At 37.6% G+C, this 72,089-nt stretch overlaps 2 protein-coding genes and 3 non-coding genes across 5 annotated transcripts in view; 2 read left to right on the forward strand and 3 right to left on the reverse strand.

Annotated features, from left to right (window-relative positions):
- Window positions 1–28, reverse strand: part of LOC148568774 (small nucleolar RNA R71) — a 104-nt gene extending 76 nt beyond the window's left edge. The window contains exon 1 of the small nucleolar RNA XR_015882935.1: window positions 1–28. This exon is cut by the window's left edge and continues 76 nt beyond it. This is a non-coding gene — a small nucleolar RNA (small nucleolar RNA R71).
- A 21,700-nt stretch (window positions 29–21,728) lies between these two features.
- On the reverse strand, window positions 21,729–21,832 carry LOC148568775 (small nucleolar RNA R71). Its single transcript, XR_015882329.1, has one exon. It is a non-coding gene; the product is annotated as a small nucleolar RNA R71 (small nucleolar RNA).
- Window positions 21,833–23,163: 1,331 nt separating this feature from the next.
- LOC107636749 (uncharacterized) lies at window positions 23,164–23,814 on the forward strand. Its single transcript, XM_016340241.1, has one exon. It carries the CDS (start codon window positions 23,164–23,166, stop codon window positions 23,812–23,814), a length of 651 nt encoding a protein of 216 aa, XP_016195727.1.
- Window positions 23,815–46,184: 22,370 nt separating this feature from the next.
- LOC148568776 (uncharacterized) lies at window positions 46,185–48,512 on the forward strand. The gene has a single exon (XM_088483477.1). It carries the CDS (start codon window positions 46,185–46,187, stop codon window positions 48,510–48,512), a length of 2,328 nt encoding a protein of 775 aa, XP_088339603.1.
- Window positions 46,719–46,826, reverse strand: LOC148568777 (small nucleolar RNA R71). The gene has a single exon (XR_015881651.1). It is a non-coding gene; the product is annotated as a small nucleolar RNA R71 (small nucleolar RNA).
- Window positions 48,513–72,089: the final 23,577 nt, after the last annotated feature.

Genomic DNA, 72,089 nt, shown 5'->3' on the forward strand with positions numbered 1-72,089 from the left:
AATTGATCAGAAGATGTCCTTCTAGCATGCTTTTAGAATGGAGTATCATATGCATATTCTATGATGGTCTGTCTGAATTGTCCAAGATGTCATTGGACCACTCTGCTGGTGGATCTCTTCATCTGAAGAAGACGCCTGAAGAAGCCCAGGAACTCATTGAAATGGTTGCAAATAACCAGTTCATGTACACTTCTGAAAGAAATCCTGTGAATAATGGGACAACTCAGAAGAAAGGAGTTCTTGAGATTGTTACTCTGAATGCCATATTGGCTCAGAATAAAATATTGACTCAGCAAGTCAATATGATATCACAGAGTCTGACTGGAATGCAAGCTGCATCTGACAGTACTAAGGAAGCCTCCTCTGAAGGAGAAGCCTATGACCCTGAGAATCTTGGAATGGAAGAAGTGAATTACATGGGAGATTCCTATAGAAACACTTACAATCCTTCATGGAGGAATCATCCTAATCTCTCATGGAAGGATCAACAGAAGCCTCAACAAGGCTTCAATAATAATAATAATGGTGGAAGAAACAGGTTTGGCAATAGCAAACTTTTTCCATCATCTTCTCAGCAACAGACAAAGAATTCTAAGCAGAGCCACTCTGACTTAGCAACTGTAGTCTCTGATCTATCTAACAGCACTCTCAGTTTCATGACTGAAGTAAAGTCCTCCATTAGAAATTTGGAGGCACAAGTGGGTCAGCTGAGTAAAAGAGTTACTGAACTCCCTCCTAGTACTCTCCCAAGCAATACAGAAAAAAATCCAAAAAGAGAGTGCAAGGCCATAAATATAACCAACATGGCCAAACTTGGAGAGGAGGAAGAGGCAGTGATTTCCACTGAGGAAGACCTCAATGGACATCCACTGACTACTAAGGAGTTCCCTATTGAGGAACCGAAGGAATCTGAGGCTCATACAGAGACCATAGAGAATCCACTGAACTTACTGTTGCCAATCATGAGCTCTGATGAGTATTCTTCTTCAGAAGAGGGTGAAGATATTATTGAAGAGCAAGTTGCTCAGTATCTAAGAACAATCATGAAGCTGAATGCCAAGTTATTTGGTAATGAGACTTGGGAGGATGAACCTCCACTGCTCATCAATGAACTGAATGATCTGGTTCAACTGAAATTACCTCAGAAGAAATAGGATCCTGGAAAGTTCTTAATACCTTGTACCATAGGCACCATGACCTTTGACAAAGCTCTGTGTGACCTGGGATCAGGGATAAACCTCATGCCCCTCTCTGTAATGGAGAAACTAGGGATCTTTGAGGTGCAAGCTGCAAGAATCTCACTAGAGATGGCAGATAATTCAAGAAAACAGGCTTATGGACTTGTAGAGGATGTCTTGGTGAAGGTTGAAGGCCTGTACATCCCTGCTGATTTCATAATCCTAGACACTGGGAAGGATGAGGATGAATCCATCATCCTAGGAAGACCCTTCCTAGCCACAGCAAGAGCTGTGATTGATGTGGACAGAGGAGAGATAGTCCTTCAATTGAATGAGGACTACCTTGTGTTTAAGGCTCAAGGATCTTCTTCTGTAACCATGGAGAGGAAGCATGAAAAGAATCTCTCAATACAGAGTCAAACAAAGCTCCCACACTCAACTTCTAAGTTTGGTGTTGGGAGGCCACCATTAAGCTCTGAGTCTCTGTGAAGCTCTCTAAGAGCTCACTGTCAAGCTATTGACATTAAAGAAGCGCTTATTGGGAGGCAACCCAATGTTATTTAATTATATTTATATACTTGTTTTCCATTGTTATTTTATGTTTTCTTTAGGTTGATGATCATGTGAAGTCACAAAAACAACTACAAAATCAAAAACAGAATGAAAAACAGCATCCAAAATAGTACACCCTGAAGGACAAGCTTACTGGCATTTAAACGCCAGTAAGGATAGCAGAGTGGGCGTTTAACGCCCAGCCTGGCAGCATTCTGGGTGTTTAACGCTAGAAAAGGGTGTGTGGTGTCTGGCTGGCGTTAAATGCTAGAAATGGCAGACAGACTGGCGTTTAACGCCAGAAAAGAGTGTCTGGCTGGCGTTAAACGCCAGAAAGGGGCAGCAGGCTGGCGTTTAACGCCAGGAAAGGTAGCAGAGCTGGCGTTAAATGCTAGATTTGGCACACAATGGGCGTTTAAATGCCATAATAGTGCAGGGAGCAGAATTCCTTGACACCTCAGGATCTGTGGACTCCACAGGATCCCCACCTAGCCCACCTCTTCTTCTCTCTTCTTCACACCTTTCCATAACATTCTTCCCCGTACACCCTTGACCAATCACCTCAATACCTCTTTCCCAAACACCATTCACCTATCAAATCTTATCATCTTCTCCATACTCTCTTTCCCAAACCACCACTCCATCTCCTCCATTTCTTCTTCTTCTCCTCCTTTCTTTCTTCTTTTGCTCGAGGTCGAGCAAACATTTCAAGTTTGGTGTGGAAAAAGCTTTGCTTTTTTTTTTATTTTTTCATAACCATTAATGGCACCTAAGGCCGGAGAAACCTCTAGAAAGAGGAAAGGAAAGGCAATTGCTTCCACCTCTGAGTCATGGGAGATGGAGAGATTCATCTCAAAAGTGCATCAAGACCACTTTTATGAAGTTGTGGCAAAGAAAAAGGTGATCCCTGAGGTCCCCTTCATGCTAAAAAAGAGTGAACATCCGGAGATCCGACGTGAGATTCAAAGAAGAGGTTAGGAAACTCTCACCAACCCCATCCAACAAGTCGGGATCTTAATGGTTCAAGAGTTCTATGCTAATGCATGGATCACTAAGAACCATGATCAAAGTGTGAACCCGAACCCAAAGAATTGGCTCACAATGGTTCGGGGGAAATACTTGGATTTTAGTCCGAAAAATGTGAGGTTGGCATTTAACCTGCCAATAATGCAAGAAGATACTCATCCTTTCACTAGAAGAGTCAACTTTGATCAAAGGTTGGACCAAGTCCTCATGGACATCTGTGTGGAAGAAGCTCAATAGAAGAGAGACTCAAGAGGCAAGCCGGTTCAATTGAGAAGGCCTGACCTCAAACCCGTGGCTAGGGGATGGCTAGAGTTCATCCAACGCTCTATCATTCCTACTAGCAATCGATCTGAAGTTACTGTGGACCGGGCTATCATGATCTATGGTATCATGATTGGAGAAGAAGTAGAAGTTCATGAGATCATATCCCTAGAACTCTACAAGGTGGCGGACAAGCCCTCCACTTTGGCAAGGTTAGCCTTTCTTCATCTCGTCTATCACCTGTGTAATTCAGCTGGAGTTGTCATAGAGGAAGACACCCTCATTGAAGAGGACAAGCCCATCACTAAGAAAATGATGGAGCAAACAAGAGAGCCCACTTATGGACCTCAACAAGAGCATGAGGAAGCTCCTCATCAAGAAATCCCTGAGATGCCTCAAGGAATGCATTTCCTTCCACACAACTATTGGGAGAAAATTAACACCTCCTTAGGAGATTTGTGTTCCAACATGGAGCAACTAAGGATGGAGCACCAAGAGCACTCCATCATCCTCCATGAAATTAGAGAGGACCAAAAGGCCATGAGAGAGGAGCAACAAAGGCAAGGAAGAGACATAGAGGAGCTCAAGCACTCCATAAGATCTTCAAGAGGAATAACTAGCCGCCATCACTAAGGTGGACCCGTTCTTTAATTTCCTTGTTCTTTATCTTATGTTTTTCGTTCCCTATGCTTTATGTTTTATCTATGTTTATGTCTTTATTACATGATCATTAGTGTTTAGTGTCTATGCCTTAAAGTTATGAATGTCCTATGAATCCTTCACCTTTCTTAAATGAAATATATTTTTAATTGCAAAAGAACAAGAAGTGCATGCTTTCGAATTTTATCTTGAAGTTAGCTTAATTATTTTGATGTGGTGGCAATACTTTTTGTTTTCTGAATGAATGCTTGAACAGTGCATATTTTTGAATTTGTTGTTTATGAATGTTAAAATTGTTGGCTCTTGAAAGAATAATGAAAAAGGAGAAATGTTATTGATGATATGAAAAATCATAAAATTGATTCTTGAAGCAAGAAAAGCAGTGAAAGACAAAGCTTGCGAAAAAAAAAGAGACAAAGAAAAAGAAAAAGCAAGTAGAAAAAGCCAATAGCCCTTTAAACCTAAAGGCAAGGGTAAAAAGGATCCAAGGCTTTGAGCATTAATGGATAGGAGGGCCTAAAGGAATAAAATCCTGGCCTAAGCGGCTAAACCAAGCTGTCCCTAACCATGTCCTTGTGGCGTGAAGGTGTCAAGTGAAGAACTTGAGATTGAGCGGTTAAAGTCATGGTCCAAAGCAAAAAGAGTGTGCTTAAGAGCTCTGGACACCTCTAACTGGGGACTTTAGCAAAGCAGAGTCACAATATGAAAAGGTTTACTCAGTCATGTGTCTGTGGCATTTATGTATCCGGTGGTAATACTGGAAAACAGAATGCTTAGGGTCACGGCCAAGACTCATAAAGTAGCTGTGTTCAAGAATCAACATACTGAACTAGGAGAATCAATAACACTATCTGAATTCTGAGTTCCTATAGATGCCAATCATTCTGAACTTCAAAGGATAAAGTGAGATGCCAAAACTGTTCAGAAGCAAAAAGCTACAAGTCCCGCTCATCTAATTGAGACTAATCTTCATTGATATTTTTGAAATTTATTGTATATTCTCTTCTTTTTATCCTATCTTGTATTTAGTTGCTTGGGGACAAGCAACAATTTAAGTTTGGTGTTGTGATGAGCGGATAATTTATACCCTTTTTGGCATTGTTTTTACATAGTTTTTAGTATATTTTAGTTAGTTTTTATCATGTTTTTATTATTTTTTATTTAAAATTCACAATTCTAGACTTTACTATGAGTTTGTGTATTTTTCTATGATTTCAGGTATTTTCTGGCTGAAATTGAGGGACCTGAGCAAAAATCTGATTCAGAGGCTGAAAAAGGACTGTAGATGCTGTTGGATTCTGACCTCCCTGAACTCAAAGTGGATTTTCTAGAGCTACAGATGCTTAATTGGTGCGCTCTCAATTGCTTTGAAAATTAGACATCTTGGGCTTTCCAGAAATATATAATAGTCCATACTTTGCCCGATATTTGATGGCCCAAACTGGCGTTCAAAGTCAGCCTAAAAATTCTGGCGTAAAACGCCCAAACTGGCACCAGAATTGGAGTTAAACACCCAAACTGGCACCAAAGCTGGCGTTTAACTCCAAGAACAGCCTAAGCACGAAAAAGCTTCAATGCTCAGCCCAAGCACACACCAAGTGGGCCCCAGAAGTGGATTTCTACACTATCTGCACTTAGTTACTCATTTTCTGTAACCCTAGGTTACTAGTTTAGTATAAAAACTACTTTTAGAGATTTATTTAACATCTTTGGATCTTTGTATCGAAATTTACATACTTTATCAGAGATCATTGTACACGTTTGGAGGCTGGCCTCACGGCCATGCCTAGACCTCTTTTCACTTATGTATTTTCTACGGTGGAGTTTCTACACCCCATAGATTAAGGTGTGGAGCTCTGCTGTTCTTCATGAATTAATGCAGTTACTATTGTTTTTCCTTCAATTCACGTCTACTTCTTCTCCAAGATATACTCTTGTTCTTAATTCAGTTAAGTCAGAATGAAAGAGTGATCCGTGACAATCACCCACTATCTTCGTTACTCGCTTAGCCAAGATCCGCGTGCCTGACAACCACAAGCGGTCTACATGATGTTCAACGTAGTCATTGGACGACAGCCGGAGTATATTCTCTTGGGTCTCTAATCAACGATTCACATCGTCTCTCCTGACAACAGAGCATCTGAATCTGAGATTAGAACCTTCGTGGTATAGGCTAGAACCATAGGCAGCATTCCTGAGATCCGAAAAGTCTAAACGTTGTCTGTGGTATTTCGAGTAGGATCTGGGAAGGGATGAATGTGACGAGCTTCAAACTTGCAAATGTTGGGCGTAGTGACAGTGTGCAAAAGGACAATGGTCCTATTCTGACACTAGCGGAAACCGACAGATGATTAGCCGTGCGGTAGCTGTACATGGTATTTTTCATCCGAGACGAGGAATTTGACAGTTGATTAGCCGTTCAGAGATCGTACATGGATTTGTTTTCATCTGAGAGGATCATATAGCTTGCCATGGAAGGAGGTAACGCATGGTTTGAAGGAGGTAATAGGAAAGCAGAGGTTCAGAAGCAACAAAGCATCTCCATACGCTTATCTGAAATTCCCACCAATGAATTACATAAGTAACTTTATTTTATTTTATGTTTTATTTATATCTTAATTATTAAAACTTCATAACCAATTTAATCCGCCTGACTGAGATTTACAAGGATGACCATAGCTTGCTTCAAGCCGACAATCTCCGTGGGATCGACCCTTACTCACGTAAGGTTTATTACTTGGACGACCCAGTGCACTTGCTGGTTAGTTACGCAGAGTTGTGAAGAAGTGTTGAGATCATGATTCCGTGTACCACTTGTTGTAAATGTTGCCTACAAGTCCTTTTAGGTTCAGGATCAAAGTCTAACAAAGGTTCCTTGTTCCTGTTCCTGCTCATAAACAGACAGAAAACAAGAAAAGATGGGATTACTAAATAACCTATGTAAAATAATAAAATAAAATTACTAAATAAATAAATAAATAAAAATTCGAAAATAATAATTGAATTTAAATAAAAAAATTCAAAAATTAATCAAGAAAAATAAATAGGAAAATTAAAATAAAATTAACTAGGTGACACCAAACTTAATTTCATAAATTAAAGGAAAAAATATTAGTGCTATATAAAAAAATTTTTCCAAAATAATAAACAGAATTTAAATAAAATTAAAACTAAAACGCCTAATCTAAGCAATCAAATAACTGATAGTTGTTAATCACTATTAATTTCCCCGGCAACGGCGCTAAAAACTTGGTGCGGTGTTTGTAACCCACTAACTTACCGGCAAGTGCACCGGGTCGTACCAAGTAATACCTCAGGTGAGTGAGGGTCGATCCCACGAGGATCGATGGATCAAGCAACAATAATTGAGTGATAAGCTTAGTCAGGCAAACAAAAAGTAATGTTTGGGCAACATAAAAGACATTAAACAATATAAAGAATATTGAAGGAAGGCAAGTAAATGAGTTGGGAATGAGATATGGAGAAAGCAGTTAAGACTTCAGAGTTATCTATTTTTCCGGATTAACTTTTCTTACTAACTATTTTAATCATGTAGGATTTAATTTATGGCAAACTATATGTGACTAGACCCTAATTACTTAGACCTTTCTAGTCTCCTCTAAAATTCATTAACTGCCAATTTCTTGGTCAATTAATTCCAATTAGAAGCTGCATGATCAAATTTCAGTTTATATGCCACAAAAACTCTAATTACCCAAAAATAAAAGGATTATATGTCACATATCCTGTTAAATCCAAATAATTAAAATTTAGGAGAATATGTTTTCAAGCTGTTGTTCAAGTAAAGAGCTTTTCCAAGTTATACAAGAACTCAAATAGAAAGAGGGTCATACTTCCGTTCCACCCAAATTCATAAGATAAAGAGCGAAAATAATTCTTAAATTGCAAATCCATACATGAATTAAAATAGAAAAAGTAATAAAATCAATCTATACAAATAGACAGAGCTCCTAACCTTAACAATGGAGGATTAGTGGCTCATGGTTCAGAGAAAAATAGGATTCTGATAAAATGTATTTTGGTAGTCTGGAATGGGGATCCCCTAAAAGAGAAGTTTCTTTTCCCTTTATATCAAATCTTAATTAATTTAAAATCTATTATCTCAAACTAAAATAATATCTTTTTCTAAAATTGAAATTTGAATTTAAATTAGAATTAATTAACAAGTCTTTAGCTGATGGGTGGGGACCACTTGTTTTGTCCATTCTACAGCTTCTAATCTGTGTTTTCTGGGCTGGAAACAGGGTCAAAACAGCCCAGAAATCACCCCCAGCATTTTTCTGCATTTTCTGCACGTGGCGCATGTCATGTGTACGCGTCGGTCATGCGTACGCGTTGATGGTCTTCTTCGTGTGTCACGTGCACGCGTCAGCCACGCGTACGCGTTGCTGAGCAAATCTTCAAATCACGCGTACACGTCAGTCATGCGCACGCATCGCCATGGAAAGCTCCAAATCACGTGCACGCATCTGTCATGCGTACGTGTCGCTCCTTGCTGCCATCTTCTTTAACTCTTGTGCTGCAGAAACTCCATCAAATCCTGCCGAATGCTACCTAAAATAAACAAAATTGCAAAAGACTCAAAGTAGCATCCATATTGGCTAAAAGATAATAAATTCTTTATTAAACTCAACAAATTAGATGCAAATTCACTAGGAAAAGATAGGAAAGATGCATACGCATCACACACGTTACATCATCCTTGCCCAACTCAAAGAAACACCTTACCTCCCATTCTTTCCATTATAACCGTGCCCCAACCCGATTTCACCCTTGTTTCTTCTTTCTTCCTTCTTTCCTTCTTAATATATGGCTTCCTCAAGTTCTAGAAGAAGGAAAGGAAAGGAACCAATAGTAGCCAAACCACCAACCTATGATACCAAGAAATTTAAGTCTCACTTCCATGAATCAAGGTATTATAGGCTAATGGAATCAAAGAAAGTCATTCCAGAGATGGGGTTCAGGTTGAAAGATGGAGAATATCCCATCATGAGAAGAATAGAGGCAGAGAGGAGATGTGAGCTTTTGTGTGAACCTCTCACAGACATCAGTGCAGTCATGATAAGAGAGTTTTATGCAAATGCTGTGAGGACAAGCAAGGACAGCCCTCCTATAAGAGTTATGTTAGGGGGGTTGAGGTAGATTTTAGCCCATCGTTCATTATGAGAGTACTGCAGATAAGGGTGATAACATATGGAAAACCCAGCTTTGAAGACAGAATGCAGGGTAAAAGTGATTCTGATGAGATACTAAGTGGTATATGCTTTGAAGGTAAAGATTGGGAAAGAGACTCAGAAGGAAATCCAAGCCACTTGAAGAGAATGGATCTCATACCTGAAGCTAAAGGTTGGTACGAAATAGTGAGAAGATCCATCCTCCCACTGCAAATACATCTGAGGTCACAATCAAGAGAGCCATTCTGACATATTGCATACTTAGGGGAGGAGAAGTCAATGTACCTCAGCTTATAGCAGATAGCATTCAAGAAATAGCTGAGGATACTGGTAAATCAAGTAGACTTAGTCATCCAAGCACCATTCTGAGGCTGTGCAAGAGAGCTGGAGTACTCTTTAAGAATGAAAATACTGAGAAGGTAAAAGAGAGAAGAGGGATCACCAAGCAAAGCATGGAGGGTGTCACTGATGACACTGACAATCAGCAAGAGAGGAGAGCTCAAGGAAGAAGGAGAAGACCACAAATGGAGGGGGAACAAGCTCCTGGTGCAATGGATCTGAGCCAAATGCAAAGAGCCATTGAAGAAATGTTTCAACAATACATGAGAACACAGGAGCAACAATAGGAGCAATACTTGAGGCAACAAGAGTAATATTTGAAGGATCATGAGCAACAACTACATTGGCAGCAGAAAATGATGGAGAAGCAAGAAAACTTCCATCTTCAGATGTTGGATCAACAGAGGGAGTTTCAGGCAAAAATTCTTGAGGGGCAAAAGGAACAATCAGCAAACGTTCAAGAATCAGTTAATGGATTGTTCCTACGATAGGCCAAGTATGGGAGTACACCCAAAATCTCTACCAATGGAAGAATATCTATCATACAATTGGAGAGCATAGGTATGTGGACAGAATGGAGTATGATATAGCAACTCAAGCAAAGTTGGACTATGTAGTCCATAGCATGCCAGCATTGAACCAACAGATCAAGCCATTTGAGCAATGCCAAGAGTTGATAAATCATCAGAGAGCACTAGTCAATAAACAGACAGCACACATGCAACAAGGATTGAAGGATGCTGGGCTCTGGGATTAGGTAGACAAAATTTGGGATCATAGGTGCCCTGTTGAAGAACCCCAAGAAAGAAAGAACAAAAAGAAGAAAGGAGAAAGCAGCAAAGGGAAAGAGCACGACAACTAGAGGTGGTGGAGTTCTTTTTATAGTTTTAATTAAATAAGGATGATGCATATCTGAAACATGATATGCCTCCAAATGTTTTATGTTCTGCATTTTCATATCTTGAGTAGTTTTCTTGTTAGGAATTGCATTATGCTTGTTATCACTCATCTATCTTGAATTCTGTTTGGTTTCCCTTTTTGCATCAATAAGAGAAAATGTTTGAAATAGAAAGTGATTGTTCAATGTGGTAGGAATTAGAATAAAGTTTTGTGGTGGTAATTGCTTGATTAAATGGAAAGCTCAATAATAAAAGCTGCATAATAGAGTGTTCTTTGTAGTGTGAACTTGGTTGCTGTCATAAAACCTTTCATTAATGAAATTCCCTAGAAAATGAAGCAAAGTAAGAAAGAAAAAGAAAAGAAAAGCCAAAAATTGGCAAAGAAACAAACAATAAGGCTAGACACCAATAGCTTGGACCTTAGGACATATGTCTGTGGTGCTTTTTGTACTAGGATATGCTTGGACAATTAGGTTCCGAGGAGTCTTTTAAAACTTGGTAACTTGGATTAACTAATCCGGGATTACCAACCAAAAGTCCATCATCAAGAGCAACCTAGCTACAAAGCATTTAGTGATCCAAAGAGATGCTGGGCATCAATGTTCCTAAGAGGAATTGTGAGCCAAGTGTCTGTAGTGAAAGAGTGTTGAGCAAAATTGAGCCAAAAGGCTGCTGCAACACTTGACACTGAGTTATCATTAAGAAATAAGCTTTCTAAGCAAAAGAAAGAAGGAAAAACCAAAAGGGATCAATCAAAGAGCAAGGCATTATGACAGCAACTCTAGTGAATCATCAAAAAGGCATTTCTTACCTATCAGCAAAGAATAATTGAGCTGCATTTTTGTCTATATAAAACCCCATAGTTCAAATCCTATTATTTGCTAACTAAGGACATGTATGCTTCTCTGTTTCATTTCATTTCTTTTCAATGTTTAATTCTTGCTTGGGGACAAGCAAGGTTTAAGTTTGGTGTTGTGATGACAAGTCATCTTATGCTAGTTTTACAAGCATTTTTTATTAGTTTCATTAGGTTTTATGAAACAGAGTAATTAATTAAAAGATGCAACGATCTAGTGATTTTGGTGGGACTTTGATTAGTTGTTTGGTTGCTTGTAGGTGAGGAAATGATGGAAAGAAGAATTTTTGGCACACTTTTGAAGTTTGAGCATGCTTTGGACCTTAGGCCACGCTTTTAAAAGCGTGGCCCATGACATTCAAGCAAGGAGCACTCAACCAAAGGGAACGTCCATGAACGGAGCGCTCAACCAAAGGGAGCGCTCAGCTAGGCAGCACTCAAAGGAAGCACCAAATGGTGCAGCAAAAACCAAGGCATAGCGTTCAAAGAAGAGAACGCTACGCTGCCTTTCTTTCCCTTTCTGGTGACTCAAAGCAGGGAAATATACAAACCAAGGGTAGCGTTCCAAAATGAGAATGCCACGCTCAAATTTCCTACCTTTTTCGTGCCTCTCATCAAAGAGGAAGCATGCACAATGAAGAGTAGTGCTAAAAAATTTGAGCGTAGCGCTCCCTTTTGCCAACTTTTTCGTGCCTCAACCAAGGAAAACAAAGCTCACCCAGAGAAGCAAAGGAATGTAGCGCTCAAAGAGTGAACGCTAAGTTCACTACACCAAACGGAGCGCTTGATGATCGGGATTCTTGACGGTTTAGAATTTCACTAATGAAAGCTCGTTGCAATATAGTTTCTAAACCAACACTAATCCTTTCATACAAAAATTTGTTTGTTACTAGTACAAATCCCTAAAATCTATAAACCGAAGTATTAAACCTCGGGTCGTTCTCCCTAGGAATTGCAACAAAGTGTCTTGTTATTGGTTATGAGGTATGTTTTGGGGTTTTTGATAAGAGACATGAAAGATAAATGACAAGGAAAGTAAACTAATAGCTAAAAAGGTCTTGGCAAGGTTTGGTGGTCAAGGATCTCTATCCTAATCACTAACCACAACATGAGAATTGGCAAGGATCAATCCCACTAAGTCAACCCCTAACTAATAGTAGAGGAAAGTCAAGTGAGCTATATCAATCCAAGTCCATAAGTCCTAGTTCTCCACCAAATCAATTAGTAAGATCTAGAGTTAATGGCTCCCAATCGTCAATCACTTGGACATTAGCAACTCAAGAGTTCCTAAGTTACCTCCCCAAGCCAAGAGCATAAAATTCTACTCTAAAATCCAACCAAGCATTTTATCAAATACTTGGAAGGCATAAAAGGAAAACATAGTAAAATTACAAGGAAAGTAAATCTACACTACTCAATTGCAAGGAATTAAACAATAACAATTCAAATGAACAATAAAGGAACATGAAAACATAAATTGCATTAAAGAAAAATAAAAGAACAAAAGTGCATCAACATAAAAGTAAAGGATTACAAGAATTAAATGCAAAACTAGAGAGAGGAGAAGTAGAGGAAGAAGAATTGATAAAGGAAAAGTAAATCAAAGCATGAAATTAACCTAGATCTAAGAAATTATAATCTAGATCTAAAACCTACTCCCAATCCTAGAGAGAAGTGAGAGCTTCTCTCTCTAAAACTACTCTAAACTAATCCTAATGTGTGTAAATGATGGAATGATGTGTTCCCCTTCAATCCTTGGTCTTTTAAAGCTTTTCCCGCCAAAAACTCAGCTCCAAATGGGGCCAGAAACCCTCCAAAATTGCCAGGCACGAGTTCTTCTTTAAAAATCACCTGCGGCCTTCGGCGCGTACGCGCACAGTGTGCGTACGCGTCCCTGGAGAAATTTGCAATCCGCGCATAGGCGCATAGTACGCACGCGCGTCCATGGACTTTTTCCAAATCTTTGGCTTTTTATGATTTCTCCACGTTGTATACTTTCCTTTCACTCCTTTGATTCATTCCTATCCCTTTTCAACCTGAACTCACTTAACAAAAAAATCAAGGCATCTAGTGGAATCAAGGGTGAATTGAATTTAGCTAATTAAGGACCTAGAAAGCATGTTTTCACACTTAAGCACAAATTGGGAGACAATCATGAAACCATGCTATTTCATTGAATAAATGTGGGTAAAAGGTGATAAAATCCCCTAAAATCAATACAAGATAAACCCTAAATATGGGGTTTATTAGCGCTCCCCTGGGAGCTAACCCATGCCTCCAACCCAACTTGAACCAAAGCCAACCGGACCTATCTTTCTTCAAATCCAAAAAACCAAAAGGCCCACTCCAAGCTTTAAAGACCAAAATAGAAAGTGTATAAATAGGAGTTAATTCAATTTGTAAAAGAACCTTTAGCTCATTTTTTAGTTTTCGCTTTTTAATTTTCCTTGTTTTGAATTTGGGATTTGGGAATTGGATCTAGCTTTCTATTTTCATTTTCTTTTCTTCTGCAACTTCTACTGTCTGTTTTTGGATTTTGAATTGAGATTGAAAAGCTCTATTGATTCTAAATCTGAGAATCATCTTTCACTCTTTTTCTCAATTGTTCTAAGAATTGGATCTGAGTTTAGTTTTCTGTTTTCATTTTCTTCTTCTGCAACTTCTACTTTTGAGTTTTTGAATTGAGATTGAAGAATTCCATTAAATCTGGATCTGAGAATCATCTTTGCTTTCCTTTCATATAGTTTTGGGAATTGGAGAATTGGATCTAAGTTTCATTTACTGTTTTCCTTTTCATTTCTACTGCAATTACTTTTCTGCTTGATCAAGAGAGTAATTGAGATCTAGATCTGCTTTCTAATCTCATTTCTCTTCTTCGATCTTCAATTTCTTTTTAGGATTTCATAATTGAGTTAAGTTTTCTTGCTGGTTTTTTCTTCAAGCAATTTTACATTCCTGTTTGGCTGCTGAGCTGAATTTCTTCATCTCAAAGCCCTCTGATCTTCTTTAACTTGCAATTTCTTGTTGAATTCTGAATCCCAGTACCCAAATTCCTTTTACTCTTCAAGAAATTTAAATTTCTCAGCAATTTAGATTCAATAGTTTACCTTTCTTACACTTTAAGTTTCTACAATTTACTTTTCTTGCAATTTAAGTTTCACCTCTTTTACCTCTTCTGCACTTTATTCTTCTGCTCAATTTACCTTCTGCACCTTTATTTACTTGCAATTTAGCTTCTGTTAATCAAAATCACTCAATTCATCAAATATTTTCTTAACTAAATTCATCACCTAACTAAAATTGCTCAATCCATCAATCCCTGTGGGATCGACCTCACTCTTGTGAGTAATTAATACTTGATGCGACCCGGTACACTTGCCGGTGAATTTTGTGTGGAATCGTCTTTCCACCCATCAATAGATCTTTCTAAGATTTTAGTTATTAGAATTTTGTTGTAAACCACGCCCCTAATCAATTATGAGATAAGTGATGTTTTGACATGTTGCTAGGTAACATTAGAGTATAGCCATGATGAGGGTGTACATCTTTTTTAACAGAGTTCTCATTTAGAAGAAAACAAGTTGGATAAGAACCTTGTGATGAGACATGACATGGAGTATTAGATCTAACGAAAATGGATAATGACAGTTAGTCAATTGAGAATTGTGGAGTACTAAAGATTTTGCTTAAGTAATAAGATCGAAGGTTAATGATGTGTGGAAAAGGTCAAAGAGGATAATTATAAGAGTGAAATTTTAATTCTTATTGATAAGAAAGGTTGGACGTTTTGGAGATTTAGAGCATGAAATCCATATGCATGTGGCATTACAAGGAGTTGTCGAGTATTGGATTTTGGAGAAAAGTCTCACTAATCTCATAATCCGGAAGCCAATATCAATCTAGTGAGTCGATTCGACATCGAGGAAGTGTTAAGTCTTGAGTGACTCAAGGAAGAAAGAATTTTGGCTCGCAATGAGTTTGCCAAGATATTGGAGCAATATGGGGCGATAAAGTTTCATTCGAATTCCTTATTGGGTTTTGGATTTGTAGGTTTGGCGTTTTGTGAAGTTTTATGGTTATAGTGGATTTAAGAATTATGAAATCAAGAGGCATAATTAAAGTCGCATGAATTGTTAATGAACTTAATTAAATTGGATTGTTGATGAGTGATTATGCTTGAGATTTGCAAAGTTGTAATCTAACTGGAAGTGAGGTTAGTCTTTCTTAAGACTTATGGGATAGTTAGGAGAAAATGAAAGAAACATAGAGATAGATCACGTTGAAGAGTTTGGATATTTGAAGAGGAAGTTGGATGAAGTTTTAGTTTGAGGTAAAGATATACTTTGATGTTAGACATTTGAGTTGATTCTTGGTGTTGCAAACTTTGAAGTCCTCGAGTGAGTAGTTGGAAGTCAAAGTTGATGAAGATATATGAATCAAGATTTAATTTATGCAAACTGTGGTTGATAGATGTAATAAGTTTAGGAGTATTTATGTTTGAGGTTCGAAGGGTTGAGGATCTAAAGTTGAAGGGATAGTCATTTCTTGGAAACTCATCAGAAGGTTACGAGAGAAAAGAGGTTATAGAGTTAGAATGTATTCAGAAGGTTGATGGACCGAGAAGAGAATTCGAAAAGAATTGAAGTTAAAGAGCTTTTGATATAAGACGAGGTCTTAATTATGACGCTGGATGATCGAATGTACTTGAAATGAAGTGATGAACGAGTAGGAAAGTGGCAAAGCTTTTATTTGTTAAGAGAACAAGAGTGTGTGAACGTCGTCCACATCATTTTAACACGAACCTATCATATATGTTTTGTAACTTTTGCACCTCGTTGTACCTTTTCCCTCCTGTTTTATAACAAGTTAAGACTATGTAAATTTTTACATCTCGTCAATTTCGAGGGTAAAATTTTTTATAAGGTGGGTAGAATATAAGACTTCGAATTTTGGAAGTTCTATTATGAATCATTTTCGATTTATTTTATTTGTTCAAGATTTTATTTTCAAAAATTCTTTTATTAAAGATAATTAAATCTAATATTTGGTAATTTGAGTTTAAATAATTAGTACTCAGAGAATTTTATAGTAATTGAGTAATTTCCATGGTTAAAATTTAAAGTTTTAGTAATGAAAAATAATAAGAATTTTATATGATTTAATTTAAATAATTGAGATTTGAAATTTAATATTTTAAGTTTATGAAAAAAAGAATTAAGTAGAGTATTTCTAATTTTAAATTCGAGTACTTATTTTAAATTAATTAGTAACTAAAGATAGTTTCTATTGTATAGATTTAATCCTAATTACTATTTTATCTCCTAATTTTAGTAAAATTCCCAAACTACTCTTACCCCTCTTTTTCCAAAAATCGAACCCTAACCCTATTACAACACACATACATACACACTTAGCCGCCACACTCTCTTACAGCTCCCACCCTTGCATACGCTCAGAGAAAAAAAGAAAAGAAGAAAGGAAGAGAAAAAGAGAAAGAGATGGGAAGGAAGAAGAAGAGAGGGGGAAAGATAGCACCGGCCGACCTCGGAGCCGTCGTCGCCATCGAGCACGAGATGGAAGGAGAGAGAGATGCGATTGAGGAAAGGAAGGAGGAGCTGTGTCCCGTCGTCGCCATCGTGCCCATCGCCACTGCTGCCGTTGATTGAAGCCATCGTCGTCCCGGTTGAGGCCATACACTACAGGAAAAATGTTGAGTACCATCAGATTTACCGTCAAATTTATCAAATAAATCTGCTAGTAAAAGGATTAATGTCGGATTCACCGTCGTCCTTGGGTTGACGGTATAAATGTCTCCGAAAATGGCTTACCGGTGGATTTTTGTTGCTCAACGCTAATTACTGGCGGAGTTATTGGGGCGGATTTTTGGAATATCCACAACTTAACCGGCAAGTGCATCGGGTCATCCAACTAATACCTCAGGTGAGTGAGGGTCGATCCCACGAGAATTTTCGGACTGAGCAAGCAATGGTTATCCTATTGGACTTAGTCAGGCAAACAGAACAAAGAGTTGTTGTTATAAATGCATAAAAATAATAAGCAATTAAGAAAAGTAATAAACAGTTTGGTGTGAAATCAACATACGAAAACAGTTAAGGTCTCGGAGATGTTTACTTTTTCTGGATTAAAATATCTTACCGACTATTTTAACAATGAATGATTCATTCTATGGCAAAACATAAGTGTCTAAATCCTAATTGCTTAGCGATTTAGCCTCCTCTAACCTTCATTAACCGCCACTCTCGTGGTCACCTAACTCAGATTAGAGGGTAAAGTTCGTACCATGAAGGCCCTAATCACCCAAAACCGGCTGAATAGATGTTGCTTTTCCCCATCGGTTTGTGTAATTAGCCATCTAAGAGGAATATTTTCAAGCTGTAGTTCAAGCGAGATAACTCTCTCAAGAATCACAAGAACTCATGTAGAAAAGGGTCATACTCTTGTTCCACCCAGTTCATAAAATTAAGAACGAAAACAATGCTAATTAGAATTGAATCAAACATAAATTAAAATAGAAGAATAATAGTTCTAATCTATAGAAATAAACAGAGCTCCTAACCTTAACCAGGAGGTTTAATTGCTCATAACTTACAGAAAATTAGGGTTTTGAAAAGTACGGAAGGAAGAAGATCCTAAACCTAAGTGATCTTTTCCTTTAAATACTAACCTAATTTGATAAGAAAATAAATAAAATAATAAATTCTAAACCTAAAAAATATTGTTTGTAATTAAAAATTATAAAAAGAAAATAAAAATACGCTAAGGGGTGCAAAATCTACTTGAGAGGCCCAAAGAGGTGTAAAATAGATTGATGCTGGCGTTTAACTCCAGAGATGGACGTTAAATACCAAGGGGGAGTGCAACGTTCCTGGCCTGTGTCCCCTGCTGGTGTGAAACACTGGGTGGGCATTCAACGCCCAGGGGGGACACTGACAGCATTTTCCTTTCTAGCTCCAAACTCCACCAAACTGCTCCGAATTTCACCTAAAAGCATAAAAACACAAGAAAACTCAAAGTATCATCCAAAAGTGATTTTTGCACTAAAATCAAGTAAAAATAAATAAAATATAACTAAAAATAACTAGAAAATGATGCTAAAAAGGGTATAAGATGCTCACGCATCAATTATCGTCGATCTTTTTCAATGGTTTGTCAAGTTTGTGTTGATGGTTACCGTCGGATGTGTCCGACCATAACGTTGGCGCCATTTCATGTGTTTAGGCGCCAAAGTTACCGTTGGATAACGTTGATGTTAAATCCAACGGTAATGTTAAATGTATAAACTCTGAATTTTTTTTTGTCAAAGTTAAGCCACAATTAGGATAGTCTTATTAACACAATTGTTAGCAGAAATTTATCATTACCAGAAATTAAGAAATAATTTTATTAAAAAATAAATGGTCTGAACAAAATAAAATGTTACAAATATAGAATACAATGATGTAAAGACAAATAAAAATGCATAAAAGCCTAAATCCTACCGATCCCATTAGTCTTCGTCGGCGTTGTGGTCCCCCTGCTCAGGCGGCGAAGGAGGTGCTGCCGTCGGTGGCCCACCACCAACGTCGTCACTAGAACCAGCAGCGCCACTGCCTCCAGTGTGCATCTGCTGGCTGTACTCCTCTATCTATTATCACAACCGATTGAGCTGCTTCAGCTTCTCTGCCAGGTCAGAGCTGATGGTAAAGCATGGAAGAATCTCTCGATACCTCTGCTCAGAATGCTCCGCCTGCTGGTGAAGCTCCTGTGTTAGCTTTTGCACCTCCTCTTTCAGATCGACAACTTCTTGGCGATCAACAGGGCTGGTGGCAAAGGCAGACGCAAAGGTAGCTGCCAACGCGAAGGAGCGGAGGCCACTAGCAAAGAACGACCGCAACCCGAAATGGCAATTCTTGTGGGGTTCAGAGGCGGTCTCGTGCCAAATAAAAATTTTGATAACATTTTGATAACAAATGAACTGGCAAGTGCACCGGGTCGTCCAAGTAATACCTCAGGTGAGTGAGGGTCAATCTCACGAAGACTGATGGATTGAGAAACAATGGTCGAATGATTGGTTTAGTTAGGCAAACAAAAAAGTTGGTTTGGTGGTTTTCAAAAGCATTAAACAATAAATCAAGAATAAAGAAAGCAAATAATGAGTTTGGTGTAGAAATCAATGGCTAAATCCAACAAGAGATGCTATTTTGAAGAGGTTGAGTTCGGATCCTTGGCGCTAAATGCCAGTTGGGCGTTTAGTGCCCCCAATGGGCAAAGATGTTTCTATTTTAGTTGGTTTGCTGGCGCTAAATGCCAGCTGGGCGTTTAGCTCTCAGAGAGGTAGCTCCAATTCTTCATTTTTTTGCACAAAACTCAGTGAAATTGCTCCGAATTTCACCTAAAATAAATAAAAACACCAAAACACTCAAAGTAGCTGATAAATCACTATTTTATGGTTTATTTTGTTTTAAGTTGAGTGGATTTTATCAAATATTCTCACACTTAGTCATATAATTTGCATATTTTTAAGATTCCTTCCTAATTTTGTGCTATGAATGAAAACGTGCTTCCAGGGCCTTAAAATTACTAATTTTTAATCATCTCTTATTACCATTCGATGCCATGATGTGTTTGTTGAGTGTTCTCAGGGTTATAGGGCAAGAATGGCATGGAAGATGAAGTAGAAGCATGCTAAAATGGAAGGAACACAAGAAATTGGAGATTGGATAAGGTGCTCCCGACGCGTACGCATGGATGACGTGTACGCGTGACCAGGTGCGGCAGGCTTGGTGCGTAAGTGTGAATGACGTGCACGCGTGACCGGAACATCGTCCAAGCGACGCGTACGTGTAGCTGACACACACATACGCATGACAAGTGTCACATGCCTCATTAAAGAGAAAATGCCGGGGGCAATTTCTGAGCTGATTTTTGGCCTAGTTTCAAGCCCAATTCGAGGATAAGAGGCTGGGAGTGAAGGAGGATGGCACCACTTCATATAACACACTACACACTTTAGTTTTAGTTTGAATTCTAGAAAGAGAAACTCTCACTTCTCTCTACGTTTTAGTCTTCTCAATTCAATTTCACTTGGATCCTTGGATTAGATCTGTGTTAATTCCAATTTTAGATTGCTTTGATTTGTAGTTCTCATTCTCCTATTTTCATTTAGTGTTCTTGTTATTCTAGTTATTTTGGATCTTGAATTTGGATCTTGTTGAGATTGATTTCTATTAATGCATTGAGAAATTTTATGTTCATTGTTGGTAATTGCCTTGTTATTGTTGGTTGGTTGTAGTGGATAGCTTCAATTTGAATTCTCTTTTCAATTTTATATTGTCTTTCATTTTTGCTCACTAAGTATTTGAGGAATTATCATTTATGACTATGGAGTAGATTTCTACTCTTGGCCTGGGGTTGAGCAATTGGAGACTCTTGAATTGTCAAAGTCTTTGTTGATTGATATGTGGAAGTTGCTAGTTGACTTGAATGCCACCAGAGCTAGTCTTTCGTTAGGATTTGCCTAGGATGTGTGGATTAAAGTCAATTGCACCCACTTGACTTTCCTTCATAGTTAGAGGATAACTATGTGGAGTAATAGACAATTCTTGTCACAATTGATGATGATAACGAGGATAGAAATTCCAATTCTCACCCCTAGCCAAGGTTTTTGTATTGATTGATTGTTATTCACCCTTATTAGCTTGATCTCTTAGCTTCTTTTTTTTAATTGTTTGCATTTATTGCTTTAATTTCTTGTCATTTGCTTTTCTTGCATTCAACTCCAAAACCCCAAGAGAACTCCTAACCAATGATGTGCATCTCGTTGTAATTCCTAGGGAGAACGACCCGGGATTAATACTTCCAGTTATTGATTTTATTGTTGTGACACACTTTCTAACTTTGACTTGAGGATCAATTGTTGGTTTAGGCTATGCTTACAACAAGATTCTATTAGTGAATTCTAGACCGACATTAATCTATCACATCAAGTTTTGGCACCGTTGCTGGGGAGTTGCAATGGTGTTATGTTATTGGTTAGTGTAAATATGTTCATATGTGAATAGTTACATTTTTCTTGATTATTTGCTAGTTTGATTGTTAGTTAGGATTCATTTATGCTTAGCAAATTTTTTTGTCATGAGCTCTATGTTGCTTTCATTGAATGACACGTTTATTACCGGATCCGAGCTTAGCTATTTGATCCCGAAATTGAAAGGACTTTATCTCACATTAGGCAAGCTCGGTGTCGTTAGCCTTTGGAGGTGGTGAAGGGGTTTCTGCCAATTCACCAACCTTATCCGAGGTTGAATCCGACGCGTCACTTGAGGAAGGAACTATCTACTCTTTCATTGATACTACTAATAACTCTTCCATTGATTTAGGTACCGATACTATGGCTGCTCTTAGAAGAATCACTCTTAAGGAGGTGGGAGCTCCAGATTTCACTCTCCAACCATTTCAAGTGCATCATCCAAATCTGAATGCCGGTTTTGAGCTAAAGACCGGGTTGATTAATCTACTTCCTAAGTTCCAGGGTCTATCCATTCAAGATCCCATCAAGCACCTTAGAGACTTTCAAACGGCTTGTTCAACTACTAGGCGGTATAGTGCGGATGAGGTTGCCATTTGGTTATATGCCTTCCTATTCTCTCTTGAGGGAAGAGCCAAAGAGTGGTTCTACACTCAACCCGAAAATGTTGTCACTAATTGGAATTTGCTTAGAAGGGAATTTTTGGATAAGTTCTTTCTGCCAGAGTTGACGGATAGGTTGAGAAAAGAAATCTCATGTATTATTCAAGGTGACTTGGAAACTCTCTATGAGTATTGGGAGCGTTTTAGGAAGCTTCTTGATTCATGCCCCTATCACATGATTGATGATTTGGTGTTGATTAGTTACTTTTGCCAAGGCATGAAGCCTTAAGATAAGATCCTTTATGATGCTTCGAGTAATGGCTCTTTGACAAAGTACAAAATGGCGGAGGAAGCTTGGCAACTTATTGCCGACTTGGGAGAATCCACCCAACATGCAAGGCAAAAGAACAATCATCCTAAGACCATCAATAAAGTTTCTTCTAATGAGTCTGCCGTTACCAAGACCTTAGGGGAGATGACCAACATCCTCAAGCAAATCCATCTTAATCAACAACAACCTCCTCCACAACAACAATACCAACCGGTAGCCCCTCAAAGAGTATGTGGAGTTTGTACTTGTAACTCTCACTATACCAATGAACGTCCACAACTCCAAGAGGACAATACCGTGGCGGCCACCAATGCTTACTTCAACCGTCCAAATTAAGGGGGTAACTATCAACAAGGGGGAAATTATAACCATGGGTGGCAAAATCAAGGGTATCAAGACAATTACAACCAATGAGGGAGAGACAATGGTTTAAGTCAAAAGTGGAACAATAATTCCCAACAAAACCGCTATCAACAAAATCCTCCCTACCAACAACAAAACCAAGGTCAAAGATACCAACCACCTTACCAAAGGCAAGCTTAAGTGCCTCAAATCACCCAACCACAAGTCCCCCAAATTACCTACCTTTCTTCTTCCTCCAACCAAGCTCCAATGGGTGATACCCTTCGCATTATTCTTCAAGAGTAAAAGGAATTGCATTCCATTATCCAAGAGCAAAGGGAATCTCAAAAGAAACAAGAGGCATACATGGCCGCTTTGACTGAAGTTATATCCCGTATGGCCCCTCCTTCTACCAATAACCAAAGCGCCTTCCAACCTTCAAACTCAAGTTCACTTCCCTTTCAACCATAGCCCTGCTATCTCCTTGAGGTCCGGCACCATACTACAAGAGAGGAGCTCTAAGAAATCAAAGGCAAAGGAAGCTACTATTGATGAAGACATTGTTGAGGTGGAGGATGTAGGAGATGAAGAAGAGGTACACGAGGTCGTTGAAGAAGAAGTTGCTCAAGCAAGAGAGAGTGGCTCTAAGAAAGAAGATGTGTTGATAGAGTCCATGCCAATCCCATTTCCCACTTTGGCAAAGAAAATCAAAAAGCAAGTGGAGCTAGATCCCAAGATGGTGGATATCCTCAAAAAGGTTGAGGTGACCATTCCCCTTTTTGATGCTATTCGCCAAGTTCCTAAGTATGCTAAGTTTCTAAAGGATTTGTGCATAAACAAGGAAAAGATTAATGAATTAAAAACTATTCCTTTGGGTAGCTCAATTTCCGCTTTAATGGGTGTTATACCGGAGAAATGTGGTGATCCCGATCCATGCTTAGTTTCTTGCACTATAGATGATGTTGAGTTTACGGATTGTATGTGTGATCTTGGTGCTTGTGTGAGCATTATACCTTTGTCTGTTTATAAGGAGTTGGACCTTCCGCCATTAAAAACGTCGGCGGCTTGTTTTGTTTTAGCCGACAAAAGCATTATTTCTGTAGCCGGTATTGTTGAGGATGTCTATGTGAGCATCAAGGGATTAACCTTCCCGATTGATTTCTACATCCTTGAGATGCCTCCTAATGACTCTGGAAAACCGTCATCCATTTTATTAGGGAGGCATTTCTTGAAGACTTCTAGGTTTAAGCTTGATGCATTTTCGAGCACTTACTCTTTTGAGATTGATGGTAGAACCGTGAGCTTCAATTTGGATGAGACTATGAAGCATCCACCAGTGGACCGCTCTATCTTCTGGTGCAATTTGATTGATAAAGTTGTAGTTGAGATCCACCATGAGACTTCTAATGAGATGAGTATGAGTAAGGGTCTAAGTGTGGGAAAGGATTGTGACTATGATGTGGACTTCTCACCACCTCCATTATTGCAAGAAGACTCTAATGAGGAGTGGCAACCTTTCTCTCTTCAATTGAAGTGTGCTTTCTAGGAGGAGGATGAGGTAATTGAGCCGAAAGAAATAAATGCTAATATAGACTTCAACCAACCTCCTAAATTTGATTTATTTGATGACGAAGGAAACTTAGAAGTGGTTGATGAAAGGAGGTTACATGTTGAAGTGGACTTTACCCAACCGCCCAAATTTGATGTGATTGATGATGAGGAAGAGTTTGAGAAGGTGGATAAAGATAGAGCTACAAAGTTTTGATGAGGAAGAATCAAACCACCAAGAAGTGTGATAGTGAGAATTTTAGTTGATGGTATGGAATTTCACAAATAAAATCTCGTTGCAAGTATAGTTCTACACCAACAAACAATCCTTCCAATAAAAAATTTGGTTGTCACAAGTAACAAACCCCAAATAAGAATTAACCGAAGTATTTAAACCTTGGGTCGTCTCACAAGGAATTGCAATGAAATGGTCAATTATTGGTTATGAAGGAACAAGGGGTTTGATTTATAAAAGGGTAATAAAATAAATGACAAGAAAAGTAAATCAAGAATTAATAAAGGCAAGGTAAAGAACTCTTGGCTAGACATAGGTAATTGAGATCACCATCCTTATCTAGAAATCATGTATTGACAATTATGAGAAACCGAGCTCATTAAGTCTACTTACAAAAGCCTTAAGTACGTAATATCTACTCCTAGGCTTGAAGTACGTCAAATGGCTTGATCAACATCAATCCATAAATCCTAACCTAGCTACCAATTAACTTAATAGTAGGCTAGAGTCAATGGTTATCAAATTGACCACTAAGAGTTCTCAAATCACCAATTCAATGAGACCCAATGACTCAAGGTCACTCAATTCTCTTAGCCTAGGCCAAGAGTCAAGAAAACTACTCAAAAACTAGAGAAAATATTTCATCAAATATCTAGAGTGCAATAAATGTAAACATCATAAATTGCAAGAATCAATAAAATCTACCAACTACCAATTGCAAGGAAAGTAAGATCACAACTCAAATCAACAATAAAAGAACATCAAACATTAAATTGCATTAAAAGAGATCTAAATCTAACAAGAGTTCATTAACATAAAAGAGGCATAAAAGGGAAATTAACATGAAAACTAAGAGAATCAAAGTGTAGAAGCATGAACTTGTAAAAAAAAACAAGATGAGAACAATAATCAAAACCTAGATCTAAGATAGAAATAAGCCTAAGAACCCTAATTCTAGAGAGAAAAGGGAGCTTCTCTCTCTAGAAACTAAACTACATGATGCTATTCTACAACTAAGTGCTCCCCCTTTGCTCAATCTTCAATTCTACATCAAATACCCTCATAAATGAGTTCGATTTAGGCCTGGGCAGCTCAGAGATCGCCCCCAGTGTTTTGCCTTTAAGTGAGTCACGTGCGAGCATCGACACGTACGCGTGGGTCAGGAGTGCGCGTCGCTTGGCTATTTCCTATCCATGTGTACACGTCATGTACGCGTATGTGTCGTTGGCAAAAACCTCTATTCATGTGTACGCGTGCTTGATGCGTGCGCATGGCTTGAAAAATCTCCAATGCACGTGTACGCGTGCATGACGCGTGCACGTGGCCCTCAATTCTCCAAAAGCTCATTTCTTCATGAATTCTCCCTTTTGCATGCTTTTCTCTTCAATTCTTTCATCCAATACTTGCCTTATGAACCTTAAATTACTCAACAAACACATCAAGGCATTGAATAGAATTAAAGTGAATTAAAATCACCAATTTAAGGGCCTAAAAAAGCATGTTTTTACACTTTAGCACAAATTAAGGGAGAATTACAAAACCATGCTATTTCATTGAATAAATGTGGGAAAATGTGATAAAATCTCCTAAAATAAGCACAACATAAACCACAAAATTGGGGTTTATCAAAGTGAAGCAACTCATACATGAGCAAATTGAGTGGGTGACAATTTCAGCAAGGAGCTTCATAGGCCCCCATCAATATGCTATCTTGGAAACGGATTCTGAATTTCAAATCCTTCTTGGAATGCTAGATGGTGAGAAAATGAATGTTGAGTGGTAAAGAGACTCAAGGTCCATCAAGGAAGCCAAATCAACACTTGAAGTCCAAGCATGGTGCAAGGAAGAGATGAATGGACTCCAAGGTGTGGTAGGGTATCTCAATGGGAATTCAAGAGTTGAGCCACCCACACGGAATCATAAGGATCACCAAGAAGAAGTTCTTAAAGAATTAACGGACCTCACTTTGGATCCTAAAGAAATTGTGAAGGCCAAAAATTGGTTGAGACTCAAGAAGGAATGGAAGCATAGACCGCCATAACAAGAGCTCATTGACCGTCCAACTTAAGGACATTAAAGAAAAGTGCTAGGTGGGAGACCCCCCACCATGGTATGATTTTCTAGTTACATCTTCTTGTACCTTACTTTTCTTCTTTTTGTTTAGATATATTGATTAGATATAGTAGGAATTTCTTGAATTTGATTAGATATGCTTGCACGTTCATTATTTTATAAAGTTATCAAATATGCTAGTTTGATTACTTTTGGCACTCTTTGTTGTTGTCTTCAATTTTCAAGTGTTTTTGTAATATTTTGCTTATACAGGTGCCTTAATTGTGCTTAAATTATTTTTCCCTATTTTCATGTTCAAAAAAAAAATAAAAGAGGCACTTCACATGTACGCCTGACTGACACATACGCGTGACCCCGCAAACACCACCATGCGAGAATGGTGCAGGGAGGGTGCTGCAACATGGTTCCCCAACAGAGAGTTGTGCTGGAACCAGGGGGTTGGGGTGCCAAGCGCACAACCCACCCCACACGTATGCGTCACGCGTATTTTTTCCTTTCCACGCGTGTGCGTGGCCGACGCCTATGTGTCACTCTGGTTTTATGAATTGTGCTGAAATTTTGCTGCTGCATGGTTCCACAAGCCGAGAGTTGTGTTGGAACGATGCGGGTGTTGTGCGAAGAGCACAAAAAGCTTCCACACGTATGCGTAACTGATGCGTATGCGTCACCCCCTCCTTTTGCTTTCCACGCGTGTGCATGGACGACGCGCACGCGTCCTCAGTTCTGAAGCCTCCCACGCGTACGCATGGTCGACGCATCCGCGTTGCTTCCCGTCCCTTATTTCTTTCTTCTTTCTTCTTTCCTTATTTCTCTCTTTTCCCTCCTTCTTTCCCCTCTCCATCTCTCCCCCTCCCTTTCAAAAAAAAATTTACTTTTCCTCTCTCCCTCTTTCTACTTTTCTTTTGCTTGTTACATGTGTTTACCTTTTTGTTTTAATTGCTATTTAGTTTGTTATTTGTAATTAGTTTTTCTTCTTTATCTTCTTGGCTTGTTATTTTCACATGGGTGTTGGTTATTTCATACTCAATTTTTGTGATTTCAATAAATTGCTTTGGTGCCTCTTACTGTTCGGTGATGCATTCCTTGTGCATTCTAACCTTCATATTCTTGTGACATGATGCATGTAGTAGTGGTTTCTCCCTCTCTAACTACATATTCATTTTTTTATGCTTCATTGCTTTGGAATTCGAGTGATTAGTTCTTTTCCTATATCCTCATTATTCTTGCATGTGTTCATCTTCTTGTTTCGATGCTTGAGTTGCTCTTTTCTTGTTCTATACTTGTGTGCCTCCTGACTCATGCATCAAGTGCTAGTGATATGCCTTAATGCTTTTATTGCTTTCTCCCTCACATGTTGTAACTACCATGTAACGGAGACACCCTATTCTTGTTGGCTTTACTCTTTGCTAGCACTTTCTTAATATTTTTTCCTTCTCTCTAAGCTTCAAATTTCCCCCTTTCCCTCCTTTTCAAATTTTCCACTTTCTTGAGCTTTCTTCTTGCCTCACTATTTGAACTTCATTCTTGGGATTTGAATTAGTGGAATTCATGAATACATGACTATCTGAGCCTATTTGCTCATATATATTCTTGGAGATTGATTTACTCTTAACCACGTAGGTTGAAGCATTTTGCATTTAGTTTTATGCATGTAGATAGGTTGCATCTAATAAATCCTACCACTTCTCTTCACCCCTTTATTACTTCTCTTGAACTTAGAATGAGGACATGCTAATGTTTAAGTATGGGGAGATTGATAAATCACTATTTTATGGTTTATTTTGTATTGAATTAAGTGGATTTTGTCAAATATTCTCATACTTAGTCATATAATTTGTATGTTTTTAAGATTCCTTCCTAATTTTATGCTATGATTGAAAACATGCTTCCAGGGCCTTAAAATCACTAATTTTTAATCCTCTCTTATTACCATTCAATATCGTGATGTGATTGTTGAGTGTTCTCAATGTTATAGGGTAAGAATTGCATGGAGGATGAAGTAGAAGCATGCTAAAATGGAAGAAACACAAGAAATTGGAGATTGGATAAGCTGGTCCTGACGCGTACGCATGGATGATGTGTACGCGTGACCAGGTGCGGCAAGCTTGGCGCGTAAGCGTGAATGACGCGCGCGCGTAACTGGAACATCGTCCAAGTGATGCGTACACGTGGCTGACGCTTACGCGTGACAAGTGTCATGTGCCTCATTAAAGAGAAAACGCCGGGGGAGATTTTTGAGCTGATTTTTGGCCCAGTTTCAAGCCCAATTCGAGGATAAGGGGCTGGGAGTGAAGGAGGATGGCACCACTTCATACAACACACTACACACTTTAGTTTTAGTTTTAGTTTGAATTCTAGAGAGAGAAACTCTCACTTCTCTCTAGGTTTTAGTCTTCTCAATTAAATTTTACTTGGGTCCTTGGGTTAGATCTGTGTTAATTCTAATTTTAGATTACTTTAATTTGTAGTTCTCATTCTCCTATTTTCATTTAGTGTTCTTGTTATTCTAGTTATTCTAGTTATTTTGGATCTTGAATTTGGATCTTGTTGAGATTGATTTCTATTAATGCATTGAGGAATTTCATGTTCATTGTTGTTAATTGCCTTGTTATTGTTGGTTGGTTGTAGTGGATAGCTTTAATTTGAATTCTCTTTTCAATTTTATAATGTCTTTCATTTTTGCTCACCAAGTATTTGAGAAAATGTTATTTATGACTATGGAGTAGATTTTTACTCTTGGCCTGGGGGTTGAGCAATTGGAGACTCTTGAATTGTCAAAGTTTTTTGTTGATTGATATTTAGAAGTTGCTAGTTGACTTGAATGCCACCAAAGCTAGTCTTTCATTAGGATTTGACTAGGACGTGTGGATTAAAGTCAATTGCACCCACTTGACTTTCCTTCATAGTTAGAGGATAACTAAGTGGAGCAATGAACAATTTTTGTCACAATTGATGATGATAATGAGGATAGGAATTCCAATTTTCACCCCTAGCCAAGGTTTTTATATTGATTGATTGTTATTCACCCTTGTTAGCTTGATCTCTTAGCTTCCTTATTTTAATTGTCAGTGTTCATTGCTTTAATTTCTAGTCATTTGCTTTTCTTGCATTCAACTCCAAAAACCCCAAGAGAACTCCTAACCAATGATGTGCATCTCGTTGTAACTCCTAGGGAGAACTCCCCGGGATTAATACTCCCGGTTATTGATTTTATTGTTGTGACACACTTTCTAAATTTGACTTGAGGATTAATTGTTAGTTTAGGCTATGCTTACAACGAGATTCTATTAGCGAATTTTAGACCGACACTAATCTATCACATCAGTAGCATCCAAAGAGTATTTTTGCACTAAAATATAATAAAACTTAATAAATGCTAACTAAAAATGACTAGAAAATCAGTAGAAAAATGGTACAAGATGCTCATGCATCACAACACCAAACTTGAATTGTTGCTTGTCCTCAAGAAACTAAAACAATATAGGATTGAGAAAAGAAGAGAAAAATCCCCAAGACTTGAGTGTTCATTTAAGCTCATGTCTAAGCACTGAGTAGGGCTAATGACACTCTAACTCTAAATAGATTCGACATGTCACGATCCTTTGAAGCTCAGAAATATTGATGTCTCTCAGCACTAGAACTCGGATGATGTTATGGATTCTTTTCTTTAGGCTCTAATTGATCCTTGAACACAACTTTCTCTTTTGTTTTCTTTTGGTGCTTTGCGCCTTGAGCCCATCCGTGACTCTAAGTATTTTTTCCTCAAGCTGAACTTGATACAAGAATACCACAAGCACTTAAATGAGGAACTTCTTGAATTCTAATTTTTTTTCTTTAACTTTCTCTCAGTCAGTGGTGCTCAGAGCCTTTGGCATACTTTGTAATTACAATTGGACACGACTCTTGGTGCTCTGTCTCAAGGGTTACTTGACACATTCACACCACAAGTATATAGTTAGAGAAAAACCACCTTTTTGAGCTTTAGATCAATTTTGACCCTCCTAACCATTGATGCACAGAGCCTTGGACTTTTTTTTTGTTTTCTTTTTGCTATTTGTTTTGCTTCAAGGATCAATGTTTTACTTGGTTAGAGAATCCATAATACTTCTCTAAGTTCCTGTACCTGAAGAACCAATATTCCTGACTCCAAAATCAAATATGCAGTATTCAGTCATACAATCAGAGTTAAAGATAATACCACCACATCAAAGTGATCAGAACAATCTCATAATATATAACTCAAGCCTCATGAATTTTACTATTTCTTTTCTTTTTCTTTTGATTTTTCAAGCTCAGTGACCAATACATGAGATATCTTTCAAAATAAATATGAAATAATAAAAATAAATAACTGAACTAGAAAGCAATAAAAGACTACTAGTGATCATGCAAAAGCTTAAATAGAAAAATAGAAAATAAGATAAAAAAAGTGAAGAACAGATAATAAGAAAAAAATAAGATAAAGAAACTCAACCAACTAGTCATGGCAGCTGCTGCTCCCTCCTGGGAATCCTCTTTGGTGCTTTAGCTCATCTATGTCGCGCCTCTGCTTCAGCTGCTCCTCCACTAGTTGATGGAAGAGGGTTGAGTGGTCCTGATGCTCGATCCTCAGCTGATCAACAGATGATGTCTGCTCCCCAATAGATGTGGTCAAATGGTCCCAGTTGTCACGGAGAGGGAAATTGATTCCCTGAGGCATCTCTGGAAACTCCTGTTGAGGAGGAAGAACTGGCTCCTGTGGTGGTGCATGCCCATGCTCCCTAGCATACTCCACATCTTCCGAGTGATAGGTCGGTCAATGTCCATAGGGGTATCACCATCAATGCAGACTCGGGCCTTAGCACACAAACGGAAGATGAGGTAAGGGAAGACCAACCTCGCAGAGGTGGAAGCCTTCTCGGCTATCCGGTACAGTTCCTGAGGAATCACGCAGTGTACTTCCACCTCATTATCGAGCATGATGTAATGAATCATGATTGCTCGGTGCACTGTAACCTCAGACTGATTGCTTATGGGGATGATGGAGCACTGAATGAACTCCAACTATCCTCTAGCAACCGGCTTCAGGTAATGCCTACCCAGCTGGTACGGCTGACCTCTGGCATCCCTCCTCTACTGTACTCTGGCGAGGCATATGTCTGTGAGGATCTGGTCCAGCCTCTGATCAATGTTGACCCTCTGAGTGTAAGAGTGAGGGTCATCTCGGGATGGTGGCAGGTGAAATATCTCCCTCACCCTCTCAGGACTGAACTCCATAATCGCCCATCGAGCCATAGTGCACCAGCTCTTTGGATCTGGGTTAACGCTAGTGACATGCTTATAGGTCACCCAAGCATTGGCGTAGAACTTCCTGACCATAAGCATGCCCATGTCAGTCATGGGGTTAGTCAAAACTTCCCAACCACTCTCCAAAATCTATTTTTAGATCTCTGGATACTCCTCTGGCTGAAGATCAAAGTGGACCGTGGGGATCACTTTCTTTTTGCTCACTATCTCATGGAAGTGATCTTCGTGAGTCTTGGAAAAAAATCGGGTGAAATCATAAGGACCGGAGGTGAGGGCCTTCTCTTTTCTCTTCCTTGAAGAGGATTCACTAGTTTTGAGTGTCATAGGGATAGTAAAAATGAGGAGAAAGCAGAGCACCCAACACCAAAATTAAAAGGTTTGCTTGTTCCCGAACAAAGTAAGAGAGGAAAAAGAAAAGAAAAGCTAGAAGAAAGTAATGTGGTAATAGGAAAGCAAAAAGAAAAAAAATAAAAGGAGGGAGGGGTGCTCATGGTTATGTGGTTTGAAGGAAGGGGGAAAGAGGATAGTGTATGAAAGGGAGGAAAGAATAAGAAAAAAGAAGGTAAACGGAGATGTGGTGAAACTGAAAAGGAAGTGGGGTATATATAGGTGGGGAAGGGAGGGTGAGTTGAAAGATGAATGGGATTTGATAGGTTGATGGGAGGTGATTTTGGGAAATAAGGTGGATGAATGTAGATGGGATAGTGGGTAAAGGGGAGAGAGAAGGAGTGGGTTGAATGGTCAAAGTGGGTGGGGGTTGGTGTTTTAACCGTTGGTTAAACCCTTTCCTTCATAATCGAAACTGGGTTGCTGGCGCTAAACGCTAGTTAGCGCCAGTAATGGTATATTTTTTTGGGACGAGTCATGTGTGGCGCTAAACGCCTAGCTGGCGCTTAGCGCCCTTGGTGGAGTGAAAACGCTTCAAAATAATGCCCTAGCTAGGCGTTAAACTCCCACCTGGCATTTAATGCCAGCCTATGCCTGTACAGTTTGGGCATTAAATGCCCTCCTAGCATTTAATGCCAATGCCTTTGTTCCACCCTTGGTGCTGGCGTTTAGCGCCAGAACACTTTGAGTCAACCTTACTCCAGGGTGTTCTGTTCTTCCTTCTGAGTCCTCATTTCCCTGTTCTAAGCAATGTTCATGATCACAAACTAAGTTAAACCAAGGAAAATTTATGAAAAACAATGAAAAATAAATGAAACTGAAATTGAAAATAAAAACTAAAGGATACTCCTGGTTGGGTTGTGGTGCGCGAAATTAGAACTCGCACAACTGAACCGGCAAGTGCACCGGGTCGTCTAAGTAATACCTCAGGTGAATGAGAGTCAATCCCACAAGAATTGTTGGATTGAGCAAGCTGTGGTTCTCTTGCAGATCTTAGTCAGGCGAATAGAAAAATACTGGTTATTGTAAGCGCATAAAATAAACAATCAATAAAGGAAAGACGTAGAAACAATGATAGGAAATCAGTTAAGGCCTTGGAGATGCTTGTTCTTCCGGATTAATACTTCTTACTGACTACTTTAGCAATAAGTGATTCATTTAATGGCAAGGCTGTAAGTGATTAAAGCCGGGGCTAGTGGTCATTAATCTCCTCTGATCCACATTAAACTAGGGGTGGCAAGCGGAGAAGCCCGCCCCGCCCCGCCAGAATCTCGCCTTTTGTCGGGCTGGCCCGCCCCGCCCCTCCTAGTGAGGCGGTCCCAGAATCCCACCCTGCCCTGCCTCGCCTAACGGCGGGCTAAGCCCGCCAAATATCTTTTTTTTTACTTTTAACTATTAAATAATATATATAAAGGCATAAAAAAATTTCTTTTGTCTTTTACTTTTAACTATTATAATTTCTAAAGATATAAACAAATTATCATTTTTATATTCACAAACATTAAAGTCTTTGTAATTATAAATATCTAATAAACATAATTACAAACCAAGTTTTCATCCAAAACATAATTATAAATATTGTTCCCAAAGCAAAATAAACATAATCCAAAACAAAATTATAAATATTGTCTCTAAAGTAAAATAAACATAATCCAAAACACTCAATTTTCATCTTCATTCTCTTGTAAGTTGGGTTAGGGGAAGTTGGATTTTGGCAAAAAAATTGTAAAAATACCCCCTTGCTAAAAAATATAAAGCCCAATGGGAAAGCCCACCCCGCCCTGCCAAAGCCCGCGGTTTAAGCGGTGCAGGTTAGACGGGCTTTTGTTATTTGGCGATCCCAATTTTCTAGCTCAGTCCACCTTTTATAGCAGGTTACGCGGGCCGACCCGGCAGGTTTAGTCCCGTTTGCCACCCCTACATTAAACGCCGGTGCCAACGGTCATTCAATATGAACGAGAGTGAAATTCACGTAATTCAATCTCTGGTGATCCTACTTAAAACGCCACAGACAAGGTCAGATCTTCTGGATCGGAGAATGATGCTCAGTATTCTAGCCTTAACGCCACAGAGACCTCAGTTACCCATGACTAACGAGATTTTATGTCACTGATGAATCCACATTTCATGGTATTTATTTGCTCTATTTGGGTGGATTTCATCAACCTTGCATTTATCCATTGAAATAGCATTGTTTCATGATATCTTCCTAATTTGTACTTAAAAGTGAAAACATGCTCTTTAGGCCTTTTTATTGCTAAATTTTATCCACTTTGATCCTATTTGGTGCCTTGATGTATTTGTCAAGTGATTTTAGGTTTTCAAGGCAAGTTTGGATTGAAGAAGTGAAGAAAGAACATCCAAAAGGGGAGAAATCATGAAGAAAATGGAGTTTGGAAGCTGCTGCAAAGATGCGTACGCACAACGGTGACTTCATGCAAGGATGCGTATGCACCAAATGTCGTGCATACGCACGATGGGAATTTTGTGCAAACTTGCGTACGTACAGTAGGTCGTGCGTACGCACGCATGCATGCACGTGAGCTCATTAATGAAAATTGCTGGGGCGAATTCCGGGCCTCTAAAACCCAGTCCAACTCATTTTTTGAAGCTATTTAAGGCCAAAGTGAAGAGGAATGAAGGGGGCAATTAGGTTTAGTTTTTATGATATTTTCTCTTAGTTTCTAGAGAGAGAAGCTCCCCCACTCTCTCTAGAATTAGGCTTCTTTAGTTTAATTTCTTGTAATTTCTACTTTTAATTCTTGTTTCTATTTACTTTTCTTTGTCATTTATTGTTATTGCTTCTTTGCTCTTCATTTCTCTTGCTATTTCCTTTATTTTGTCATTTTATGTTTTATGAACACTCTTGTCATTTTGATTTCCAATTAATGTAATTTTATGTTTCCATGTCATTTATTGCTTTCTTTAGTTGTCATTGTCACTTTCTTGCTTTGGTAGTTGTATAATTTATTTTATTATAATTTAATATTATTTTATTCTCATGCACACCAAGTGTTTGATAAAATGCTTGGCTTAGTTTTCACTTAGTTTTTCTACACTCTTGGCTTGGAATTGTTGACTTTGGTGATCCTTGAGTCATTGATGTCCATTCTTGTTTGATATATTAGAGTAATTAGTTGATTTGGTCTCCCTTGACTCTATGTGACCCCTTAGTGTTGACATAGGACTTAGGAATTGAAATTAACTATGCCTATTTGACATATCTTCGATGTAAGGTTGACTAAGTAGAATTAACTCTTCATAATCATCATGTGTTTGTGGTCAATGGCTAGGATAGGTAACCTTAGCTCTCAATTACTTGCCAAGATGTTTTCTTGCATTTGAAGTTTCCATTCCTTGCATTTAATTGCTTTGACTTTTATTGCTTTGATGTTAATTTCTTGCATGTTTAGTTTTCACACTCTTGGTTGAGAAATTGGGTGTTTGGGTGGAATTGAGTTGTGGATGTCCATTCCGCATTGTGTGAGAATTGTTAATTGGTTTGGTTTTCATTGACGCTAGTCTTTCACTAAGTAATTAGTGAGTTGACTAGGACTTATGGATTGAGATCAATTATGCTTTTGGCTAATTCTCAAGGAGGATTGACTAATTTGGATTGATTCCACACAATTGTCATGTTTGTGGTCCACATTTAGGATATGAATCCAAAATTCCCCAATTCTCACTAAGAGCTCTTTTTAGTATTTGATTTCCATTTCCATTGCTTTAATTGCTTTTCTTTTAATTCTTGCATGATAATTTACTCTCTTGCTATTTACATCTCTTGCTCTCTTACTTTCATTCCCAATCTCCCATGCTTTCTCATAGCCAATAGATGTACACTTAATTGAAACTCCTAGGGAAGAACGACTCAGGAGTCTAAATACTCTTGGTTATTTGATTTGAATTGTTACTATTCTTTGATTTAAACTTTGATTGTGAGAGTTCATTGTTGGTTTGGACTATGCTATTAACGAAGTGATTCTTATTTTGATTGATTCTAAACCGGCAATAATTCTCACATCAGTCACATATCCTAATTAGCCCAGATACTCTCTTGGAACCTATGATGTATTCTCAAGCTGTAGCTCAATACTATCCGGCTAAGGTTTCGCAAGAGCTCATGTAGAATAAGGAGTCGTACTCTTGTTCCACCCCAAATTCATAAAGATAAAGAACGACAATACATCATAGAATGGAATCAAACGTGTATTAAAGTAGAAAAGTAATGATATTAATCCATAGGAATGAGCAGAGCTCCTATCCTTAACCTAGGAGGTTTAGTTGCTCATAATTTACAGAGAAAACAGAAATAATGTATGATAAGTCAGGCGAAGATCCTAAACATGGGTGATCTTTTCCTATTCATACTAATAACTAGACCTAAAAAGATATTAATAATAATTAGGAATTATAAAAACGAGATAGATTAAGTTAAGAAGTGCGAAAATTCACTTCTAGGCCTAGTTTGGTTGAGTGCTTCGTCCAAGCCTGGCGTTCAACTTGGGAATTGGGCATTGAACTCCAGTGAAGGGGTGATTGCGCTGTCTTGTGATCCCTTGGTGGCGTTGAACGCCAGTTTTGGGCGTTCAATGCTGGCCTTGGTCCTTCTTGGGGGTTGAACGCCAGAGAAGGGTTAAGTTGGGCGTTCAATGCCCGTTTTAGGTAGTCCTTTCCAAAGAAAAATATAGAGTATTATATATTGCTAGAAAGCTCTGGACATTGGCTTTCCAACGCCATTATGAGTGCATCAATTGAACCTCTGTAACTCAAGATATGCTCGTTGGAATGCATGGAGGTCTGGATTTGGCAGCATCTGCTATCCTTTCTTTGCCTCTGAATCAGACTTTGCCAAAACTTGCCAATTCCACCCAAAAATCACCTAAAATCATAAGAAAAACACAAAAACTCGAAGTAGCATCCAAAAGGTGAATTTTGCATTAAACCCTATTAAAAATAAATAAAATACTACTAAAAACACTCTAAAAATGCAATGGAAAAGGGTATACGATGCTCCATCATCAGAACACCAAACTTAAACTGTTGCTTGTCCTCAAGCAACCAAAAATAAAGTAGGACTAAAAAGAAGAGAAAGATACAACAAGTCTCAGAGTTGTCAATGAAGCTCAGTTCCAAGTATTGAATAAGACTATTAGCTCTTTACTTCTGAACAGTTTTGGCATCTCACTTTTCTTTAAAGCTTAGAAACACTGACATCCCTTGGAACTAGAATCCGGATGATATTATTGATTCTCTTCTTTTAGCTTTTCTTGATTCTTGAACACAGCTTCTTTTGGTGCTTTGCACCTTTTTTAGCCTAGCCGTAACTCTAAGCGTTTTGTTTTCAAGTATTACCACCGGATACATAAACGCCACAGGCACTTAACTGGGGGAACCTTTTGGATTCGAATTTAGCTTTGCTTAAATTCCCAGATAGTGGTGCCCAGAGTTCTTAAGTGTACTCTTTATCTTTGGATCATGACTTTAAATGCTCAGTCTCAAGCTTTTTACTTGACACCTTCACACCACAAGTATTTAGTTAGGGATAGCAACTCATTTGAGCTTTTTAGGATATTTTATAACCAAAACAAAATAAAGAAAATGACACTAAAAAGGAACGAAATACTAAATATGATCATGCACTAGAATAGAAAATAGAAAATAAATTAAAGTACAATGAAAATAGAAATAAAACAAATAGAGGGATCATGGGACTCAACAACCTCAGTGACGGCGGCTGCTGCTCCCTTTGGAGAATCCAATGGAGTGTTTGAGCTCATCTATGTCTCTCCCCTCTCTCAGCTGTTCCTCCATCAATCTTCTCTGATCTTCTCTCATCTCATGGAGGATAGTGGCGTGCTCCTTATGCTCCACCCTCAGCTAATCCACTGATGAAGTCAGCTCCCCTATTGATGTATTCAGTTGGTCCTAATAGTCTCGGGGAGGGAAATACATCCCTTGAGGCATCTCAGAAATTTCTGGTGGAGGCGGCTACACAGGTTCTTATTGTGGTTCATGTGCAGGCTCTCTCACATGCTTCATCCTCCTCATTGTGATGGGTTTGTCCATATCAATAAGGGTGTCTCCAGCTATGCCAATTCTAGCTGAATTGCATAGGTGATATATGAGGTGAGGGAACGCTAACCTCGCTTGGGTAGAGGGCTTGTCGGTCACCTTGTACAATTATTAAGGTATCACCTCATGTACTTCCACCTTATTCCCAAGCATGATGCAATGAATCATTATTGCTCGGTCAATGGTAAACTCAGATTAGTTACTTGTATGGATGATGGAGCGTTGGATGAGCTCCAACCATTCTCTAGCCACGGGCTTGAGGTCAAGCCTACCTAGTCGGTAGCGCTTGCCTTGTGCGTCCCTCCTCCATTGAGCTCCTTCCATACAGATGTCCATAAGGACTTGATCCAGTCTTTGGTCTGGGTTGACCCTTCTAGTGTAAAAGTGTGGATCACCTAGCATCTATGGCAATTGTAGCGCCACTCTCACACTTTCCAGGCTAAAATCCAATAGTTGCTCTCTCACCATGGTGCGCTAGTTCTTGGGCTTTGGGTTCACACTTATGCCGTGCTTTTTGGTGACCCAAGCATCAGCATAGAATTCTTGCACCATTAGTGTTCCAATCTCTGAAATAGGATTGGCCAGAACTTCCCAATCTCTTCTCTAGACTTCTTGCCGGATCTTCGGATATTCATCTTCTTTGAGCTTGAAGAGGTGATAAACCCATATTTTATGATGAATATTGTGCTCAATTTAAGTGATGTATTCAATCCTTCACCCACTTATTCATGTAATTTGCATGGTTTTACTTTCCCTTCCTTATTGAGTGATATATGTGAAAAACATGTTTCCTATGCTTTAGAAATATTAAAATTAATCATCCTTTATTACCATTCGATGTCATGATTTGTGTGTTGAGTGCTTTCAGGCTTTATAAGGCAGGAAGGACTTAAATGATGGAAAGGAAACATACAAAATTGGAAGGAAAGCACAAAAATGAAGTTTTGAAGAAAAGGGCATCGACGCGTACGCATGGACAAAGCGGCCGAGTGCCCAGCGCGAAAAAGGCAGTGACGCAGACGCGTGCCTTGAGCAGAACGCAAATGACGCGTACGCATGAGCGAAGCAAACGCGTGAAAAGGAAAACTCCCAGATGACGAGACCGCGTGACCCACGTGGACGCGTGACAGACGCCACATACCAGAAACTGCAGAAAATGCCCCCAGCGACTTCTGAAGCCCTTTTGGCCCAGATCCAAGACCAGAAAACACAGATTAGAGGTTATAAAGTGGGGGAATGCATCCATTCAAGGGGAGTCGATCATCATTCACTTTTCATAACTTTAGATGTAGTTTTTAGAGAGAGAGGTTCTCTCCTCTCTCTTAGGTTTTAGGATTAGGATTCCTCTTAAAGGAATTAGGATTTCTTATTATTTCAACTTATTATTTCAACTTCCTCTCAGGTTCAATATTTCTTTTACTTTATATTTCTCTTTTACTTTCAGATACTTTAATCCTTCTCTTTAATTACTTATGTTGTCAAATTAGCTTATGAACTCTTTATGTTTAGATTGATTTCCTTTTATTAAATGCAATTGAGGTATTTCAGATTTATGATTCTTATTTAGCCTTTTTTTTATATTCTTGGCTTTAATTGATTAACTAGAGGCTCTTGAGTTATCAAACTTATCGTGATTGATTGTTATGTCAGCTAATTGAATTGAATTCCACTAACTCTAGTCTTTCCTTAGGAGTTGGCTAGGACTTGGGAATCTAACTAATTAGTCCACTTGACTTTCCCTTGCTTTCGTAAAGGTTAACTAAGTGGGATTAAACTCAATTCTCATAAGGATAACTAGGATAGGACTTCTGAATTTTCATACCTTGCTAAGAGTTTTATTAGATATTAATTTATTAATTCCTGCAACTTATTTCCCTTGTTCAAACCTTTCAAACCCAAAAACACTGTTTTCCATAACTAATAATAAGAGCAACTCCCTGCAATTCCTTGAGAAGACGACCCGAGGTTTGAATACTTCAATTTATAAATTTTATTGGGTTTGTTACTTGTGACAACCAAAACATTTGTAAGAAAGGATGATTGCTTGGTTTAGAAACTATACTTGCAACGGGAATTTATTCTGAATTCTAAACTGTCAAACTTCCGTTCTTTCAAGAGGACCTTGTAAAAGTGTGGATCACCTAGCATCTATGGCAATTGTAGCGCCACTCTCACACTTTCCGGGCTAAAATCCAATAGTTACTCTCTCACCATGGTGCGCCAGTTCTTGGGCTTTGGGTTCATACTTGTGCCGTGCTTTTTGGTGACCCAAGCATTAGCGTAGAATTCTTGCACCATTAGTGTTCCAATCTCTGAAATAGGATTGGCCAGAACTTCCCAATCTCTTCTCTATGCTTCTTGCTGGATCTCCGGATATTCACCTTCTTTGAGCTTGAAGAGGACCTTGGAAATCACCTTTTTGTGCCTCACCACATCATAGAAGTGGTCGTGGTGCACCTTGGTGAGGAATCTCCATGATTCCCAAGGTTCGAAAGTGGAAGCAGGGGCTTTTCTCTTTCTCTTTCTTGAGGATTCGCCAACTTTTGGTGCCATAGAAAAAGAAAAGAAGGCAAAAACCGGAGCTTTTGCAATACCAAACTTAAGAATTTTTCTCGTCCTCGAGCAAATAATAATAAAAGAGAATGGGAGTAGTAGAAGGAAGAAGAGAATATTAAGGGGAAGGAGGAGAAGGTTTCGCCTAAGTAGGGTATGAAGAGGGAAGAGGAGGAGTGTGTAAGGTGTAGGGTGTAAGAGAGAGAGAGTGTTGGGTAGGTGTGTATGAAGGGGGAAATGAGGGGGTATTTATAGGGTTAGGAGGGGGTAGGGTTCGGCCATATGGGGGGAAGAATGGGTGGGAAAGGTTTGAATTTGAGGTGGGTGGGATTGGCGGGAAATTAAATTGATGGGATGTATGATGGGTTTTGGGAAGAGGGAAAGGTGATTGTGTATAGGGAAGAGGAAAAGTAGGGAGTGAGTTTCAAGGTTTGAAAAAGTAGCTGAGAGAAGGAAGGGATTGAATGGTAGGTGGGGTTTGGGTGGGACCCACTGGCTGGGAAAGCCTCAAAACTCGAGTTGTCTGCCCTTGCCTGGGGGTTCAATGCCAGTTATGGGCGTTGAACACCAGGTAGGAATCAAAAAGATAATCCTGGCTACTCCATAGGGGGCGTTGAACGCCCAACTTCTTCTCCTATTCTGGCGTTCAACACCAGCTAGTACTCCTCAATGGGCATTGAACGCCCAGAGGGGATCCAGGAATGGTTCTTCTCTGCTCCTGAATGGGCGTTGGACGCCCAGCTCCTCCCTTTTCTGGCGTTCAACGCCAGCAAGTGTTCCTTCATAGGCGTTGAACCCCATTAGGGGGCCAAAAAGGTGGTCCTGGCTGCTCCTGTATGGGCATTGGATGCCTAGATTGCTCCCTTTCTGGCGTTACGCTAGGGGTTCTCCCTAGGGTATTCTGTTTTTACTTCTGAATGACTCTGTCTCTGTTCTGAGTGCTACACATGATCAAAAACGTTAAAAAGCAACGGAAAACTATGAAAAATAAGAGAAAATAAAATAATATAAAATAAAAATAAATAAATATACTATACTAATGGTTGGGTTGCCTCCCAACAAGCACTTCTTTACCGTCACTAGCTTGACGGACAGCTCCATTACGGAGGTAGATAAGGGTTCAGATCTTCACCCCTCATGGTGAACTTTCTTCCTGTACTCTCATGAATGAGCTCCACATGCTTTAGAGACAGGATCCTGTTCACTGTGTGTGGAATGATTGGACTCTTATTGTAGACAACTCTCATGCCAGGTGAGAGGCCTTTAGTGGGAATCTTCTTGTTCCACCAGCCCTTGGGTACCTTCTTCTTAGTACCTCCTTCTTCAGTAGTTGATGATGGATGCCCAACACCAAACTTAGAATTGATGTCTGGGGCCTCTGTATAACTTTATACTGAGAGAGAAGGTTGGAACACTAAGTGTTGTACAATGGTACCTCCTTTGTCAGAGGAAGACTGAGGGTTGGGGATCTTGAACAAGATACAATCCTCATGCAACCTCAGGACTAACTCTCCTTTTTCCACATCAATCCAGGCCTTAGCAGTGGCTAGAAAAAGCCTTCCAAGGATGATGGAGTCATCTCTGTCCTCCTTAGTGTCTAGAATCACGAAATCCATAGGGAGGTAAAGGTCTTCAACCTTCACAAGGACATCCTCCACCATACCATATACTCTTTTTAGGGACTTGTCTGCCATCTCCAATGAGATCTTGGCAGGCTGCACGTCTTAAATTCCCAGCCTCTTCATCACAGAGAGGCATAAGATTGATGCTTGAGCCAAGGTCGCATAATTCCTTCTCAAAGGTGATGGTCCCTATAGTACAGGAAATCAAGAAGTTTTCGGGATCCAGCATTATCTGAGGGAGCTTCTTCTAGACTGAGGCACTGTACTCCGTGGAAGGTGACCTTACTAGTCTCCTCAAGAGCTTTGATTTCCATGAGCTCCTCAGTAGCAGGCTCCTCTTCTGGGTCGGCCTCTGCCTCCATGGTAAGGGTCTTGTACTTTTACTTAGGATTCACTTCTGTGTTGCTTGAAAGAGTATTGGAGGGGATCTCTGGGATCCTCTTGCTCAGCTGACCAACTTGTATCTCCATATTTCTAATGGAAGACCTAGTTTCAGCCATGAAACTGTGGGTGGTCTTGGAGAGGTTCGAGACTATAGTAGCCAGGTTAGAGAGGCTTTGTTTGGGTGTCTCCATCTGTTGTTGAGATGGTTCGAACGGTCTGCTGCTAAACATGTTCTGGTTCGATCCACCCTGGTTGCTGTTGAAGCCTTGTTGAGACCTCTGCTGATCTCTCCACCCAAAGTTAGAGTGGTTCCTCCATCCCTGATTAAAAGTAGTCAAATAGAGATTGTTATTTGAGGGTTTGGAGGGGTTTCCCATGTAGTTCACCTCCTCTATTATGGTCCAGGTGTTATCGCCAGCGTCTACCTCATAAGCTGTCTCTGGACAATAAGTAGCTGAGTTCTGCGCCTACTCAAGTATTAAGAGATCATGTTGATCTGTTGGGATATGAGCTTGTTCTGAGCCAAGATGGCGTCTAAGGTGTCTACCTCCGGGACTCCTCTCTTCTGAGCTACCCCATTGTTCACAGGGTTCCTCTCAGAAGTGTACATATACGGTTGTTGGCAACTATGTCTATGAGTTCCTGCGCCTCTTCAGGTGTCTTCTTCAAGTGGAGGAAGCCACCTGCAGAGTGGTCCAATGACATCTTGAACATCTCAAATAGGCCATCATAGAAGATTTCTAACATGGTCCAATCTGATATCATGTCAGGAGGACATCTCCTGATCAGTTGCTTGTATTTTTTCCAAGTTTCATAGAGGGATTCACCCTCTTTCTGTCTGAAGGTCTGTACTTCCACTCTAAGCTTGCTCAGCTTCTGAGGTTGAAAAAACTTAGTCAAAAATCCATTGACCACCTTCTCCCAAGTATCTAGGCTCTCCTTAGGTTGAGAATCCAGCCATGGCCTAGCTCTGTCCCTTACAGTAAAGGGGAAGAGCATGAGCTTGTAAACCTCTGGATTTACTCCATTAGTCTTGACAGTATCACAAATTTGTAGGAAATTCGAGATGAATTTGTTGGGATCTTCCTGCGCGAGTCCATGAAACTGGCAATTCTATTGTACTAGAGTGACCAGTTGAGGCTTCAGCACAAAGTTGTTTCTTCCAACGGCAGGTATAGAGATGCTGCACCCATAAAAGTCAGAATTTGGTGCAGTGTAAGATCCAAGGACCTTTCTTGCGTCTCCTCCAGCTTCTGGATTGGCTGCCATAGTTGTATCTTCAGCTTCTAGCTCAAGAGCTTCTTTGAGGTTTCCTTTGGCTCTGCTAGCTTGAGCTTGCTGCAAACGTCTTCTTAAGAGTCTCTCAGGTTCAGGATCAAGGTCAACAAGAGCTTCTGTATCCCTATTCCTGCTCATAAACAAAAAGAAAGAGACCAAGAAGAGTAAAAGAATGGAGTCTCTATGTCAGAGTATAGAGCTCCTTGTTAGAGGCTTAGGTAGAGAAAAGAAAAGAAAAGTGTCTTTTTTTTTAAAAGAAGTTTTCGAAAATAGAGAGAGAAAGAATTGAGAATTTTCAAAAAAGATGAGAGAGAAAGAAGTAGAAGATTTTCGAAAAAGAAGAAAGAGAAAAGAGTTAAGGAGTTTTGAAAAAGATGAGAGAGAAAGAGGTTAAAAGGTCTTGAAAAAGAGGAGAGAGCATTTTGGACCATTTTCACTGAGAGGACGGGATGTAGCCATTGACAACGGTGATGCCCAACATAAAGCCTGCCATGGAAAGGAGTAAGAAGGATTGGATGGAAGCAGTAGGAAAGCAGACGTCCTAGAGCCATACAGTACCTCCATACGCTTATCTGAAATTCCTACCAATGAATCTACATAAGTATTTCTATCCTTTATTATTTAATTAAGTATTTATCTTTTAATTATCTAATCCAATCACATTTGAATCCGCCTGACTAAGATTTACAAGATGACCATAGCTTGCTTCATACCAACAATCTCCGTGGGATCGACCCTTACTCACGTAAGGTATTACTTGGACGACCCAGTGCACTTGCTGGTAAGCTACACAGAGTTGTGACAATTTATGAATTAAGATTAGAGCACCAAGTTTATTTGGAGCCATTACCAGAGATAACAATTCTGCGTACCAAGTTTTTGGCGCCGTTGCCGGGGATTGTTCGAGTTTGAACAACTGACGGTTCATCTTGTTGCTCAGATCAGGTAATTTTATTTTCTTTTATTTCTTATTTTCGAAAATAATAGTAATAATAATAATAATAATAATAATAATAATAATAATAATAATAATAATATTTTTCTTCCTTTTTTGTTTTTCCAAAAAATGATTTTCAAAAAATTACAAAAAAAATTTTATAGATTCATAAAATTAAAAATTATTTTTGTGTTTCTTGCTTGAGTCTAGTGTCAATTTTTAAGTTTGGTGTCTTGCATGTTTGAGTTTTTCTCAAGAATTTTCGAAAATTCATCATATGTTCTTCATAATCTTCAAGTTGTTCTTGGCCAGTCTTCTTGTTTGATCTTTATATTTTCTTGTTGTTTGTCTTTTCTTGTTTCTCATATGCATTTTTGCATTCATATCATCTAAGCATTGAAAATTTCTAAGTTTGGTGTCTTGCATGTTTTTCTTTCCTTAAAATTTTTCAAAATATGTTCTTGATGTTCATCTTGATCTTCAAAGTGTTCTTGGTGTTCATCTTGACATTCATAATGTTCTTGCATGCATCATTTGTTTGGATCCAAAACTTTCATGCATTGAGTCTTTTTTATGTTTTTCTCTCTCATCATAAAAAAATTTAAAAAAATCAAAAAAAAATATCTTTCCTTTTTTCTCTCAAATTTTCAAAAATTTGGATTGACCTTTTCAAAAATTTTAAAATTAGTTGTTTCTTATGAGTCAAATCAAATTTTCAATTTAAAAAAAAATCTTATCTTTTCAAAATCTTTTTTTTCAAAATCATATCTTTTCATTTTCATTTATTTTCAAAAATTTTAAAAATATTTTTCAAAAATCTTTTCTTAATTTTATCTCATAATTTTCGAAAATATTATCAACAATTAATGTTTTGATTCAAAAATTTCAAGTTTGTTACTTGCTTGTTAAGAAAGATTCAAACTTTAAGTTCTAGAATCATATCTTGTGATATCTTGTGAGTCAAGTCATTAATTTTGATTTTTAAAATTCAAATCTTTTTTTTTTCAAAACTAATTTATATCATATCTTTTTCAAAATTTTATCTTTTTCAAAAAATTTGATTTTAAAATATATTTTCTAACCTCTTATATTTTCAAAATTTGATTTTCAAAATCTTTTTTTTATCAACTAAATAACTTTTTGTTTGTTTCTTATCTTTTTCAAAACCATCTAACTATCCTTCTCTCTCTAATTTTCGAAAATTATCTCCCTCTTTTTCAAAATTCAAATTAACTAATTGTTTTAAATTTTTAACTTAATTTTAATTTTTATTTTCGAATTTTATTTTTAAAATTTTAATTTTATTTTCGAAACTTAACTTTAATTTTTAATTTATTATTTTAATTATTTTCGAAAACTTCTCTCCCTCTTCTCATTCTATTTATTTATTCATCTACTAACACTTCTCCTCACCTAAAAATTCGAACCCCTCCTCCTCCTCTGAGTTCGAATTCTTCTCTTCTTCTATTCACACAAGGGAACCTCTATATAGTGGCAAGGAGGATTCCCGATATCTTTAGTCCTCTTTTCTTTTTCATATGAGCAGGAGCAAGGACAAGAACATTCTTGTTGAAGCAGATCCAGAACCTGAAAGGACTCTGAAGAGGAAACTAAGAGAAGCTAAATTACAACAACCCAGAGACAACCTTACAGGAATTTTTGAAAAAGAAGAGGAGATGGCAGCTGAAAATAATATTAATGCAAGGAGGATGCTTGGTGACTATTCTACACCTACTTCCAAGTTTGATGGAAGGAGCATCTCCATTCCTGCCATTGGAGCAAATAATTTTGAGCTGAAACCTCAGCTAGTTGCTCTAATGCAACAAAACTGCAAGTTCCATGGACTTCCATCAGAAGATCCCTATCAGTTTTTAAATAAATTCTTGCAGATCTATGAGACTGTAAAGACGAATGGAATAAATCCCGAAGTCTACAGGCTCATGCTTTTCCCTTTTGCTGTAAGAGACAGAGCTAGAACATGGTTGGACTCACAACCTAAGGATAGCCTGGACTCCTGGGATAAGCTGGTCACGGCCTTTTTGGCTAAGTTCTTTCCTCCTCAAAAGCTGAGCAAGCTTAGAGTGGATGTTCAGACATTCAAACAAAAAGATGGTGAATCCCTCTATGAAGCTTGGGAAAGATACAAACAGATGACCAAAAGGTGTCCTCCTGACATGCTTTCAGAATGGACCATTCTGGATATATTCTATTATCATTTGTCTGAGTTCTCTAAGATGTCATTGGACCATTCTACATGTGGATCCATTCACCTAAAGAAAACGCCTGCAGAAGCTCAAGAACTTATTGACATGGATGCAAATAATCAATTCATGTACACTTCTGAGAGGAATTCTGTGAATAGTGGGACGCCTCAGAAGAAGGGAATTCTTGAGATTGATGCTCTGAATGCCACATTGACTCAGAACAAAGTGTTGACTCAGCAAGTCAACATGATTTCCCAAAGTCTGAATGGATGGCAAAATGCATCCAACAGTACTAAAGAGGCATCTTCTGAAGAAGAAGCTTATGATCCTGATAACCCTGCAATAGCAGAGGTAAATTACATGGGTGAACCTTATGGAAACACCTATAATTCATCATGGAGAAATCATCCGAATTTCTCATGGAAGGATCAACAAAAGCCTCAACAAGGCTTTAACAATGGTGGAAGAAACAGGCCCAGCAAGCCCTTTCCATCATCTTCTCAGCAACAGACAGAGAATCATGAACAGAATACTTCTAATTTAGCAAACTTAGTCTATGATCTGTCAAAGGCCACTTTGAGTTTCATTAGTGAAACAAGATCATCCATAAGAAACTTGGAGGCACAAGTGGGCCAGCTGAGTAAGAAAATCACTGAAATCCCTCCTAATACTCTCCCAAGTAATACTGAAGAGAATCCAAAAGGAGAGTGCAAGGCCATTGATATAATCAACATGGCCGAATCTACAAAGGAGGGAGAGGACGTAAATCCCATTGAGGAAGACCTCCTGGAACGTCCAGTGATTAACAAGGAGGTTCCATCTGAGGAACCAAAGGAATCTGAGGCTCATCTAGAAACCGTAGAGATTCCATTAAACCTTCTTATGCCCTTCATGAGCTCTGATGAGTATTCTTCTTCTGAAAAGAATGAGGATGTTACTGAAGAGCAAGTTGCCAAGTACCTTGGTGCAATCATGAAGCTGAACGCCAAATTATTTGGTAATGAGACTTGGGAAGATGAACCTCCCTTGCTCATCAATGAACTGAGTGATCTGGATCAACTGACATTGTCTCAAAAGAAACAGGATCCTGGAAAGTTCTTAATACCTTGTACCATAGGCACCATGACCTTTGAAAAGGCTCTATGTGACCTTGGGTCAGGGATAAACCTCATGCCACTCTCTGTAATGAAGAAACTAAGAACTCTTGAGGTACAGGAGGCCAATTTCTCATTAGAGATGACAGACAGATCCATGAAAATAGCTTATGGAAAAGTAGAGGACATGTTAGTAAAGGTTGAAGGCCTTTACATCCCTGCTGATTTCATAATCCTGGATACTGGAAAGGATGAGGATGAATCCATCATCCTAGGAAGACCCTTCCTAGCCACAGCAAGAGCTGTGATTGATGTGGACAGAGGAGAATTGACCCTTCAACTAAATGAGGACAACCTTGTGTTTAGAACTCAAGGATCTCTTTCTGTACCCATGGAGAGGAAGCATAAAAAGCTTCTCTCACTGCAGAGTCAACCAAAGCCCCCACAGTCAAACTCTAAGTTTGGTGATGGGAGGCCACAACTAAACTCTAAGTTTGGTGTCAAACCCCCATATCCAAACTCTAAGTTTGGTGTTGGGAGGTCTCAACAATGCTCTGAACATCTGTGAGGCTCCATGAGAGCCCACTGTCAAGCTATTGACATTAAAGAAGCGCTTGTTGGGAGGCAACCTAATGATTATTTATCTAATTTTATTTTTATTTTATTGTTCTTTTATGTTTTATTAGGTTCATGATCATGTGGAGTCACGAAAAAAATAAAAAAATTAAAAACAGAATCAAAAACAGCAGAAAAAAATTAACACCTTGGAGGAAGGCCTTACTGGCGTTTAAACGCCAGTAAGGAGTATCTGGCTGGCGTTCAACGCCAGAACAGAGCATGGTTCTGGCGCTGAACGCCAGAAACAAGCAGCATCTGGGCGTTCAGACGCCAGGAAGAAACAAGCATGGAACTGGCATTCAACGCCAGAAATATGCTACAGATGGGCGTTCAACGCCCAGAACAAGCATCAATTCGGCGTTTAAACGCCAGAATTGTATGCAAAGGCATTTTACATGCCTAATTGGTGCAAGGGTATAAATCCTTGAACACCTCAGGATCTGTGGACTCCACAGGATCCCCACTACCTCCACTCACCTCTTCTCAACCCTTTTTCCCACAATCCCATAAACACTCTTCCCCAAAAACCCTTCCCCAATCACCTCAATCTCTCTTCCCCATCACCTCTTCACCACTCACATCCACCTTCACTTTCCCATAAACCCCACCTACCTTCAAAATTCAAAATCAATTTCCCACCCATCCCACCCTAAATGGCCGAACCTACCCTCCCTCTCCTCCCTATATAAACCCCTCCATTCTACTCCATTTTCACACAACACAACCCTCTCTTCTACACCTTGGCCGAACACACCTCTCCCCTTCTCCTTCATATTTTCTTCTTCTTCTTCTTCTTCTCTTCTTTCTTCTCTTGCTCGAGGGCGAGCAATTTTCTAAGTTTGGTGTGGTAAAAGCATAGCTTTTTGTTTTTCCATTACCATTAATGGCACCTAAGACCGGAGAAAGCTCTAGAAAAGGGAAAGGGAAGGCAAAAGCTTCCACCTCCGAGTCATGGGAGATGGAAAGATTCATCTCCAAAGCCCATCAAGACCACTTCTATGATGTTGTGGCCAAGAAGAAGGTGATCCCCGAGGTCCCTTTAAAACTCAAGAAACATGAGTATCCGGAGATCCGACATGAAATCCAGAGAAGAGGTTGGGAAGTTCTAACCAACCCCATTCAACAAGTCGGCATCCTAATGGTTCAAGAGTTCTATGCCAATGCATGGATCACTAAGAACCATGATCAAAGTAAGAACCCAAACCCAAAGAATTACACTACAATGGTTCGGGGGAAATACTTGGATTTTAGTCCCGAGAATGTAAGATTGGCATTTAACTTGCCCATGATGCAAGGAGATGAACGCCCTTACACTAGAAGGGTCAACTTTAATCAAAGGTTGGACCAAGTCCTTAGGGACATATGTGTGGAAGGAGCTCAATGGAAAATAGATTCCAAAGGCAAGCCGGTTCAACTAAGAAGATTGGACCTCAAGCCCGTGACTAGAGGATGGTTGGAGTTCATCCAACACTCCATCATCCCCACTAGCAACCGGTCTGAAGTTACTATAGACCGGGCCATCATGATTCATAGCATCATGATTAGAGAGGAAGTAGAAGTTCATGAAGTCATCTCCCTTGAATTCTACAAAATAGCCAAGAAGCCCTCTCCCTTGGCAAGGCTAGCTTTTTCTTATCTCATTTTCCATCTATGTTACTCAACTGGAGCTTTCATAGAAGGAGACAGTCCCATTGAGGAAGAGAAGCCCATCACTAAAAGAAAGATGGAGCAAACAAGAGAGACCACTCATGAAGCCCAAGGAATGCATGAGGAAGCTCATCATCATCAAGAAATCCCTGAGATACCTCAAGGAATGCACTTTCCTCCAAACAACTATTGGGAACAACTCAACACTTCTCTTGAAGATTTGAGTCACAACATGGACCAATTAAGGGTGGAACATCAAGAGCACTCCATCATTCTCCATGAAATTAGAGAAGATCAAAGAGCAATGAGGGAGGAGCAACAAAAATAAGGAAGAGACATAGAAGAGCTCAAGGACATCATTGGTTCCTCAAGAAGGAAACGCCACCATCACTAAGGTGGACTCATTCCTTGTTCTTAATTTCTCTGTTTTTTGTTTCTCTATGTTAAATGTTTATTTATGTTTTGTGTCTCTACTTCATGATCATTAGTATTTAGTAACTGTGTCTTAAAGCTATGAATAATTCAATGAATCCTTCACCTCTCTTAAATGAAAAATGTTTTATTTCAAAAGAACAAGAAGTACATGAGTTTCAAATTTAGCTTTGAATTTAATTTAATTATATTGATGTGGTGACAAATACTTTTTGTTTTCTGAATGAATGCTTGAACAGTGCATATGTCTTTTGAATTTGTTGTTTATGAATGTTAAATATGTTGGCTCTTGAAGAATGATGAACAAAGAGAAATGTTATTGACAATCTGAAAAATCATGGAAATTGATTCTTGAAGTAAGAAAAAGCAATGAAAAACAAAAGCAAGCAGAAAAAGCCAATAGCCCTTAAAACCAAAAGGCAAGGGTAATAAAAAGGATCCAAGGCTTTGAGCATAAGTGGATAGGAGGGCCTAAAGGAATAAAATCCTGGTCTAAGCGGCTAAACCAAGCTGTCCCTAACCATGTGCTTGTGGCGTGAAGGTGTCAAGTAAAAAGCTTGAGACTGAGCGGTTAAAGTCGCGATCCAAAGCAAAAAGAGTGTGCTTAAGAACCCTGGACACCTCTAATTGGGGACTCTAGCAAAGCTGAGTCACAATCTGAAAAGGTTCACCCAGTTATGTGTCTGTGGCATGTATGTATCCGGTGGTAATACTGGAAGACAGAGTGCTTTGGGCCACGGCCAAGACTCAAAAGTAACTGTGTTCAAGAATCAACATACTTAACTAAGAGAGTCAATAACACTATCCGAAATTCTAAGTTCTTATAGATGTCAATCATTCGGAACTTCAAAGGATAAAGTGAGATGCCAAAACTGTTAAGAGGCAAAAAAGCCACAAGTCCCGCTCATCTAATTAGAATTAATATTCATTGATAGTTTGGAATTTATAGTACATTCTCTTCTTTTTATCCTATTTGATTTTTAGTTGCTTGGGGACAAGCAACAATTTAAGTTTGGTGTTGTGATGAGCGGATAATTTATACGCTTTTTGGCATTGTTTTTAGTATGTTTTTAGTAGGATCTAGTTACTTTTAGGGATGTTTTTATTATTTTTTATGCTAAATTCACATTTCTGGACTTTACTATGAGTTTGTGTATTTTTCTGTGATTTCAGGTGAATTTTGGCTGAAAATGAGGGACCTGAGCAAAACTCTGAAAGAAAGGCTGACAAAGGACTGCTGATGCTGATGGATTCTGACCTCCCTACACTCGAAATAGATTTTCTGGAGCTACAGAACTCCAAATGGCGCGCTTTCAACGGCGTTGGAAAGTAGACATCCATAGCTTTCCAGCAATATATAATAGTCTATACTTTGTTCGAGAATTGACGACACAAACTGGCGCTCAACGCCAGTTATACGCTGCAGTCTGGAGTTAAACGCCAGAAACACGTCACGAACCAGAGTTGAACGCCAGAAACAGGTTACAACCTGGCGTTCAACTCCAGAAATAGCCTCTGCATGTGGATAGCTAAAGCTCAGCCCAAGCACACACCAAAGTAGGCCCCGGAAGTGGATTTCTGCACTTAGACTTACTTATGTAAACCCTAGTAACTAGTTTAGTATAAATAGAACTTTTTACTATTGTATTTGTATCTTTGGATCATCTTTGGTCTCAGTTTTATTTCCATTCTCCATCTTAGGAGACTATTGATCTCGTTTAGGGGGGCTGGCCTCTCGGCCATGCCTGAACCTTTATCACTTATGTATTTTCAACGGTAGAGTTTCTACACTCCATAGATTAAGGTGTGGAGCTCTGTTGTACCTCGAGTATTAATGTAATTACTACTACTTTCTATTCAATTCATGCTTATTCTTACTCTAAGATATTCATTCGCACCCAAGAACATGATGAATGTGATGATTATGTGACGCTCATCATCATTCTCACCTATGAATGCGTGCCTGACAACCACTCCCGTTCTACATGCAAACAAGCTTGAATGTGTATCTCTTGGATTCCTTAATCAGAATCTTTGTGGTATAAAGCTAGATTGATGGCGGCATTCATGAGAATCCGGAAAGTCTAAACCTTGTCTGTGGTATTCCGAGTAGGATTCAATGATCGAATGACTGTGACGAGCTTCAAACTCGCGAGTGCTGGGCGTAGTGACAGACGCAAAAGGATGGAGAATCCTATTCCAGTATGAACGAGAACCGACAGATGATTAGCCGTGCTGTGACAGAGCATTTTGGACCATTTTCACTGAGAGGACGGGATGTAGCCATTGACAACGGTGATGCCCAACATAAAGCCTGCCATGGAAAGGAGTAAGAAGGATTGGATGGAAGCAGTAGGAAAGCAGACGTCCTAGAGCCATACAGTACCTCCATACGCTTATCTGAAATTCCTACCAATGAATCTACATAAGTATTTCTATCCTTTATTATTTAATTAAGTATTTATCTTTTAATTATCTAATCCAATCACATTTGAATCCGCCTGACTGAATTAAGATTAGAGAACCAAGTTTATTTGGAGCCATTACCAGAGATCACAATTCTGTGTACCACTCACGCAATTCAATCTCTGGTGATCCTACTCAAAACGCCACAGACAAGGTCAGATCTTCCAGATCAGAAAATGATTATCAGTATTCTAGCCTTAACGCCACAGATACCTCAGTTACCTATGACTAACGAGATTTTATGTCACTTATCCCAATTAGCTCAGATACTCTCTTGGAACCTGTGATGTATTATCAAGCTGCAGTTCAATACTATCCGGCTAAGGCTTCGCAAGAGCTCATGTAGAATAAGGGGTCACACTCTCGTTCCACCCCAAATTCATAAAGATGAAGAACGACAATACATCATAGAATGGAATCAAACTTGTATTAAAGTAGAAAAATAATGATATTAATCCATAGGAATGAGCAGAGCTCCTATCCTTAACCTAGGAGATTTAGTTGCTCATAATTTATAGAGAAAACAGAAATAATGTATGATAAGTCGGGAGAAGATCCTAAACATGGGTGATCTTCTCCTATTTATACTAATAACTAGACCTAAAAAGATATTAATAATAATAATTAGGAATTACAAAAATGAGATAGATTAAGCTAAGGAGTGCAAAAATTCACTTCTGGGCCACTTTGGTTGAGTATTTCATCCAAACCTGGCGTTCAACTTGGGAATTGGGCGTTGAACTCTAGTGAAGGGATGATTGCGTTGTCTTGTGATCCCTTGGTGGCGTTGAACACCAGAGATGGGGTAAGTTGGGCGTTGACGCGTTCAACGCCCATTTTGGGCAGTTCTTTCCAAAAAAAATATAAACTATTATATATTTCTAGAAAGCTCTAAACGTTAGCTTTGCAATGTCATTGTGAGTGCGTCAATTGGACCTCTATAGCTGAAGAAATGCTCATTGCAATGTATGGAGGTCAGGATTTGACAACATCTGCTATCCTTTCTTTGCCTCTGAATCAGACTTTGCCAAAACTTGCCAATTCTACCCAAAAATCACCTAAAATCATAAGAAAAACACAAAAAATCAAAGTAGCATCCAAAAAGTGAATTTCACACTAAAACCTATTAAAACTAAAAATACTGCTAAAAACACTCTAAAAATGCAATGAAAAAGGGTATAAGATGCTCCGTCATTAGTTTGCCTCCCAACAAGCGCTTCTTTACCGTCACTAGCTTGACGGTCAGCTCCTCTAAGGAGGAGGGTCATAGGGGCTTAGATCCTCACCCTCACTGTAAAAATTTTTCCTGTGCTCTCATGGATCAACTCAATATGCTCAAGAGACAGGATTCTATTCACTGTATGAGGTAGGACTGGACTTCTTGTGATTACCACTTTCATCCCAAGTGAGAACTCTTCAGTGGGAATCTTCTTGTTTCTCTAGCCCTTGGGTACCTTCTTCGTGGGACTTCCTCCCTCCTTGGTGGTTGATAAATGCCCAACACCACACTTAGGTTTGATATCAGGGAGAATTGTATTGGTTCCCACCAAGAAAGGAGGCTTAAGCAATAAATTCTGCATGCAAGTACCTCCTTCTCTAGAGAGTGCTAAATGTTTAAAAACCTTGTATACCAAATAGTCCTCAAGCAGCCTCAGAACCAATTCACCTCTCTCAACATCAATCAGAGCTCTCCTAGTGGCCAGGAATGATCTTCTTAGTATTATGGAGTCATTTGCATCCTCGCCCATATCACGTACTATAAAATCTACAGGGAGGAAAAGCTCTCCAACCTTGACCAAGACATTTTCCACTAGTCTATGTGCCTGCCTTAGAGATTTATCAGCCATCTGCAGTGCTATCCTTGTAGGTTGTGCCTCTTGAATTTGCAGCTTCTTCATTACAGACAAGGGCATAAAATTGATACTTGAACCAAGATCACAAAGAGCTTTGTCAAAAGTGACATTTCCAATAGTATAAGGAATCTGAAAGCTCTTTGGATCAGGCATCTTCTTTGATAGCTTGCTTTGAATGAGTGCACTACATTTCTTGGTCAGTACCAATGTTTCATCTCCCTTAAAGGCCTTCTTCACAGAGAGTAAGCCTTTCATGAATGCAACATAGGGAGGCATTTTTTCCAAAGTCTCAGCAAAAGGAATATTAATTTGTAGCTTTTTAAAGACTTCCAAGAACTGAGAGTATTGCTCATCCTTGGTCTCCTCTTAGAGCTTCTGAAGGTGTGGTACCTCAGGCTTATGCATAGGTGCCTTAAAGGGGGTGTGTGACAGTGTAACCTCAGCCCTTTCTGGAGCTTCTTTCTCCTTTGACCCCTTAGCAACTTGCACCTCCTTCTTCAGTATGGATTCCTTAGCCATTGTGAGGGCCTTATACTCTTCTCTTGGGTTAGTCACTGTGTCACTAGGAAGAGTGTTAGGAGGTCTCTCAGGTATCCTCTTACTCAACTGTCCCACTTATATCTCCAAGTTTCTGAGTGAAGCTCTAGTCTCCTGCATAAAATCGTGGGTACTCTGGGAGAGCTCAGCAACTACTGAAGCCAAGTCAGAATTGCCTTGAGATTGAGTGGACGCATGCTATGTTTGAGAGGCTTGACATTGGCGGTTGTTGAACTTATTGAACTTATTCTGATTGAAACCGCCCTGAGAGTTGTTGTTGGAATTCGGCTGAGGCCTCTGGGGTTGCTCTTTCCACCCAAAGTTAGGGTGATTTCTCCATCCTTGATTGAATGTATTTGAATAAGGATCATTATTTGGATTTTTTGAGGAATTATCCATATAATTAACTTGCTCAGGAGTGGTTTGAGCATAATCATAATTCTCACTTTGGTTGAAGCCACCACTCATGTCATAAGGTACATCTTGAGTACTAACAGTTGAGACTTGCATCCCACTCAAGTGCTGAGAAATCATGCTGATTTGTTGTGACATGATCTTGTTCTAAGATACAATGGCATCCAAGGTGTCCACCTCCATAACTCCTTTCTTCACAGGATTTACAGGATTCCTCTCAGAAGAGTATAGATATTGGTTGTTAGTAACCATCTCAATAAGCTCATTAGCCTCTTCAGACGTCTTCTTCATGTGCAAGGAACCACCTGCAGAATTGTCTAGAGATATTTTTGCCATATCAAAGAGGCCATCATAGAAGATCTGCAACTTGGTCCAGTCTGAAAACATATCTGAGGGATACTTCTTGATCATCTACCAGTATCTTTCCTAGGCTTCATAGAGGGACTCACCATCTCTTTGCCTGAAAGTCTGAATATCCACCCTCAGCTTAGTCAGCTTCTGAGGTGAAAAAAATTTGGTCAGAAATCTATTGATTACCTTGTCCCAAGAGTCCAAGCTCTCCTTGGGCTGAGTATCTAGCCACTGCTTTACTCTGTCTCTCACAGCAAATGGAAAGAGCATGAGCTTGTAGACATCAGAGTTCACTCCATTAGTCTTTACAGTGTCATAGATCTATAGAAAGTTGGAGATGAGTAGATTTGGATCTTCCTGCGGGAGCCCATGAAACTGGCAATTTTGCTGCACTAGAGTGATCAACTGTAGCTTTAGCTCAAAATTGTACTGAATTACTACGCTCATAAAAGTCATGAGTGGGAGCAGTGTAGGAGCTCAGCGTCCTCCTTGCTTGCTCATTACCATTCATATTCCCACCATTACCATTAACAGCATTATTGGGATTGTTGGGATCCAAGGCTTCCTTCTCAAAAGTATCCCTGAGATTCTCACCGGCCTTGTAAGCTCTAGTTTGTTGCAAATGTCGCCTTAAGGTCCTCTCAGATTCAGGATCAAAATCAAGAAGGAATTCTTTATCCCTGTTCCTGCTTATAAACAACCAGAATACAAAAAAAAAGTGGGAATCTCTATGTCAGAGTATAGAGAATTTCTCGTGAGATATCTTATGTAAAACGAAACACAATAAAACAAGGCAAGCAATTACACTGAGAATTTCAAAAACCAATAAGAAAGAGTAAACTAAAAATTTCAAAAATTAAATAAGAAAAAGTACTAATAATTTCGAAAATTACAGAAAAGAAAAGTCACTAACGGGACATCAAACTTAAAATCAGAAAGTAAGGGAAAATAAACACAACCTAATTCAAAAATTTAAAGAAAAATAAATAAACAAATAAAACTAGGAAAAATAATACCTAATCTAAGAAATCAGACAACTAGTAGTTGTCAATCACCGTTAGTCTCTGGCAACGGCGCCAAAAACTTGGTGCAGATTTTGAGAATGTCCACAACTGAACTGGCAAGTGCACTAGATCGTCCAAGTAATACCTCAGGTGAGTGAAGGTCGATCCCATGATGACTGATGGATTGAGCAATAATGGTCGATTGATTGGTTTAGTTAGGCAAACAGAAAAGTTGGTTTGGTGGTATTCAAAAGCATTAAACAATAAATCAAGAATAAAGAAAGCAAATAATGACTTTAGTGTAGAAATCAATGAGAGAAACAGTTAAGGTATTGGAGATGTTTACTTTTCCGAATTAAGGTTTCTTACCAACTATTTTAATTATGCAAGATTTATTTCATGACAAACTGTAATTGACTAAACCCTAATGTCTTAGTGATTTAGCCTCCTCTAATCTTCATCAACCGCCAATGTCTTGGTCACTTAATTCTGATTAGAGGGTTAAGTTCAAATCTAGTTTATGGCCACAAAAACCCTAATTACCCAAAGCTAAATGGATTATATGTCACATATCCAGATTAGTCCAAGTAATTAGCAATTTAGGAGGACTTTACTTTCAAGCTGTGTCTAGGTGAGAGACCTCTTCCAAGGGTCACAAGAACGCATCTAGAATAAGGGTCATACTTTTGTTCCACCCAGATTCATAAAATGAAGAACGAAAGTAATCCTTGAAACTGAATCAATACATTAATCAAAATAGAAAAGCAATAGTCTTAATCCATAGAAATAAATAGAGCTCCTAACCTTAACCAAGGAGGTTGAGTGGCTCATGACTTACACAGAAAAATAGGGAGTCCGTCATGTAGTGCTTTCTAGAGAATTACCTTGACTTTTGCTGGGCATTGAAGGCCCCATAATAGACTCCAGAGCTTGTTCTCCTTGCAAATCTCAGATAGCTGGTTCAATAGTTGGTGGGTAAGCTGAAGCCACTGTGTAATGGTCATCCTTTTCACTTGTCCAGGTAATATGGTCTTCTTCCTCATTTGTAATGTTCATCTATAATATTGCTGAACTATTTTGGACTAAAGTGATTCCTGATTATATCCTGTTGCCATTGTCAATTGCCATTAATCAATTGATTGACCCATACGAAACTGTGTTTGTAATGTGTTACTGGTGTTCTGAAATTATTTTAAAGTTTGGTAGCCAGGGATCTTCATATATTTTGATTTGATTTCCTCTACCCATTTTCCATCTGATGCCCCTTTTCAAGATTCTCTTTCCGTCTAAAATGCTTCTCCAAGCCCATGATGGGTCTTGGCCTATTGATGCTCGTAGTAATGTAGAGTATTTGAAATATTTACTTTTATATATTTTGCTCAGTAAGGACCGGGGTTTTATCAATATCCACTGTAATGTCCAAAACTTTTGAAAATTTGATTAAGAGTTAATTTCAACTTAAGTTACTCATTAAAGACTTTAATTTCAAAAAATTATTTTATTAAAGGTAATTAAATCAAGTCTAGATAATTAAATTAGAATTTTTATCTAACTTTACAATTATTGAGTATTTTCTATTTACAATTTAAAGTTTTAGAAATTTGAAAATAATGAGATTTTGGCTATTTAAATTTTAATAATTGGGATTTTAGTTTGATTTTATGAATTGAAAACCAAATTAATTTATTTATCTCTAGTTTTAATTGAATTAGAATTTATTCGAAAATCAATTGCATGTTAATAATAAAATGGTATTTCAAAGATAATTATTTATATTTAATTTGAATTTAGATTATTGCTCTATACTTTTATTTTATAAAAATTACTACACTATCTTAATTCCAAAATCCCCAAACTGGAACCCTAACCCAAACCCTAATTTTACTAACACTCACTCAACTCATCATCCTAGCAAACCCCTAGCCATCACTCTCCTCACCCCCCAACACCCACGACACTCACACTCCATACAAACACAACACAACAGCAGCAACTGAGAAAGAAATAAAGAAAAGAAAGAAAGAGAAAGAAGGAAAGCACGAAGAGGGAAGAGGAGAAAGGGAGGTGACGTCGCTAGCAGGGCTGGGTGCCTCCATCACCGTCATCATTGTCAAGCCCTAGAGAGAGAGAGAGAGAGAGAGGCATTGAGGAAGAGGAGATCCTGCCTCACGTCTTGAGTTCGATTTATTTAGAAAAGAATTATCTTTCGATTTTAATTTATTTAAGAAAAGTATTATGTTTTTTAGGTCAATTTAAATATGAAAAGACTTATGTTTTTAATTTGATTAAAAAAACTACATTCGGAGGAGTTTTAGTGAATTTACAATTAATTGAATTTTGATTGAATAATTTCGTTTTGCGACGACTTGGAAAAAGTTAAAGTATTCTTGAAACCTTGATTTATCAAAAACGGAACAATTTCCGAACCTTTGGGAATATTTCAGATTTAAAAATGAAACTGAAATTGGTTTTAATTTAAATGAATTAGTTTTGTTTTAAACGATTAGGTTTTAAAACTGGTTCGAGACTTCTGGTTTAAATTTTATTTTGATTGATTTCAAATTAAGAAGTTATGATTTTAGGAATCTTTACTGAATTCAAGGAAATAAGATTGGTTGCCCTCCCCTAAGATCTTGAGGCTTTGTCGTGGAGTTTAATTAACAACTCCTGACTTAAAGTAGTTAAGTGAATGGTTTAAGAATGAATGATTTGTGAGTCTTTTCGAAAAGCTTTACAATTGATATGATTTTGAAGTTGCTTGGCATTTTCGGAGAATGTTATCAAAAGCAATTTTGGTTTTAAAGGAAATTTGATTTGAGAAAAAGTGATTTTTGGCAAGATGTGAATTGAATACATTTTGTTTTTGAAAGTAAATGAGCTAAGAATTATTTTAAAATCGGGATAAATATGAGTTTGATTTTGATTGAGACAAAATCTGTTAAGTCGCAAGAGTGTGTCGGGCACTATATCCCTGGACAGTGTATCGGGCACTATATCCCTGGGTAATGTCAAGACTGAGGGTGAGTATCCTGCTCACATCCTTTCATCACAAGAGTGTGTCAGGCACTATATTCCTTAGACAGTGTGTTGGGCACTATATCCTTGGGGTACTAATTTTATTCGTGACCGAAAGGCGATATCCCAAGAGAATGTATCGGGTTGGTAGTTGAACCGACAAGTGATATCATAGCCAATTAGGACAAACATTTATCATATGCATCTATGTGACATTGTTTGGGTGTGCATATTGTAATTGATTTGCCTATGTTAATAAATTTTGTTTAACTGCTAATTGCTATACCTGATGTAATTGCTCTTGATTGTGTTTGAATCTCATTACTTGTGTTTGTGACTGATTGGTTGGATTGTGGTTAAATGGGTGTTGATTGATTGAGTTACTTGGGCCTGAGACCATGGTTGATTATGTGATGGGCTGGAGACCATGGTTGGTTGTGTTTGATATTTGGTAAAGTATGAAAAATTAAGCTGGTTCAGCATAGACTTAATGAACCTATGTTTGGAACAGGTTGGTCATTCATACAGTCTAAGAAAACTTTTAAGATTTTTATAAGAAAGGAAAAGGTTTTGGATTTTGGATAATTAATTGATTTTTTCTTTTAAAAATGTTTTGAATTTTGAATGTTAAACCATTGGTTTTCGAAAAGGTACATAAGACAAGTAACGATCACTAAATTTGAAAACAATTTTCTTTTACATATCCTGTTATGACAATTCTTTAACCCTATACTAAGAACCCTGCAAAATGGATTCTTTTAAAAGAAATTTAAAATCAATTCTTCTCTTGCTTGATTATATTCATAGCCATTCTTTAAAATTTGATAAAAATTATTTTGAATTTAGCATGGACTCCTTTATATGAAGCTCTGAAAACTTTTTATAAACTTGTTTTTGATAAATTTCAATGAGCCACAACTTGGCTTCCAGACCCCCAATTTGGATGAAACTTAATTTAAATTAAAGTTGGGTCCGAGAGTTTTAAGACATTCAAAGGACAGACGAAAAATATTTTAAAACGAAAAAGTTATACACAGTTGAAGTTTGGTACAAAAATCTGGATTTTGTAGCTTTTAAGATTTTTCAAAGTTACCAAGGCATGCGTAATGGAAACAGGTGCATAGATGTGAGGATTGGCCTCTGTCCAACACTCACGCGTACGCGACCCTGGCATGCGTGCACAAGAATAGCATTTTTACACTCCCACATACGTGGCCATTGGCATGCGTACGCGGCAATCCTTTTCTGTTCTAGACATTCGCATACATGGACACAGCTTGCATACGCGACTTTAGCAAAATGACCTATCTGTTTGCAATGCATCACTTATTTCCTTTATCGATCTATAAGAAATTTTACCTCAAACTTTCTTTTCCAAATAAAGTTTGATCTTTGATATCTTTGCTGCAACTTCTATGCCCGTTTTGTTTGAATATGAACTTTGAAAATTTATGTAGTTTAAAACCTTATCCTAGATTTTCCTTTTTGAAACAAACATTTAATTTTTCCAACTCTATCGCAACTTTATCGCATAGTTCTATTTAAATGAGAACCTAAATAATTTTCAAGATTTCTGAAAAATTACCTTTGGCCCTTAGCCCAATTGATTTTCATTTTTTGAACCTCGCCTATTCTATCTTTAAACTTAGAAATTGTTTTAACATAATGCAATTTGATTTTCTTCCGACTATATAACAGTTTTATGCATGCTTTTAGTTAGTTGTACACCTAAAATATCTTTTCAAATATTTGAGGAAATATTTTTTCTCTTACCTTTTTCAAAATTTACATAATCTACTTCAACCTGAATTTGTATTAAAGTAATGCCACATTTTATGCTTTCGTCATTCTTTTAAAAAATGTTTGTCGCGTACCTTTTCTTTTAGAATGTGAAATAATTTTTCTTAAGTTTTTCATTCTTTAAGGGCAATACATTCGAAAGTATTTTTAATCATACTCTTGAGTTTTGTGACCTTTGTCTTTAGTTTTAGATATTCTTCTTCTGTAAATCTCATACTTCTTTGACTAATCTTGATTTTTGTTTCAAACTACTGTTTCTATCGGATTTCTCTGATTCGGGAGTCATTCTTGAGGTTGCCAAACTGATTATGTGTTGGGCTGGAGGCCGTGTTTGGTTGTGTTTGATATTTGGTAAAGTATGAAAAATCAAGCTGGTTCAGCATAGACTTAATAAACCTATGCTTGGAACCGGTTGGTCATTCATATAGTCTAAGAAAACTTTTAAGATTTTTTATAAGAAAGGAAAAGGTTTTGGATTTTGGATAATTAACTGATTTTTTCTTTTAAAAAGGTTTTGGATTTTAAATGTTAAACCATTGGTTTTCGAAAAGATATATAAGATGAGCAACGATCACTATATTTGAAAACAATTTCCTTTTACATATCCTGTTATGGCAATTCTTTAACCCTCTACTGAAAACCCTGCAAAGGATGATGTTCTCATTCCCCCTTACAGATTTTCTTTTCAGGATATGGACGAAGACATTTATGAAGAGTTTATTTCGTTTCTGATTATGCGATATTTTGTATTATTTTAATTCTTAGTTTCCCTTGCCATTATCTTTTATATATTTTATAAGAGGGATAGGAGTTGTGGTATATAATGCTTGTAAGTTATTATTATTATTATTATTAAGTGTTGTATCTGGTTTATATGCATGTTTGTATATTTTTAAATAAAAAGTATTTTTGGATTTTTTTTCTTTTTAAAGAAAAGTTTATACGATTCCAAGTGCTAAAAGGCTCCTATCTTAGTATTAAATATTATTTTATGTCGTCGTAATATCCACGCTATCAGAGTGACGCAGCCGGAAGCGTGACATTCTGGCAGCAAGGGTATTACATCCACCAACTTTGCTTTGCAAGCATTGCTAGGTTGAACACCTTTAGATCTTTAAACCCCAATCCCTCAATCTTATTTTTCCGGCAAATAATGTCCCATTTTACCTACTATAACTCTCTCTCCAAGCCTTTTTTATCCCACCAAAAGTTCATAATCTTTTTTTGAATCCTCCAGTAGTGTATCTGAAAGCTTGAAACAACTTAGTGTATATATAGGCACTGCAGTTGTAACAGCCTTCACTAGAAACCTCTCTTCCGCTTGCGGATTATAGTGACCTCTTCCAAGCTTGCAGCTTTTTGTCCACTTTATCCTTGATGAAATTGATTTTTTGTTTCTTGGATTTGTTTACCACTGCTAGTAGGCTTAGGCATTTATTTTGTCTGCCAACATGCGGTATCTGAAGAGATTGTGCTAGTGTCTCTCTCACCTGGTTAGGAGTGTTTTCGCTGAAGAATATTGAAGATTTGGCTAGGTTAATAACCTGTCCGCTTATATCACTATAATCATCCAACACCTTTAGTAAATTTTGACTTTCTTGCTCATTAGCCTTGCAAAAAAGAATCGAATCATCTGCAAAAAATAAGTGACTGATTGTAGGACATCTATCATTGAGTCTTATGCTTGAAATTTCTCTTCTCTATTCTCCTCTGTGGAGCAGATGGGACAGCCCTTCTGCACAAAGTAAAAAAAGATAGGGTGAAAAGGGATTGCCTTGTCTCAATCTCCTACATGGTTTGAAGGTCTCAATCTCCTATATGGTTTGAAGAAACCATGTGGTTGACCATCCACAGTAATAGAGCATGACACCGTGGTAACACATTCCTTAATCCAATCAATCCATTTAGCATAGAAGCACAATTTTTCCATAACCTTCCACACAAAACACTATTCAACTCGGTCGTATGCCTTGCTCATGTCAAGTTTCACTGCCATATCATAATCTCCACAGTTTTTATTCTTCAAAAAGTGCATTAGTTCATGGGCAATTAGTATATTATCACTAATCAACCGTCGTTTGATGAAAGCACTCTGATTATCACAAATAATTTTATCTAATACACCCTGCATTTGTGTACTAGGATTTTGAAAATAATTTTGTAGAATACACTGCTTAGACTAATGGGACGAACCTGATTCATTATTTCTGCATTTGGTACCTTCGGAATTAGACAAATATGTGTATGATTCAGTGCCCTTAGCATTCTTCTGCTCGAGAAGAAGCTCTTTACTGCTTCAACTAGTTCACCTTTGATAACCTCGCAAAAGTGTTGATAGAATTTAGCTATGAATCCGTCATCTCTTGGTGCTGAGAATGGGTTGATTAAAAATGTGGCTTTTTTTATCTCCTCTTCTGAAACTCTTCTATTAAGCTTCCTATTTGTCTCATCATCAATTTTTACCCCCGAATTTTTGTAATTCTGCTGCGATTGGTCTAGGTTTTGAGGATGTGAAGAGCTCTTCAAAATATTCTGTAGCTATCTGGGCTATTTCTTATCTGTTCGAACTAAACTCGCCGGTATTGTTCTGTAGTCTATATATTTTATTTTTTCGGTTCTATTCTAGAATTTTTCATGAAAGAGCCTCGTGTTTCGATCTCCCTATTTCAACCACTGTATTCTGGATTTTTCTCTATAATATCGCTCTTCATTTATGTAGGTTTCTGATAACTCCTCTTCTAATTGTAGCACTTTGACTCTATCTGCTTCTGTTCCTTTCACCTTTTCCTATTCCAGCTGAGTCTTTACCCTTGAAATCACCTTTTGGAAGTTATTGAGGCTGGTTGTCTGCCATTCCACAAGAGCTTGTCTATATTTTTTCAATTTAGTGAAGAATTTGAACATCAATGATCTTTCCGCTTGAGTGAGCTAAGCTTTTTTTATTGTTGTCGTAACTTCTTCACTTCCACACCACCTCTCTTGAAATCGAAATTTTCTTTTACCTTTATGTTCTTCTCTATCCGCCATTAGCAACAGTGGGCAATGATCAAATCCTGAGTCATCCAAATGCAATATAATTGCCCTCAGATATTCCATTTAGACTTGTTGTGACGTGACACATCTGTCAATTCTCTCACGAATTAGATTCTCTCCATACTGCCTGTTGCACCAAGTAAACTTCCGTCCTTCGAACCCCATATCCACTAGCTCACCATCATTTATGAAGTTGTAGAACTCATCTATGGATACGACTAACTTTATGCGCCCTCCTTCCTTCTCATGATATGCTAAAATGGCATTAAAGTCTCCAATCACGAGAAATAAGAGCTAGCCATCGTTTTAAACTCAAGAATTCTTTTATATTATTCTGCTTTGACTCTTTCATCACAATGTAAGTGTGTTGCCACCACCTCCCATTTTTTTATTAGTAGGTTCTATCCAATCAAAGAAGATAAGGTATTCTTCACTTTGTTGAATTGAAACTACTGCACTATCCTTTCAAGCTAGGACTAATCCACCAGAAATACCTCTAGGTTCCACACAAAAGACATGCTGAAATCCAACTTTATTACATTTAGCTGTCACATTTGAGGTACTATTTTTTGTTTTACACAAAAATATTACCTCGAGAGAATGGAATTTACATATCCTTTGGATGTTATGAACTGTTAAGGAATTCTTCAGACCCTGACAGTTCCACATCATCATCTTCATGGGTAATTGGATGTCCATTATGGGGTGGCACACTCTCCCTCTTCATCTTCTGAGTTGTCTTCTAAGCATAGTTTTTTTTTATGTTCCTTCTCCTTGAGCACTTCTTTTTCTACCTGTGATATTAATGAATTTCCTCCTTGCCATTTGTTTAAGATTCTGCCATCTCTCCTTTAAACCTGCATCTTGTGAACTCAGCTCACTTCTAAACACAAATCCATCTTCTTTCCTTTACTCTACCAAGCCACTGCACTCTTTCTAACATTTGTTTGGTTGTTGTTCCTCTATTATTGCTTGAGAGGATAATATTATGGGTTAATCTAATTCCTGTACTTCCAACATCCTTCTATCTTTACTTAAAACCTCCTCATCTTTTTCAAGTCTTCTTTGTTATTGTGACTGCATCCAACCCCTTGATCAGATTAATAGGTATCGACTTTCTAGTTTTCTTCTCATGGCTTACTTGTTTGATATTGTGTTGGAGAATGACTTTCTTTCATATTATTTTCTGTTTTTTCAATTTTGTCAGCCTTGAGCCACACCCCACCCTCACTTATCTTCTTTAACCTCCTACTTTAAGGAATCTTTAATATGAAAACTACATACCCTCACTTCATGCCCCACGTGTCTGTAATAATTACAGAAAATTACCAATGCTTTCATATTTCGGCGCCACTTCCATAATCTTCTTGTTAAGGCCTGCTATACGTAGACTCCTTTTGATCGACTTGGTGATGTCTAGGCAAATGTGAAGTTTTACAATGCTATGCATCTTTCCTCTAATATGAAATAAGTTTACATCTAAAACTTCACCAAGTGAGCAACCAATCTTCCTTCCCAATTCTTTTGTCTTGTAATGTTCTGGTAGCCTCCATAGCCGAATCCATATAAGGACTTGAGTAAAATCAATTTCTTCAATCTGTTCATCCTTCTTCCATCTTTTCATATTAAGTATGTAGTTTTTGAATAGCCATGGTGCGTATCTCTCAATTCTTACCACATCTCTTTTGTCTTTAAAGAAAAACTGGAAAATATTCCCTCCATGGTCAATGACACTAAACCTTTCTGGTTGTCTCCAGATTGATTCAATTGCTGATTCTATTGTTCCAATCAACAATTGTTTATCAGCTAGTAAGCGTCCTATTAAGCTTTTGGAGCAGCATTTTACCCCTATCTGAATGTCTTTCTCATCCAACACTATAATCGACACTTCCTTATCCGCCTGATCATCTGGTCAGTGCCTGAAAGATCAGCAATTGTTGCCATGCGTAAATCCTTTAGGCACGTTCACTCCTTAGTTGATTACAAGAATAATCTCCCACTGGTTGATCACTTCATTTAAATTGTACATTGGAAATTAGGATTATCTTTCAAAAGCCCTAGTAGAGCCACTTTAAATTGCAAAGGGCAATGTATATATTTATCATAATATTTTTAAATTATTAATTTAGTTATGTCTTAATTCACAATTTTTTTATCTGAATAATAAGTGTATTTTATATATATATATTATGTTATAATATTAAAGATAAGAATAATTTATTATATATAAAAAATCTTTTTTGTCATGAATTCTAGTTTGGTCTGACTGACTAGTTTTTATCTGGTTTAGTAATTTATAGACGGTTTATAAACAAGTGATTTTAACTTATCAATCGAATCACATAGTCAAATGACTTTTAGTCTGACTAATTTGATTGATCAATATGGTCCATTTTTTAGAACATTACTCCCAACCATTTTTTTTTATATTAATACCTAAAAAGTAAAAATATTTTTATACTTTTAATGTAACACCCTACCACACAGAGCCTTACGCTTAAGTCGTAAAGCAGAGGAGGCGAGGTATTACGACCTCTAAAAGTAAAGACATATAAATATAGTTGAAAGAAATTATATCTAAGAGTCTTGAAGAATAAGTTAAACAAGAACGATAAATAGAAAATCGTGTGACACTCGCATGGATATTCATAAAACGGATAGGTAAGATCAACTGGAAGCTGAAAATATATACATATCAGAGTTCCAAAATATAGATAGCAAGCTCTAGACTCGACTTGCGAAGTTAAGGTCAGCCAGAGTATATGATTATATATTTATATACAACCCAAAATAAAACTCAAACTACAAAATAAACACCTGTATCTCCAAGTCAACCTCTAGGAGGGACAAAACACAAAATATACATGCAGAGATTCTATAAACATATATACATAGCCTAAAACAAAATATGATAATCCAAAAGATAGTTCTTCACTTGTAAAGAGGGTCTCCAGACGCTCAACGAGGTGTCTCTCGACTTGCATCTGAAAAATAACAAAATATATATGGAATGAGAACTAGAGGTTCTCAGCATGGTAAAGGTGCCCGCATAGTTAATATAAAAGGTCTCGGGAAAGCCAGAGGCATTCCTAGAACTTCGACACTCAGATTTCAGCTTAAGGATTCAACTAAACTAGAAATTAGGTAAGTTATCTAAGGTATTCACGTTCTGAATCTAAATTTAACCTAACATTCCACTTTCTGTCTCCTCTAATCCTCTGAATCACCCATGGGACAACCCTCTTCACACCTCCGCCAAGAGGGGTTTCTCAGAAAACATACACATACAATTCAAGCAAGGAAAACACAGATAGAGAAGCATTTACAGCAAATAGAACAAGTAGCAGATAAGTAGAATTAAACAGTTAAACAAACCAAAACAATGCATACTCAAGCAAACAAACAAATGCATATGATGTATGCCTGTCCTATGGCTGATGAGTCTCATCTGTCGGTTATACAGCCAACCCGACATGTCTTGGTAGTTAACCATTGGACAGTTCCTCTGTGCGCGCATCCCCAAGCTCAATAATATAGTATTCCATGGAGTCAAACTCCAAGCTCAATAATATTCCATGGAGTCAAACTCCAAAATCAATAACATAGTATTCCATGGAGTCAAACTCCAAGCTCAAATATAATATTCAATATTCATATATATATGCATGCCCATGGGAGAATCCGGGGAGTTAAAGTGTCCGGTCACATCTTGCGACAGAGGGTCAACAAATAGTCTTAAATACACAAGCCACATAATGATCTCTTTCCTTTTTAAAATAACACTTCAAATCAAAACTCCAATTCTTATAGAAATTTTAGCAGTATCTCCTCTAAAACTCAAATTTCTGCCACCCTTCAAGGGTCCCAACTACCAAACCAAACACCTCTCAATCATTCAAATCATTTACAGTAACAAATTATTTCAAAATCAAACAAATACCAATATTAAGTCTTTTTCCAAAACCCACCAACTCCAACAGCAAATTATTAACAACAACTAAACCACACATTTTATACCATATACACAATCCATCAATTATTCATTCAGTTCATTCCTATCTTAAGGTCTTCTAGCATAAGTTTTCACGTGACATTAAACATTAACTACGAGAAACTAAAACCATACCTTCGTAGGGAATCAAAATATTCAAAACTCCGGAGAAGCTTTTTGACTGAGCTATCAAAGAAGAAAACGTCCAGAATCGTCCGTGCCTCCTAGAACTCCAGTTGGCCGAACTCAAATGGGTAAAGGAGCTACGTCACCGTCAACTTCTACCAATCAAAAATGGTGCCAACGTGTAGAGAAGGAGGATACAAATACTTTTACCGGATTAGATTTTTTATTGGAGTTACGGATTGCAAAAAAACGAAGCCAGAAATTTGGTGAGAATTTACGTTCTCTCTCTTTCTCTCTCGATTACGCTCTTCTTTTTTTCACCGTTCTCATTCTTGCTGCTATATATGACCCTTTGTTAGCGTACAAATATCATTACTAGAAAGATGAAGTACATTATTATAATAATAATATCATTACTAGAAAGATGATATTATTATATATATATATATAAAAACGAAAGCATAGACTAGGTAATCAAAAATAGGTAAATAATAATAATAATAATAATAATAATAATAATAATAATATGATTATAATAATAATTTATATATAAGGTTAATAATGTATGAATTATTAATCTAAATGACATTAGTAACTTAAAGGTGAAAGGTATTTGGTGAAGCATTAACAAAGCTAAGCTCAGCAAAGAGTACCGATATTTATTTATATCGGCGGATATCGAATTCGATAATAAAATAATTTCTAAAAATAAAAAACTCTAATTTATAAAATAAATTATAACTTATTTATATTTATATTTTTAAAACTGAGGGTCGCTACATTTAACATACCAAATAATTTTAATTTCAATAAAATTCATTTAAAAAGAAATTTTGAGTTTAATTATAATTTAGAATTATGAGATTTAATCAAATAAATTTTTATTTTTTATATATTTCAAACAAAAAAAATTATTAAATTTTCAAATTCACAAATCCAAATTCAAAGGAATTTCATAAACATTCTCTCATGGATGTGTCACTATCACCAATTCCTAAATGAAAAATAAGATAAGTACATTTAACAAAAAATTTGGAATAAAGTTATAAATTTTTTAAAAAGAGAAAAAAAAATATCAAGTCGCTAACAAAACTTTGTGATAAATAAGACATATATTTAAAACTATATCAAATAAGTCTTTAAAGAATAATTTTAACACTATACTTAAAAATTTATAACTTTACCTACATTTTATTATTCAGTTGAGCTTTTATCCTATTTTATTAGAGATTTAAGTTTAATTTGGTAAAAATTTTACTTTTCGCTCATAGTTTATGAAAATTGTTTCTTGAAGAAAAAAAATCACTTTTTAAAGTTATAAAATTTGTGTTTGGTAAATCAAATTAAAAATAATTTTAAATAAACATAAACATAATAGGGTAAAGTATTAAATTGGTCTCCTAGGTTTGGGCGTAATTCTGTTTTGGTCCTTAAGGTTTAAAGTGTTCTATTTGAATCCAAAAAAGTTTTATTTAGCATTAATTTAGTCCCACAGTGAGGTCAAAATTAAATAATTAACAAAATGTCCTACATAACAATAGTACAAGAACAAAATCGATAATCTGGAGAATAAGTACAAGCTCTAGAGGTATAAAATCAACCATTGATACATTAATACATTTATTTATTATTTTTTTATAATATAAATAAAATATTTTCTATAAAACTAAAGAAAATGATAAATAAATGTATTGATGCATCAATAGTTGATTTTGTGCCTTTGGAGCTTGTACTTGTTCTCCAGATTATCGATTTTATTCTTGAACTGTTGTTATGTAGGACATTTTGTTAATTATTTAATTTTGACCTCACTGTGGGACTAAATTGATGCTAAATAAAACTTTTTTGGATTCAAATAGAACACTTTAAACCTTAAGGACCAAAACAGAATTACGCCCAAACCTAGGGGACCAATTTAATACTTTACCCAACATAATAATTATATTTGATAAAATAATTTTTAAAATTAAAAAATTATAATAGACATAAATAATAAAGTCAATTTTAAAAATTAATTAATATATAAAATTATATTAAATATTTTAAATTTGATAAAATCAAACTAACTTTAAAAATTTTATTTTAAATATTTTTAAAAATATTTTTATTTTAAAAACTATAAATACAAATATATATTTTTTTATTTATTAAATATAAAAAATTTTCTTTTAAAAAAACTTTACCAAAAACCAAACCTTAGTCCAAATGTTACAATTACTCAAGAGCTAAGAGCTTACTTAACACTTTTCTCATTAAAAATCTATAAGCATATCTCAATTTTTTTTCCAAACTTATTTATCGAGTAAATAGTTAAATTAGTCTTTAAAAAGATTATTTATTTTTTAAATTAATCTTTTAATTTTTTTTTAATCAAATTCGTCTTTTAAAAATTTTTAAATAGTCATATTAGTTCTTCCCTCACTTTATTATTGATGGTATCAAAATTTATTAATATGACACTCATATACCTACGAGTAATAAATTTATAAAATTAGATCAAATAAAAATCTAATTGTGAGGAGAATTTAAAGTATTAGAATTTCTTAATTTAAAGTTGATTTTATTTAATTTTACAAATTAATTATATTAATAATTAATTCAAATTTTTCGGTATATATTAGAGTGTTATTTAATGTGTTATTAGTAAATTTTGATACTATCATAAATAAATAACTGAAAAAAAAAATATGATAAATTTAAAAATTAATTTAAAAAATGAGTGATTTTTCAATTATTAGTTGGACCATTTACTCCCTATTAATCCTATAATCCGTATTACATCAGACAAACAAAGGTCGGTATTTCAAAACAGCCGCCTCTATTGGCCGTTTAATACTTGACGGATTCAATCAGCCACC

This window comes from Arachis ipaensis, chromosome B4 (genome assembly GCF_059453495.1).
Source record: "Arachis ipaensis isolate K30076 ecotype BB chromosome B4, ASM5945349v1, whole genome shotgun sequence".
NCBI lineage: Eukaryota > Viridiplantae > Streptophyta > Magnoliopsida > Fabales > Fabaceae > Arachis > Arachis ipaensis.

What these genes read in the sequence shown, in the direction of transcription:
- LOC148568776 (XM_088483477.1), top strand. Translation starts at nt 46,185, where the DNA reads ATGAGCAGGAGCAAGGACAAGAACATTCTTGTTGAAGCAGATCCAGAA.
- LOC107636749 (XM_016340241.1), top strand. Translation starts at nt 23,164, where the DNA reads ATGGGTGTTATACCGGAGAAATGTGGTGATCCCGATCCATGCTTAGTT.